Source organism: Dermacentor andersoni, chromosome 9, assembly GCF_023375885.2.
Source record: "Dermacentor andersoni chromosome 9, qqDerAnde1_hic_scaffold, whole genome shotgun sequence".
NCBI lineage: Eukaryota > Metazoa > Arthropoda > Arachnida > Ixodida > Ixodidae > Dermacentor > Dermacentor andersoni.
This window is the reverse complement of record NC_092822.1, coordinates 3,597,850-3,669,938: the sequence shown is the minus strand read 5'-3', so window position 1 is coordinate 3,669,938 and position 72,089 is coordinate 3,597,850. Positions and strand designations below refer to the sequence as shown.

Below are 72,089 nucleotides of genomic sequence, written 5' to 3'. Positions count from 1 at the left end.
GGTTTGTGTAACGTAAAAAATTCAGCATGTTCATCGCCCCTAGCACAAAAAGCACCAATTAAAGTATTCGACCAAAAAACAGTAGCTACACTTGCGCGCTTACGCTGAAACACGCCTCGATTGATTTTTCGCCCTCTGTGGCCATTTGTTGAACTTGAGAGTGTGCGGGGCCTGGGCTCAGGTGCTCGAGGGGCGGGGGGTTGAACGGCGTCGTCTGATACGGCGTGTTAAGAACGCCATACGGGGTGGCAACGTGCCAGCTTTCAGCCCGCTGCACGTGTTCCAAGCCCACCAGTCGGGGCGCCCTTCCGAGAGCTGCGGTCGGCAGGCAGCCACGTGGCGCGCGATCAACTCCGGAAATTGGTACTTGGCCGAGCCACCCGGGACAAAGCAGTTCTACGAAGCCCTCTGACGTCGGCACTGAAAGCTGGGCGGTACCGAGAACTGCGGATGACCGGCAGCCACGTGGCGCGCGATCAACTCAGGAAATTGGTACTTGGCCGCACCACCCGAGACGGAGCACAGTTCTACGAAGCCCTCGGTCGTCGACTCCGGAGCCTTTGTGTGTATGGGTTCGCACCTGTGTGTTTGCGTGTGTGTGGGCGTAAACGATAGTGCGGGGCGGCGGCAAGTTTACAATGCTTGGACGAACCTTCCCGACCATTCGTGCTCCGTCCACGACCGAACGATGACGTCGAACTATGACGTCAAGCGGAGAGCTTATAAGCAGCGTTTGCCGGCTGCTAGACAGTGCTCGTGTTGTGCTCGTTGTCGGGAGCTGAGTGCTCCTTGTCATGCTAGAAATGAACTAGTGAGCTGTGTGCTCGTAAGCTGTTTGCTGTATGTTAGTTTTGCGGGCTCCATATGGGAGTCGCGCTAGGCTGCCAATGTATGTCCTGTTTTAAATGTAAATCCTGCAATTAAATCCTGCTCGCCTAGCCCTGTCGTCCAAAGGTCCTCGCTACAGCTACGACCGCCAAATCTAATAGGCGGCGCGCGCTGGCCGCATTGTCGGGAAACGTTCTACTGTCAGTTGCAGTGCGCCGATCTCATCGTGGCCCGTCGCGCGCGCGCACGCTACGTCGCGTCGGCGAAAACGACACCCCTATAGACCGTTTCATCGGGCGAGGAGGATAGGGCGCGCGGAGAGCCTTTCCTCCTCTCTGGCTTGGGCGATCCGGCGCGGCGCTGCTTGAAAGTATTGCTGTCGCGTGCTGCGGAACGATTTCGAGATGTTTTAGATCGTACTTTGTGAAATTTACGCCATGTTCGTTCATATAAGGTCGTAAGGGAAGCCTTTCGGTGCATCGGTAACTACTGTAGGCAGAAATATGTCTTGGGGGTGCAAAAATGTGACTCGCATAATCAGCCGCGGTGTACGCGCATTATCAATCGCGGTGCATGTATGTGTTGTTTACTATTTTGATTATATCGATTTTAATTCAACAAAGAAAACCGGCGTAACTGTATTAGCAGCATTAAATGGTAAATCAGCTCACTGTCTGATCGGTCGGCGTAGGGAGTAAAACATAAAACATAAGAGCGCATGCTCGCGCACGGCCAACCTAAGGCAACCACGAAACCTCTGAGCGGCAGGCGCTATCAAATATTTGTGATACACTGGCATCGTTCTCACGCATTTCAAGTGTAGTATGCTTGAAATTACCATATGTCTACGCTAGCCTTGCTTCATGGGGCCCGTGGCGCTGCTCAACACAGCGATCACTGCGGTTGGTGAGCCAGCACGATACATATATAAGCTGTGTGCTTCGGCATTGCCTTTTTGGCCTGTATACAGCCATAATATATGAGAGGGTTCGCATAAAAAGAATGCGATGGCTATTTTTTAGCGCAAAATTTCCGTAATACGTGTGAGTACGTCGTAGAGAACTGAACGAACACAACCGAAAAGAAAATTCGGTTATCATCCTCTTTCTCTAAAAACCAAGAGAAAACGGGCTAACTTCTCACAACGTTTATAAATACAAAACCGCTCATGCCGTATGCTTGGACCATGCGCTATATAGAACAAAGATATCTGTAATTCAGCACCTAATACTGCTTAGGACGCTCGCGCAGTTCGTAAACGGTCGCTTTGCTGGACAAGCTTAATTCAGACTGTATAAGGTATGCTGCTATTACTAGCCAAAACTATTTTATTCATGGGTGGAAACCTCATCCATCCAACCAAGTAGTCACGCAATGTAACCTGCAGCGAATAGTTTGAACGCTTGTCAAAGTATAATAGCACAGCTCCTATCGTAGCAGAACGGTACCCACGCTGTTACGATCGTCGCGTATGTTTCATGGCTCCTAAACCGCAGCTTAGAAATAGAGGATAATACTGTAATAAGGTCACATTACTGATTGGAACATTCGGAAATACACAATTGATCTCCGAGGCTGATTGTAGGCTCAAATATGCGCGCGCACATCGCGCTGCGTGTTCCGTCCACCTCAACGCCAGAAGAAATTCCGGCCATGACGCCTTAAACCACTTCAGCAAGTCTCACAGAACCGTTTACCATGTAGAAGACGCGCGTCATACTAAACAGAAAGCACGACCGCGAAAATAAACGCCAGAATCTGCCGCCGAGCGTATACCTGCCATGCAAAAGACCGCTTTCACCCAAGCCAGTATGGCGCTGCTCATAGGCGGCGCCACTGCGTTCACAATATGGCGGCGCCTACGAAAAGACGGTCTATAGTCGGGCGCACCGGCGCAGCCAACGTAACCGGCGGCTTCTGACGCGCCCCGACGGGCCCGGCGCCGATATGGCTCCTGAGCCATTCGCGCGTCGGAGTCGGCTGAACTCTCGCACCACAATGCATTGCGCGCGAAGAAAAAGGCGCCAACACAACTCCGCAGGCGGCTTTTGCGGACGGCGCGCGACTTGGCGAACGTTCTGCGCATGCTCCCAAGATAGCAACCTCGGCTGGCGCAGCGCAACCGACGCAGCGTGACTGACCACGAACAACGCGCGCCGATAACGTCGGACTATAAACGTGCCTTGCGTGAAATGAGCCGGTATTCTTTAAAAGAAGGCTACCGCAGCAGCACCGCAGTGATGTAGCCAAAGGACACGCGGTCTCCAGCGCCCTGGCAGAGCATCACGAAAAGACTGGACACATTATTATCTGGCATTCGGCTTCTATCATCGAACGAGAGAAAAAATTATCATCCCGATTGCTCCTTGAATCATTCTGCATACAATCTACTACTAACACGATAAACCGGACACGGGGACACCTCCCTTAGTTGTACGCAAGCGCATTACGTCTTCCGACGCATATATAATAAAGACCATCATGCATTCGTTCAGTGTGAACAAGACACCCGTATTGGACGCCGAAACGTCAATCTGTGGTTTAAATTTTTTTAGTTGGCGAGTGTATACGTTTATTCAGCCATGTTCTTTCCTCGCCAGACGAGTTTTCGTCAAACCCTAGACTTTACTTTGACATATTGTATTACCCTTTATTATTTGATGGCCAGTAGCAGTGGTTATGCAGTATTTGTTTTTAAAAACAGAGTAATGCAGGCACTCAGAGATATATTTATTCACATATGCAATGCACAAAATACAATTAGGATATGCAGAGTTGGAAATGACTTTTCGGACATATTGTAAAGCACACTTAACAACGCGCGCACAAACACGCAAAGTGTAAAAGTAGAATTCGCCGCCAAAATTTGTGATTATTTATCGCACGTGACGCAATGCGGATATTTGTCAGCGAGTTAATGCGCTTCTGCCCCGCCATTTACTTGCATGCTAGGTCATACTGCACTTGCTAAGTCAACAGGCTCATAATGCACTAAAATCAATAATCTACAGAAACTTCGGCCGTCAACATTCATGCGCGCGAATGAAATACTATCGCAGCTCTGCACGCACACGTGTGTACTTTCTCTCGCACCTTCGTATCGCTCTACATTACTTTCCTCGCATAGTCGTGCAGTTACCGACGGTTCAATCTTTCCGTCCAATTCTATGCGACCACATTTATGTTCTGCTTACGTTTTATTTGCCGCGCGGGATGCAAAATAACTTCTTGCCGTCCTCCGTCTGATCTCGGCACCAACCCGCACAGCAACAAGGCATTTCGGTCCTTCGCATCCTAGGTTATGTAGAGCTATTCAGCGAGCTGATAATGAAGTAAAATAAATAATCTCCACAAACTTCAGCCATCAACATTCATGCGCGCGAGAGGAATACTATCACAGCTCGACACACGCGCATATATATTTCCTACCGCACCTTTGTATCGTTGTATGTTACTTGCCTCGTAGAGTCGTGCACTTACCGACAGTTCAAAGTCCGTCCGTCCAATTCTGTGCAACCATACTTTTCTTCTGGTTAGGTTCTGGTTGCCTCGCGGGATGCAAAATGACTTCTTGCAGTCCTTCGTCTTGTTTCGGCACCCAAACGCACAGCAACAAGGCGTTTCGGCCCTCCCGAAATTATCGCAGCGATGTGCACAGCACAGCAGGCGGAACGCGCGCTCTTCGCCCGGCGCGAAGGAACTTTCATGGCGGCAAAGGGGCGGATCAAGGTCACATGTCACCGATCAGTCTATCGTCGGCATCGCCGGCTGGATCAAAGCATTTCTGTACTTTAAAATAATTGTGGGACTTTAGGCACCCTAGCAGCAGGGATCCGTGGCGGCGACGAAATCATAAGTTTTTTGTACATGCTTCTGTTTATGCTTCGCGGTTTTTTAGCCTTTCAATAATAATTGGGTAGTTTTCCTTTTTTTCTCTCTCTCTCTTTTTTCGTGTATATTTGGTTTTGCAGGATAGTCAGAGCGTTCTTTCGCGCCACGTGCTTCAACACGTGCGACGTTAACTCTTTAGAGTCTTTAAATAGTAGCTTGGAAGTGGCAAGACTAATAGCTATTAGTGGTTTTACTGTGTGTGTTTTGGTATCGGGAATATTGCTTTGGTAGGAAAGTGAGAGCGTGGCCGCGTTGTTGAACACGTGCGAACACGTGTCATACTTTAAGTCTGTGCGACATTGATTGCTTTAAAACCTTGGTGAGGGTTACTTTGCGGCATTTTAAGGATTTAGATTCTGTGCGTATCGGTTTTCGCTAGAAGGCACGTGCTCTGAAGGCTTCGGTATTTGCATTGGAAAAAGCCGTGCAATGCATGGCAAGGAAGCCGGAAAGCGTGCAGTGTGCGGTGGGTCCCTCACGGCAGACGAGGGGATGGATGAGGACGGAGAGGGAATCGAGTCAATCGGCAGACACTGTGATGTCGATGCTACGCTGAAGGAAATGGAAGCTTTCCAGGATGAGCTTGTCAAACCGGTAGAAGAGCTCAAAAATGAGCTAAATATGGAGCGTGATGCACGGAAGGTAGTGGAAAGAAATTACGCAGATACCATGCCCTGTGGGAATCGACGTAAGCGAAGCTTTCCGTGCTGGATGCTTTGATTGACGATAATTAGTGGTGATGTTGATGGCTAACGCTTATTTTCTTCAATGTTTAGGCTAGCACGAGACTGGTGAGTTAATGTTACCTTGCGTGCACCGCTGCTGTTTGTCTGCGCAGTACACAGGGAGAGGTGTTCGCTTGAGGCGCTGTTGTGCGCCATGTTTTATAACCTTTGAGAGGGTTGAGCGTTGTCATTGCCTGACATGGCACATCGCATTGTGACAGAAGTATTAGACTTGAATTGGATTATGGGGCTGTACGTGCCAAAACCACACTCAGATTATGAGGCAGGCCGTAGTGGCGGACTCCGGATTGATTTTGACACCGTTCTAACGTGTCCCAAAATCTAAGTGCACGTGCGTTTTCTGTTCCGCCCCTGTCGAAATGAGACTGCCACGATTGGGATCAAATCTAAGACCTCTGGCAATGCCATAGCTGACGCGGCGGGCACAGAAGCGTTGATAGTGATGTTAAGCGAAACATGGTATTGCTCTGATGATGTCTTTCGCCTGCCTCGCAAAAAAGTATTTCATAAAACCGAACCTCGCGTCGCGATGGAAGAGTATCTGTTTTGATAGATGATTCTGTAACATGTCAACTGTTAGCCGAGTACTCTTGTATGACAGAAAACTGTGAAATGTTGTGTAACCAAACACAGTATGTCACCGCCCGCCGGATGGTTTATTGCAACCTCTTTTCATTTTTTTAGAGCACATGCGAGAATTTGCGTCAGAAAACAAATATAAAGTGGTCTTAGGAGGAGACTAACATTGATATGAGTTCCGATGGTGCTAGGAAAACGATATTTCAAAGAATTTTTGTGTCAAGCAGATGTGTAAATGCAGTTAAAACCTTCACGAGAATAACAGAAACTACGAAAACTACTCTTGATCTTTTTATAACGAACTATAATTCCTTCTTAGTAACTAGTGGAGTCTTAAACTGTCCTCTTAGTGACCAGATGCCAATAGTCATGTTTATCCACACAAGAGCAAACGAAACCGAAAAAAACTACACTGAAAAAAACATTTCAGACAATAAACGAGTACACATTAACGGCCTTTCAGCATGCCTTCAGACAAGTATCTTGGGAGGAGGTTTATCAACAAAACGAGGCTGAGCCAGCATACAACATTTTCTTAAAGAAATTCTCAGCTGTTTATGCGCAACATTTCATACACAAAAAAAAACCACAAAGCTTATCGGAAACCTTGGATCACCAAAGAGCTTCCAAAAAATACAGAAAAGAGATAAGATTTATGCCAGGTTTATATCTCGGAACGGCGAGGATCTAAAATGCTTCAAAATTTTTAGAAATAAATTAAATAAAGAGTTAAGAAATACAAGAAATCGCTATTATTTACGTACCTTTTCTTCATGCGAGGGACATACAGAGAAGATGTGGAACAGGTTAAATGAGCTAATGGGACGTAAGCAAAACACTGAACGTATAAAGAAAGTTTCTGTAAACGGATGCCTTTTCACCGGAGATTATTTAGTTAACGCATTTAATGATTACTTTACAGACACTCATTCCCATTCATCACAAAGCTCACCATATACATTTCAGTGTCGTGCAACTATGAACACTATTTTTTTTCAAGCGACAACCCCTGGCGAGGTTTGTTCACTTTTTCTCAAACTCAAAAATTCATGTAGCTGCGATGCTGATGGCCCCCCAAATAAGGCCTATCAAACATATCATTTGCGACATTGCACCTGTGTTAGCTTATATCTATAACTTATGCATAACATCAGGTACCTTTCCGGAAAAAAATGAAAATTGCAAAAGTAATTCTGTAATATAAGAAAGATGACAAGCTCGATATAAAAAATTACCGTCCGATATCTATTCTCCCGCAGTTTTCTAAAGGTCTTGGAAATATCATTCTTAACCAATTAGCATCTTTCAGCAAAAACATAAACTAATAACAGACGCTCAATATGATTTTCAACAAGGTAAATCAACAGAACTAGCAGTTGTACCACAGAAAGACTATATACTGCACAACCTCGAAAATAAGTTACTTGTAAATGGTCTATTTACAGACTTCGAAAAAGCGCTCGACTGCGTAAATCATGACCTCTTAATACTTAAGCTTGAAAGATATGGCATCAGGGGCCTTCCTCTTCAGTTACTGACATCCTACCTTAGAAATCGGCAGCAATATGTGTCTATAAACACTAGCATATCATCTACAGGACAAATACAAACAGATGTCCCTCAGGGAAGTATCCATAGTCCATTTCTATTTAACATCTACATGAACGACATAGTTCTTATCCACCGAGAAGCAAAATTCATAAACTACGTAGATGACACAAGCGTTTTTTATATCAAACAACTCTTATACAGGCCTCATTGGTGCAGCGAACAACCTCTTAACCCATCTCTCAATATGGAGCCAGGGCAACCTTTAAAAAGTAAACTCCAATAAAACACAAGCAGTCATCTTTAAAACAAGAGGTACGTGTACTCATTGACCCACAACACATTTTACAACTCTGAGCATATAGAAGTTGTTGACGCGGTAAAAGTACTTGGAGCACACTTTACCGACACATTGCAATGGGACGCTCACGTGGATTTTATACTCCAGTAACTGAGCTGCATAGCAGGCATACTACATCTAAATCGGTACATTTTACTAACTTCAGCTAAATTGATCATTTATAATGCACTGTTAGCCTCGCATATAAATTATTGCCATCTTGTATGGGGCACATCAGCTTCCAATTTCTTTAAAATACTACTGATGCAAAAAAAAAAAAACGGCCGTGGCTTAGCTTGGTTAAGCCTGGTGATTGCGAAGCAATAGTGTGTAGCCGAGCTGCATACTGGGCACGCCGCTTAGAAAGTCGTTCTTCTCGTTCTTCTTCCGTCTCCGTAGCTCGCTGATGCTTCCTCTTTGCATTCTGCCGAGCTGCCTTGTTCGGGAGTTAGGCCGCCTTCAAGAGTGGAACGCGATAGCGTTCCACCCCGTTCGCACCGCCTACTCAAACGCGCTACGCCAGCCAAACGTCGCGATCGGCAAAGATAGTCGGGCCCCGACGCGCCATGAAGGCGGACGCGATCATGGGGCGAGTGGTGCGCCACGTGTCGGGGCAGCTCCGTACATTGCGAGGAGGGTGTCTTCTGTGTTTGCCCCAAGATGGCTCTGCGTGTGCGCAGAGCGCACAAGAAATGTGGTGGAAAGGTACTTCGCTACTCGTGAAACTGCGACTTCTGTAAGTTACGTGGTCATAATTACCGATATATACCGCAGTATAACCTTCTACGGCACGTTTCTAAGGCAACACCGCATTCACTAGAGACGATTTCGTCCCGTTCTGAACTAGCGAACTCGTGGCTGAGTGGTAGCGTCTCCGTTTCACACTCCGGAGACCCTGGTTCATTTCCCACCAGCCCAGCTTACAAGATGTTTTTTATTTATGAAATGAAGTTATTTATGTGACGTCACTCTAGGTCACGTGGTGTGACGTCACGCAGCGAGGTCACGCTAAAGGTCAATGGTGCCTACCACCGCCTCGCCACGGAACGGGCTGAAGTGCGACCTAAAGTAGTATTGCTTCGCAATAAAAAATAATACGCGCTATTGCAAACGTGCCGTACAACTCTCACACTGAAGGTCTTTTCACCAAGTACAACATAACAAAAAGTTATCATCTCTACAAACAAACTCTCCTACGCACATACTACTTTCAGTTAAAAGATAGAAGCAACTTAATAACAAGTATACCAAACTTAAAAGAGAATACACCCACATATGACTCGCGTAGCCATGAAAAATGGCTCATACCTTTTTCGAGAACAAATTACGGCCATCAAATTTGCTGTGGCTGCTGCTGCGCGACCGCAGCAGCCACAGCTGCCCACAGAAGCAGCAGCAGAAGTTGGAAAGTCGAAGGAACAGGCAAATAAAGCTTCGCTTTAAGAAGACTTCAAGCAGCCGAGGGAAAGCTGAACAGGGCCTTCATTGTCAACGAGAATGGTCGTGACAACGGAACGCAGTCACCCAACGTGACAGGAAAGCGAGTGTCAGCAAAGCACGTGGAATGCGTGCAACATGGGGAGTGTGTGCAACGTGGGTGTAGCTGGAAAGAGCGGCACCTACCTTGAGGCCGCCACAGAAAAAACAGCAAGAGCGCAGGGGTCAATGCCCCTTGTCAAGTCGGAATCACGTGAAAAAGGAGACAGGGAAGCAGGGAGAGGTGGGAAAGAGTAAAATGGTGATTATCGCCGGCGACTCAAACCTGGCTAGGTGCTCATAAGCAATTGTGGAGAGAGTGACAGGTGATAAAAGAATGCGGTAGGGACATTTCCAGGGCGGACGCTGGGTTCTGTCATGGAGCGAGCACAAGCAAAGCTCCCGGAAAATGCCCACCTGTGCAACCTTGTCATAGTAGCAGGTGAGCTAAACGACGTCCTAAACAGGAAAGGTACAGGACTAGCCCAGCGCTTGGCGAAGGATGTAGATGACTTGCGCGAGCTGTCCTCTCAGCTGCAGATCGTGATGTGCACGTTACCGGAGGTGCCTGTACGTAACAGTAATGTACAAAGAGCCGTATTGGCTGCTAATGAGGCGATATGGAAAATGAGCCGAGAGAAAGCTTTGCGGTTGTCGAGGTAAACAAGGAAGTGAGAAGCTGTGGTGGTCTTGAACGAAACGGAATTGACTTCAATTACAGGCTTAGACGAGAAGTGGGCTGGTCACTTGGTGGTCGCGCTGTTGCTTCTTTAGGGGGGCCACGGGCGCTCAAGAGGCCCGGGTAGGTAGTAATGAAGGTCCCCTAGGGGAACCTCAGAATAGCATCGCCGTCAATAACAAAAAAAGGAGGAAAACAAGAAAGAGAGCTCAACAGTGGTGAGAGTTGCTTTGCGGCATTTTGAGGATTTGGATCCTGTGCGTATCGTTTTTTTTCTAAAAGGCACGTGCTCTGCATTGATATAGTATTATAGTGTTTGCAAAAAAGCCGTGCAATACATGGCGAGAAAGCTGGTAACGCAGGCAGTACGGGGGGGGAGGGGTCCCTTAAAGCAGATGAGGAGTCGCTTGAGAATGGAGAGGGCGTCGAAACAACCGGCACACAATGTGATGTCGATACTAGGCTGCAGAAAATGGAGGATTTCCAGGAAGAGCTTCTCAAACAGGTGCAAGGGCTCAAAATGAGCTAAACAGGGAACGTGAGGCATGGAAGGTAGTTCAAAAAAGATTGGTAGCAGCCGAGGAAAAGCTGAACCGGGCCGCCATTGTGAACTAGAATGGGCTTGACAATGGAACGCAGACCCCCCAAGCGACACGCGAGGGAGGGTCAGAGAAATACGTCGAACGCAGGCAGGGTGATGAAGGGTTAGCTGGAAAGAGCAGCACCTACCTTGAGGCCGCTAGGCGGAAAAAGCAGGAGCCCAGGGGACAATGCCCCTTGTCGAGTCCGAATCACACGGAAAATTACAAAGGGAAGCAGGGAGAGGTAGGAGAAAGTGAAAGGGTGATTATCGCTGGCGTTTCCAACCTGGCTGGGTGCTCAAAAGCAATTGTGGAGAGGGTGAAAGGCGACAAAAGAGTGGCGGTAGGGACATTTCCATGGCGCACACTGGGTTCTGTCATGGAGCGAGCAAAAGAAAAGCTCGCGGAAAATGCCCACGTGCGCAACCTCGTCATAGTAGCAGGTGGGCTAAATGACATCCTAAACAGGAAAGGGCCAGGACTAGCCCTGCGCTTGGCGAAGCGGGTGGACGACTTGCGTGAGCTATCCCCTTAGGTGCAGATCGTGGTGTGCACGGTGCCGGAGGTGCCTGTGCGTGACAGTCACGTACAAAGAGCCGTAGCGGCTGCTAATGAGGCAATATGGAAAATGAGCCGAGAGAAAGGCTTCGAGGTTTTCGAAGTAAACAGGGAAGTGAGAAGTTGTGGTGGTTTTAAACGAGACAGGATCCACTTCAATTACGGGTTAGCACGAGAAGTGGGCTGGCGACTTGGTGGTCGCGCTGTTGCTTTTTTAGGGGACCCGCGGGCGCTCAGGAGGTCAGAGTAGCTAGTAATGAAGAAGGTCCCCTAGGGGAACCTCAGAAGAGTATCGCCGTCGATAATAGAAAAAGGAGGAAAACAAGAAAAAGAGCTCGCCATGCAATAGGCTACATAAACATGCAGGGCGGCAGAAGAAAGGAAAAGTGCGCAGAGATTGAAGAGCAGAGAGACAGAGAAGGGAAGAAAGTCAGGGAGGTTAATTAGACTGAGTCCAGTTTGCTACCCTACACGTGGCGAGGGGAATGGGGAGTGAAAGAGAGAGAGATAAAAAAACGTGAGTCTATACCGCACTTTCACATGCACTAAGTTATGTGTAGGATGTCTATAGTCGGGCACTCAAGTCTGTTGTTGCCTTCAGGTAGTTAAAAAACGCTCGACCTGCTTTCTGGGCTAATGAACTGTGAGACCAGGCTACCAAGATTGAAGAGCAATTAAACAGAGAACAAATAGGAGTGTATGCGGTTACAGGAATGCACCTTAGAGATTCCGAAGAGCCGCCAGTGATCAGGAATTCTGTTTGGGAAGGGTGCAACAGAACTAAGTCGGAAAGAAAGGGAGGAGTCGGAACGCTCATCCACCAGGGAGCCAAATGGAAAACAGTAAATTCAAAATGTCAAGATCATCTTTGGTTATCCGGTACAATGAGCGGAAAGAAAGCTTGGCTGGGCGTAACGTATTTGTGGACCGGAAATAATTGCACAGAGAAGAATCAAGAGTTAGTGGAATGCCTAAGTGCTGATATGAAGGGTTTCGCGAATGATGCCTAAATTATCCCATTACGTCACATGAATGCCAACATACAAGATCTAGATGGCTATACCGACAACAACGGGAAGGCAATGCTGGATTTTTGTGAGCAACATAAGCTCTTTATGGGAAATACAGGACCTGTGTGTGATAAGCAGACCACGTGGGAAATGGGAAATCGGCAATTGACCAGTGATTATTGTCTGATGACAGAAGAAATTTATAATAAGTTGAGAGAAATGGTCATTGACGAGGAATGGTATAGCAGCATAGGCATTGACCATAAACGCGTCATTTTGAAAATGGGACATTTAGTTGGGAAAGAGAGCAAGCAGCGAAGAATGGCCAGTCCAGACTTGAGCGCAGATCAAACAAATATAGTCACAAAAGTCGAGGAAGAACATGGCAAATGGTCAAGCAAATAGTGGGAATATAGAGAGCTTCTAAGTGCAGTTACGACAGAAATACTGAAACAGAAGCGGCATGCTCATTGGAAAGGAAAAAAGAAACCGAAAGGTTGGTGGAACAGGGAGATATGAGAAGCGAATGCCGAATGACAGAAAGCATCAGGAGAGCACATGCGGGCAATAAAAGCGCAGTTGCCGCAGGAAGTAGTAGCCAGATAACGTGAACTATATCGGGTGAAAAATCTATGGCTCAAATACTGGTTCACGCAAAGATAAAAAGGTGAAAGTGAACGTTAGTTGTTAGAAATACGTCAGAAAAAGAAGGCCGCACCTATAATATTTTGGAACCACATAAACTTATTAGGCAGGAAATCTGGAACGATACAACATATCTTAGCCGAAGATCGAAACAAATTGTAAGGGGACGTGGCATTAAATTACATCCGAAACAATTTGGAGGACACTTAAGCTTCGCCTTTCAGAGTGGAACGCGAAAGCATTAAAAAATCCCTGACTGCTTCTCACGCTTCCCGGCAACTGGAGCGTACGTAACCGTAGTGTTTTCCGGGAAACGCTGTCTGCGAACGCTGTGCACGAAGGCTGGCTTTTTGGTAGAAACGCGGCCTCTTGCATGGGCCGCGATGCGACGGAGGCGAGCGCCAGCTGGAGGTGTAAGGAATCGGGAGCGTGGCCCCCAAAACACCTTTTTTAGCGTTTCTATAGAAACGCTAGAAAAGGAGTTTCCTTGAGTTTTCGCGTAACAGAGTTATCTTTTCTCGTATAGACAAATTATAATCCGAGAGCTACCATGTCTGTACGTTGTGTGTAATCATAGTTTACTATTTTTCCACGTATAACAGCTTGAGAAATTCAATTAGTTCCATAAATTCCTTGCACCCCATGGAGGGCCTGAGTGTCGATAGTTCGAAATTTTTTGCCATAACGACGTCCGATGCCGACACCGGATTTTCTGCGACAAGGGCTCCTTAATGCTGTCGCGTTAATGTAACAGCCGAGTCTTTCCAAGGCAATGACAAGGTTGTATTTGAGGGAAAAAAACAGCATGAGAAAGAATCAGATAGGAAAGCAGGTGGGGCTGACAAACTTCAAATGGAAGGAAGGCGAAAAGAAAATTCCTAAGCTCACAGCCGCAGTGCTAGACAAGATTCCCGTTAGGCTGATTAATGAACTAGGACGAAAAAGTAATGAAGCTCTGTGAAAGCAGCAGAAAAATACCTTAAAAGGTAGACGAATACCAGACAGTTGGAGATAAAGTTGACCGTTGACCACTAAATCTATAATATGCAGGCTAGCAATGCAGACGACTAAATTAAAGCTGCAAGCATAGGTAGAAAATAATGGCATGTTGGGAGAACTTCAGGATGGCTTCGGAATCGTTAGGCGTCTGGAAGATCACTTATTTGTCCTTACTCAGTATACTGAAATATCCAGAGTAGAAAGGAGACCGTTATATGTGGCTTGTTTAGACATTACAGCTCCTGTAATGACAACGTAGACCGCAACATTTTGGGGCGATATTCTGGAAAGGGAAGGCTTAGGCGACGATTGTCTACAACTTTTGAGAGAGATTTACCTAGAAAATACCATTCGCGTTGAATGGGAAGGGATGAGGAGCGAGGCGAAAGTTGAAATCAACAAGGGACTCAAGCAGTGGTGCCCTTCATCCCCACTGCTGTTTATGATGTACATGGCAAGGATGGAAAGGCCACTAGAGGGAAGTAATATCAGATGTCATCTCTCATACAAACAGGCGGGTACAGTAGTAGAGCAGTAGCTTTCAGGTTTCATGACTTGTCCTGTGCATCATGGCATGAATGAATGCGTAGGTCATGTCATTACGTCATTGACATAACATGCTCCTGATGGCAAGTATGTCACCATATAAATGGCATAAATGACATGATGCCGTTGTGGTCGTTTGTTTTATTACGATAGCAATTATATGAAGACGCTAGGTGCATTTCCGCCGTTGGGGTTGCCGTGATGCTCGGCATTAAAGTCCAAGGGCGATAACATTGTCGCCGCACGCCGTATGCTGTATGTGAGAGCGAAAGCGTGCGAACGTGTCGACGATGGCGGCTCAATGTCGAGCACGTATGGGAGGAAAGCGAAAAGGAAGCACGCCGTCTTCCGTCCCACGCAAGGCACCGGGGGCAGGGTAGGGATGGGGGTGTTCTAATCCGGCTGCTGCTGCGTATGGTGCGGCGGAGCGGGCCCCGTCTCGAAAGCGATCTGGGGCTAGTACAGAGTCTAGGTGCGCCGGAGGATCATAGCTTCGTGTGCACTTTGTTCTCACCGCTTAGTTTGCGTTGAAGCGAAAAAAAAATTTTGATTACATTACGGGGTTTTAAGTGCCAAAACCACTTTCTGATTATGAGGCACGCCGTAGTGGAGGACTCCGGAAATGTCGACCACCTGGGTTTTTTTAACGTGCACCTAAATCTAAGTACACGGGTGTTTTCGCATTTCGCCCCCATCGAAATGCGGCCGCCGTGGCCGGCGGAGAGGCCGCACGAAGGTCAATTCACTGGCTGTTGCTGCCCCTCTTCCTCGCGCCAGCGTTTTGACAGCGCACATCGAGTGATATGTCTTTGTGTTTGCCTGTGCGCGCGTGACACAATGCATGTTAATTTGGTTAGTAAGCGAATGTTTACGAGTTTATACGGCCGATAAAGCTACTATCGTTACTTCGTATAGCTGTCTACTAATTTGCTATCGTAATCAATGCTTCCCCTTTAGGGCGAAACTGTGACTTTTAGCTTGGTATGTATCATGATAGCATTACATGGCATGCGTGCACAGCCTGACATAAACGACATTACATAAATGTCATCACATTAATGACATGTGTGATGAGATGAACGCCATGAATTGCGTGAGTACGCCATGACATGCCATTCATGACAACACATGTATGAGCATATCATGTCATTCTTCTCATGTCATGAACGCATTCTGGCTATACGTATCTTGAAACGTATCCAGTCAAAGAAACGGATCACGACGCCATTACCTTATGCAATTTATGTCATTGATGACAATGACATTATGACATGCAAGTCATTTATTTGATGCATGCCATGTCATTTCATTCGTGTCATGGATATGTTGATACATAACTTGCTATAAAATTGACGTGACATGAACGAAAATCACGTTATGACATGAATGTCATAAATGTGATGATATTAATGGATTGCATGACATTGCATGCAGTTCTTTTACTAGATGCATTCTAGATATGCATGTCATGACATGCATGTGTGACATTAATGACATGTCCTACCATGCATGTCATAAAGTGATTCGCATGAATGCATATCATGTGATATGTCTAGCTGCATGCCAAATCATGACATGATTCCCATGATTCTCATGACACGCATGGCAAGAATGACGAATACTCATGACATCCATTCAGAGCACTATATTACTACGATGACAAGAACTTATGCCCACCCAGTGGACCAAGTTGTCTACTAACCACGGCGTGCTACTAATATGGGTCGATGACTATATGCTCGTGTTAGTGATTCCGTGATAGCCCTTGCACGTCATTCCAGCTTGGTAATCAGACTCTCGCCTCTGATTCTCGCGTGTTACCTGCCCCCGAGTCAGGTGATACGCGTAAGAAGATTCCGACATCTCTGCAGCAGGACACCGGGTGGCGGTTGCATCCATTCAAACAGTGATTGAAAGATCAGTTCCCCACGAGCATATTTCCGAGCGCCAACGCGCCGCCGTCTCCTGGTTCTTCCCGAAGCTCGTACCGGACTTTCTCGATCCTCCTTGCCAGCCCGCTTAATCAAACAAGGCGTGCTCTTTCCTGAAGCGCACAGTGTCCCATGCGAAAACGCTGCATCGAATTCCACAATGGCAGCGTCATCACGGTTCGGCCAAGGCGAGCAACTGCACCACGCGACTCGTCCCAGTGGCTACACACGGATGGGGCACGAGTGTCGCAGTGTCCAGTCACACCGCTTGTGTCCTTCCACTGATGCCACGTGCAGTGAACATTTGCCGCAGTTTGTTACCCATCTGCCACCACCATGCCGCTCATTAACATTAATTTGATCCCTCGTATAAAGCGTACAATCGTCCTTATCGTCGTCGCCATCTTGCTGCTATCGTAACACACCCGCGCTCTCGGATCATTCCTAATTCAATCTGCTCGCATCACAGACACAAATACTGGATTCGCACAAACACATTGATCAACCTAGTAACGCTTTGGGGAACCAGGTTGTTTGTAAATGTTTGTGTTTCTTATCAACACTGTATAACCAAATCCACTCCTAACTATAGGCTACATGTCGACCTGGAGTATTCTTTAAAAAATAATAAACAATGCTGCATAGCGTTGATTCCCAAAGCGCGTGGGATCTGCACTGTGTGTTTGCGTGCGTGCGTGTCCTTTTCGTCTTCTAAGCTTTTGTGCCTCAAAGCTGCTGCTGCGCAAAGCAAGACTGTGACCGGACAGCCCCCAAACATAATGTTGCTGTGATACGTTTTACTGGCTTTGAAGGTACTGAGTCGAAGGGCAAGACACTCTTCTTAGAACGGGAAGGCATACTGCAAGCGCACATTGTCATCAGATTGTTATCACGTTGATAACAGTGGGAAATGCAATAGATAGTTGCGGTAGCTTTCTGCAAGAAGGAAACACGTAATTATCCGTCCAACGTGTAGCTATGTGTCACCATGGTTAGATTCATAAATAATTAAAAAGCGTGTACAAGTATGAGGACCTTCGCAGTAGTGCCTATTTGGTGCAAGGCTTTCCATAAGAAATCTGTCATAATTGGTAGCAGCAGGTCGCTTACAAATGCAGCAAGACACTATAGCCTCGGCACACGCCTTATTCCTGGTTTAAAAAATTGGCCATTGTAATTGATAATGGTAAAAGTTACGAATTTTTAAGAAGTAGTTAATTCTGATGCCATATGAGCCATAGAAACGACGCACCCATAACGGCCATGCGGTGGCTGCTCACCTCTGCGCAAACCTAACTGTGCGGCAATGGGTGATGCGAGTCATCGACGCAAAAAAAAAAGAACTTACGTTTGGCTGACGCTGCAGGCAGTCTGATCACAGCTTCCTGATGAGGCACGGATCGTCCAGGACGAGGCTGCAGGAACATTCCCACGAGGCGCGGCCGTGTTGTGAAACTATCATCGTCTTTGCGCGTCTTCGCTTCGAAAAGCACGGAGTGGTTCGTGCGTCCTTTGCTTGAGCGCATAAAAAAGACGTCTGGCTCTATTAGATAGTTGAGGGTCATTTTCCTCAAATATTTGTATCCGCTCTAATAAGCAATTTCGACCGATAGGATAATGCCAATAAGTGCACCTCTGTTCCCCCGAATAAAACAATTACGACAAAAACTTGGAACTACAATTCGACTCGTTGGTATATCTAAAGCGCGTTCGTGTTGTGTTTCCTTTTTTGTATGATTTTCTTTTATATTTGCCCTCTCCATTCTTGACCCCTTGGGCATGTGCCCCTGAGTATTCTCGGTCATTTCTCCTGAATAGTTTTCACTGTGACAGAAAGGATACATAATCGTTGAATGTATTTGCATACGCATGTGTCGTACTTTTCTGCCGTATACCCGTTTCCACTAGACGAACATTATACATCACCTCTCTCCATCTCTGAGTCCACGTTAAACAGGCGCAGCAAACAACGACGGGGACCCACCGTGGCCGCCACTTGTGCTCGGACCTCCTTCTTGCAACACTCTCCCGCGGCCAACAAAATTGCTAAAGACTTCCGGCTTTTAAAAAAGTAAACTATTTGGATGGCACGCCTTATCACAGAGCGGGACGCCAGGCAGCACGCTCGAACGACGCTGTCGTGACCAGGAAGCAGTTCCGTCACTCGGGCCAGCTTCCACAGGAGAGGCGGCGAACCGTCGTCGTGCACCAGGACAACGTCTCCAACTTCCAGTTGTGGTGGTAGCTTCGGTGTCGCCTCGTGTGCCGAGCGCAGGAGCAGCAGGTACTCCTTGCGCCAACGCTTCCAGAGGTGGTCTGCTGAAGTTTGTCGACGTATGCGTCTCATATCGATGCGTGTTGATTGGGGTTGCGTGGCGCCCAACTCTTGATGCAAGCATATTGCACGTTTGCCAAGTGGCTCGTCCAGGCTCGATGTAGCATTTGTACAGTACGTGTCTCCGTGTGTGTTGAGTTTTGCTGGACCATTGTGCGCCGGCGTTCATTCTGGAAAGGCGGCGCTTGTACACCTGCGCTTTAATGTACAGCTGCGCTTTAACGTAGTTGCGCATTGTCATCCTTGTACTCGTGGTTGAATTACCCTTCGGAGTACACGAAACCATCGTTGGCAATGGCCTCGAGGCTTGCCTGTGTCGCTTGAACAGCCTTGTAGGAGGTGGACATCGCTTGCCTTTGGGAGCCTTCGCGACACTGCTATTGGCTTTGGGTTCCTTAGGAGCGTCCATGGCGGATGCTTTAGGCGGCGTTCCATGATCGTTAACCTTGCAACTCTCCTGTCTTTTGAAGTCTGTTTTGTTCTTTGCCTTTCCCTTGTTTTCCTTGTCCGTGCTGCCTTTCTTGCCGTCTTTCTGAGACATGGTGACGGCTTGTTCTCTGAACAGGAGCACTCTTGTACGGAATCTTGGTAAACGATGAAAGAGCTGCGGTGTTGTCCTGTGCCCTTCCATGACGAGGGGAGATTTATGCTTGTATTCGTTACCTTTCTCAGTAATGTCTCGTATGTCAACTGTATTCAGGTGCAGCATCAAAGAACTGTCTGTCTACTTTCAATGACGCATTGTCTCTGAAAGGGTCTCCAGCACCAATGATCAGAGACGTGCTTTTTACAGTTCAACTTTCAGAGAAGTCGGGAAGGGTTACCTGGACCGTCCATCAAAAACGGGTTTCGACGGCAGTAACTTTAGGCGATAATCGAGATATCTGGCCAGTTACAACGTCCCGCTAGATATGGGCGCCATTGAGAATGCTGATCTCGTTTTCTCGGAAAGTAGCTGCTTCAGGGCTTGCATCAGCGCGAAGACTGAAGTTTGTCATCATGGTGATGATCGCGCCATCCGCTGCATGGTGGACTGGTTACCGCGAAGATTTCCTACACTTGGAGGACATTTATAGTGGTCTCGTTGGTACTGTGCTGGCTCCGGAGTGGAACGGACACTCGCTTACATGTAAGGGTCACAGGGCGATGCGTTTTCCTGAAGGTATTCAACATGTTGAAGCGTTTAACGCGTTGAAGAGGACAGTTGAATGCTTGAGCAACATCATGCCGAACGAAAGTGCGCTCACTGCCCCTGTCTAGAAAGAAACGCAGCGAAATTGACTTCGCTGGTGCGACAGCCCAAGCTCTGCCCGTCTTTAGGAATACGGGCATGAGTTGGGAACCTCTCGTAGACACGGATGTGGCTGGAGTGGTGTGTCGATGGATTCCGGCCGCTTGTCCGTTGGGTGGTGTCAGGATTGGGGGCTCAATCCCATCGCTTGAGATCCGTTCTCAAGATTGGAGTCCGGCATGAATTCGAAGGTAGCGGGCCCATGCCGTCGTCCAACTTAAACACGCTGAGGACGTTGATGAAGAGAAGAACTGCTTCTCATCGAGAACGAGGAAAATGGGTTTATTTACAGTATTTAAATCAGTCTAACATGACTGCTTAAGAAAAAGAGTGTCAGTCCAACATGACTGCTCAAGAGAAAGTGTGTCAGTCCAACCTGACTGCACGAGAGAAGTGTGTCGAGCCTCCGCACAACAGCCGTTTTTAAGCACTCGGTCCGCCGGCGATACAAGGCAGCGAATGTTCGTTTCGTCATCGCAAAACTAGCCGCCTCCCGCGACAAGGTGACGCGAGCGTTCGTTTACTCATTGTAAATTCGCCGCCGCCCCGAAGAACAGTTTACGCACACAAAGGCACACACATTCCAAGGTCTGGAGCCGACGACAGAGGGGCGCCGTTCCGCAGTACCGTTTACGCCCACACACACGCAAACACACAGGTGCGAAGGTCTGGAGCCGTCGTCGGAGGGGCGCCGTTCCGGGAAGCTCGGAGCCATTCTGAGTAACTCGTTGTCCTGCTCATCTTCGTCCTGTGAGAAGCGCGAAAGGACAGCTTTCCCGCGGCAGCTCTCTCACGCGTATCAAATCAGGTCCGCGCTGGGGACCTCGGGCACAATAGTTCGTCCGTCGAACCCGTTTCGTCACAACGGCGATGGGGCTGGTGGATGGAGGCGGTTTTCAGCACAAATCCCGCTTCTTCGAACGCAGCCTAGCTGCAGCGACGGAGAGTGGGGGATGCGCGTCTTGTCCCCCAGTCGTAATTGGGTGGCGATTTTGCCTTGCAGCTCGCCATTCTTAACAGTGGGCGCTTGTCCGTTGGGCGCGTTTTCCAGGCGTTTTGATTGGTTTTGACTCGGAGTGCATACGTTGCAAAGTGACGTCAAGTGATTGTCCAGCACAGTAAGGACATCGCAAATTTCTGGCGCTTCGACATTCACTGACGACGTGGTTGCGCTTCGCGCAGCGGCAGCAATTGACGCCTGCGCACCTGAAGTTTCCTGCGTTTATCTTCTGAGGTGAGCGACGTGGAGCCCCCCTGAACTTATGGTCCGACGCGTTGCACAGGAGGCAGAGGCGCGTGTACGGCGTTCTTACTTCGGTTGATAGAGCCACTGCAGAGGGCAGGTACATCGCGATTCACACTGCTGATGCACTTCATAAATAAAAAACAACTTGCAAGATGGGCTGGGTGGGAATCGAACCAGGGTCTCCGGAATGTGAAACGGAAACGCTACCACTCAGCCACGAGTCCGACGCTTCAAAGCGGTACAAAGGCGCCTCTAGTGAATGCGGTGTTGCCTTAGAAACGTGCCGTAGAAAGTTATACTGCAGTGTATATCGGTAATTATGAGCATGTAACTTACAGAAGTCGCAGTTACATGAGTAGCGAAGTACGTTTTCGCTACATTTCTTCTGCTGTGCTCTGCGCATACGCAGAGCCATCTTGCGCCAAACACAGAAGACCCCTCCTCGCAATGTGCGGCGCTGCCGCGACGCGTGGCGCGCCACCCGCCCGCTTCTCCCCTTCGGGCCGTGCGGGGACCGGTACGAGGATGCCCCATTACCCTTGCGTTTAATAAGTTTTCTCGCTCTCTCCCCTTCCAACTTCCAGCGTGCATCACTCGAACCCTCGTGTTTAGGCGACGCGGCTCCTCTTTCCGCTCACAGCGCGATTCCTATGTGCAGCGTCCGATGCGGGACGCCTCTGACGTGATCGCTGCGCCGTAGCGCGTCTGGTGAAAAAGCGTCCCCTGAGATGTGTGCCGAGCTGCTTCGGAGGAGTCATGCGTCTGCGTGGTGCTCCCAAGCGAGATAGAGGATGATCCCATCGAGGCGTCAGGCCCATTGTTTGGCTCGCGTAGATCACGTAGACCGAGTTCTTTGGTTCGTTCTGCTTGCTCAGGCGCACGTTTCGTTGCCGCGCCGAACGCTGCGTTGTTCGGCGCTCACCGCGTGATTGGTGGGTGCAGAGTCCGATGCGGGGCGCCTCATAAGTGATCGCTGCGCCGTAGCTCATTGTCTTACACCCCTTGGCGGGTCGACGGGAACGCTGTCGCGTTCCACTCTGGAAGGCGAAGCTTAAGCGTCCTCCAATTTTTCCTTGCTGTGACTTCCGTAACCACTGTCGTGTCAGCGTGGTTCAACGAACAAACCTCCTTAAGCCACAGCCGGTACAGGGTACCAAGGTCAGGTGCTAAGGCCTTCATGATGACGCGCCGCAGAACAGCAGCATACTCCTCTGGTGGAACGCCAAGGCCCTCCAGTGCGCTTATGCGCAAAGTGACCTCATCACAAAGATTTCGAAACTTAATTGTCGAGATATGCTCAACTACGAATGGTTGCCGTTGCGAGTAGATGGTCCAGGTGGTCATCGACCAGCATGTCGCAACGGCCGGTCAGACAGCAACTTGATGGCGACATCGTCGTTTGCCTCGGCGAGGCAAATACCCTAAATTGCCATCTTAGCTGGCCCGGACAGGTAGGTCTGCAGATATTTAAATTTATCTACCTTGGATAGCGAGCCATTGCCGTGAATGCTTGCCTGGTAATGGCCCCAAAAGCCTTGCCAGTCGCGCCGCTCTCCAGAAAAGATTGCGATATGCCGCTTTGGCTGGGCAACGCGGGAGAACGACGCTGCGGCCCACACTCCAGGCGAGGCGAAACGGGAAGCTGGGTACGGTGGCGAGGCGTGTTGTGCTGTAGTCCACGGAGACAGGAATCATTGGTGGATGCTGCTTGGAGGCGAGGCGCACGCGTGTCTAGGTAACGCTTACCGTACTCGAAAGCTGTGGTCAGTTCCGCGTCTTTGAGCGTATTTCGTATTGCGCTGTCGAACTCTACGAGCCTCGCCGCTAAGACGAGCTCGAGATGCTGCAGGTGCAGCAATTAGCCTTGGTGATGACCCACCGGCCGAAGCAGCTCTTGGTGCCGAGTTGCCGGAACTCGAGGGCCAGACGACAGGGTGGGTTTCGGGACTACATGAAATGCAGCAAAAATTGGAGGACGCTTAAGCTTCGCCTTCAAGAGTGGAACGCGATAGCGTTCCCGTCGACCCGCCAAGGGGTGTAAGACAATGCGCTACGGCGCAGCGATCACTTATGAGGCGCCTCGCATCGCACTTTGCACCCACCAATCACGCGGTGAGCGCCGAGCAACGCAGCGTTCGGCGCGGCAACGAAACGTGCGCCTGAGCAAGCAGAACGAACCAAAGAACTCGGTGTCTCTGAGGGAGAAACGATCTACGCGAGCCAAACAATGGGCCTGACGCCTCGATGGGATCGTCCTCTATCTCGCTTGGGAGCACCACGCAGACGCATGACTCCTCCGAAGCAGCTCGGCACACATCGCAGGGGATGCTTTTTCACCAGACGCGCTACGGCGCAGCGATCACGTCAGAGGCGTCCCGCATCGGACGCTGCACATAGGAATCGCGCTGTGAGCGGAAAGAGGAGCCGCGTCGCCTAAACACGAGAGTTCGAGTGATGCACGCTGGAAGTTGGAAGGGGAGAGAGCGAGAAAACTTATTAAACGCAAGGGTAATGGGGCATCCTCGTACCGGTCTCCGCACGGCCCGAAGGGGAGAAGCGGGCGGGTGGCGCGCCACGCGTCGCGGCAGCGCCGCACATTGCGAGGAGGGGTCTTCTGTGTTTGGCGCAAGATGGCTCTGCGTATGCGCAGAGCACAGCAGAAGAAATGTAGCGAAAACGTGCTTCGCTACTCATGTAAATGCGACTTCTGTAAGTTACATGCTCATAATTACCGATATACACTTCAGTATACTTTCTACGGCACGTTTCTAAGGCAACACCGCATTCACTAGAGGCGCCTTTGTACCGCTTTGAAGCATCGAACTCGTGGCTGAGCGGTAGCGTCTCCGTTTGACACTCCGGAGACCCTGGTTCGATTCCCACCCAAGCCCATCTTGCAAGTTGCTCTTTATTTATGAAGTGCCTCCCGGTAGATAGATAGATAAACTTTATTAAAAGAATAATCAGAAAAACCGCTAATGGTCGGGGCCCTTAGTCCAGGGCTCCGCTGGCTCTTGCCATCTTCTCAGCTCTCTTAATCAGCTTGAGCTGGTCGTCGAGGGCCGAGCTGGACAGCAGTGCCTCCCATTGCTCCCTCGTTATGTTCGTGTCTGGGTGTTCTATGTTGTGTAGTGTGCACTCCCACGTAATTTACCACTCACGGCCAACGCCGACGACGCCAGCTTTTCTGCGACACGAGCTCCTTAACGCTTTCGCGTTAAAACAACGACGGGGACCCGGACGTTTGATCATCATGACAGCAACTGAGCAGGCAACGCCCGTGGCCGCCGCTCTTGTTCTTTATTTTCAACATTGTACGCGTCGCATTTAGTTGTATCGTAACCTCCGCAATAACCCTGGTTGCTTAACGAAATCAGACTAAATATTTACCGCTGCAAATGCCATACATAGTAGTATAGTATTCGCAAAGGAGGCTCTCACTTGTTTAGCATTGGTGATGAACGCGCCAATGCGTGAGCACGCGCTCTTTGCATCGGCGCCTCTGTATCGGTAGTACAAGTCCCACTACCGACAATATGAACGGACGAAAGAGTCAAATCAAGCTATTCGCCTTGCAGGCCCCCGCAGTAGCGCAAATGCCAATGCGGGGGCCTGCGGCTTCGTCAAGCTGTCCATGTGGCAGCTTTTTCTGCATGCCCCTCGCGTCATGTACTATGTACTGATGCAAATAAACATCATTGTCATTGTCAAAGTCACGATATACACCTCCACAGCCCTTTCAAACAGTTATCGGTCCTCCCAGGCTGAGAACCGCGGAGTATGAGCAGAGTAACGTGCGTGGCATGCTCAAACACCAAAGGGACATAACAGTTCCAAGCCAGGGAATTTCAGTCAGGTGGACATACGAGATCGACAACGATGTGGCGAGCAGGGCTTCTTTCCGCCACTTGCTGGCCGTGGCGCTCGCCTCTACCGCTCTCCAGTCGTGAGGAAAGCGTAGAGGCATGACACCACAGGGTTGCATACTGGGAATCCTGTGCAAAAGTGCGTGTACGCACTAAGGGTATAGTCACCGCCAAATTAAGACGCTTTCGAGATCCGCCACCGCAGATGACGCTAGTGAAGAGGTAGGTGCCCCATGCATGAGCACCAAACGGGCGTTCTGTAGTATTGCTCATTCTGGAAGGACTTGTCCCGAAAGGGACAAACAGGTTCATCTCGCGTAACGAATGTTGGGACTTGGTAGCGCAGCGGCTGGCACGCATGCCTGACATTCTTCGAATTACTTTTAATGCGAAAGCATTATGTGGCTTGTGAGGCGCAAAAATTCGGCGTTGGCGATGTTGGCGTGATAACGCCCTGGTCCAAAAAGGCTACGAACCCTCGACCTTTGGTGGGAGTTGAACTCAGGACCTTTCGTGTTAATTAAGGCGAAGTTAAGACACTCTAACCCACGATCTTTGGTCATAGTCGAACCCTCGACCTTTAGTGGTAGTCTAACCTATGGCCTTGCGTAGTGCGTACCTCGTGACGAACACCGTGGTCACGTCGCGGCGCCTCCGCTCACGCGGCCGCAATGCTTTGGTCCACGCAGGGACAACCAATTGCCCCTCGAATTTTATTCTCCTTCTAGCCAATGGAGCGCTCGATGTTTTCGTCAGTCATCGGCGACGGGCGAGTCGCGAATATGCTTGTGCGGCTTGCCGAACGAGGGCGTCTCGGGCGCTTCCTGCATGGCCGGAACGGGCGCCACGTGCCAGGGTACGACGACGCGCGCCGCCATCTTCTCGGGCGAGGCCAACGGAACCGCGGTCGCGTTCAGGCACTCTGCGAGGAGCGGCACTCACTGCCGGTGCGAGCGATAGCAGAGGCGGGACTCACCGTTCGCGCCCCGGGTGGCGAGCTGCGTCCCGCCGGGGCACTCGCAGTGGCTGTACACGCAGCGCGCCCGGGCCGGCCGGCAGTCGGCGTGCTTCGCGCAGCGCGCCCGCAGGCCGCCGGGCGCCGCCTCCTCGCAGCCCAGCCGGTCGGCCGAGCGGCCGTAGCCCTCGCGGCACGCGCACCAGCCCAGGTTCACCACGCACTCGCTGTGCGACGCGCTGCACTGCTCCTGCGATTATTCGAGCGTCACCAACCGGAATGCTGCACGCAGAGCTTGCGTTTGTAAGTAACAAACCCGCCAGCGCGCAGGCGCGTGGTCAGAATATTCTCGCCAACTCGTAGCCGCCGATAATGTGCGCCTTCTTGTTCAGGACAATAAAAGGCACCAGTACAATCGCACAACCAGCGGATGGTAGGCAGCCATGATGTGGTCGCAACGCTGCCCAGCAGCGTCGTTTTCAGAAAGATGAAGAAACAAAAGCGTGGCGGCCAAAGTGAACATGCAATGAGTCGCGTACCTTTGCATTGCCGTCATCGGCGTCTTCTGGCCGCAGAATACTCAATGCTGACTGCACGACGGAAGAGCAGCCATCTCTCGGCGTCTCGCTTGACCGATGCGGATTTTGTACAGCTTCCGCGACTTAACCGACATGACCGATGACCAATGAGTTCCAATGTAAAATCCTTGTGGAAGATTCTATGTAACATTTTCTGGATGATGATTTTGTCAGGAAAGTGGCTGCACTCCTTGCGCCTTTCGTTATGTGGGGGTCTTCCCTCTACCACTGAGCGACTGGCGCTTGGAACGATACTTGATTGTGTAGAGGCGGTGGGCAAAAAGCGCTGCGCGACTCAATTGTCTCGAAAGCTTCAACATTCTTCGAGGAGCAATGAAAACGGTCACGTTGGAAAATAAAAATCGAAGCTATCTTGCTCCTAAATAATCTCCGTTTTCACGTTTTCTTTGCCTCGATTAAAGAGACCAAAACTTGCGACTCTCAAATCTGCAATGATTATACGGCGTTCTGTCCGATGGGAAAAGACTGCAATGCAAGATGCACGTAATCATATCACCAATCATATGAAATTCGGCGGGAAACTTCAATGTACTATATAGAAGGTGCTAAAATAGGGCTTAACGTTCTCAGGTTAGCTAGACTTATAGTCACGACTTTGAAAATTAAACAGTTCATTGCTTCCAGTTAGTCTTTATTCATTGACAGGCTAGTCGGTGCGTACTCATGATGAACTTTAGCACAAGGAGACATGATAAACACAAGGCCGCCCCTTGAATGTCTGACCGAATTTTGGCGAGAGCGAAATTAAGAAGCGCTCGTGCACCTGAGGGCTGGGTACGTTGGTCCACGTTGATCCTATGGCGTGCCTCGTAATGAGCCCATTGTTTGGGCACGTAAAACTGCAGACAGTTTAGGAAGCAGACAACACAAGGCGCTACTCACAATTGGCATCTTTACTACGGTACACCTAAGAAATGCACACATAAGGAGGACGCGCTGACCAGCCATCACGACAGACCGATCAAGAGGGCTATGTCACACAAAAAAGGTCTAAAAAACAACATGTCGTGTTGTGCAGAAAAATAGAATAAACCTTGACGCATCTTTGACCCAAGTGACCTTGTGTAAACTGCTTCTCATAATTCTCGGGCTCCTTTTCAATATCTGCAGTTTCCTTGACACGTCCACATTTCACAGTTGTGTGCTAAACGCGAGCCTGTTCCTGCCAGTTAGTACTGTACTCTTGTTTATTTCAGCCGCTCATTAATAAAGCAGCCAGTGTGGCCAACGTTTAAACATTGCCAGGTATCAAGGGTGTCTTACGAACTTTACCAACAGTAGATTCTACAAACATTACATGTTCATTTTCGCAATCCAGTTTCTTAATCCTTTGGGGTGCGCTGTTGCACAACCTTGACAGTTTTAAAGCTGTAGAAAAAACAACTGGAATATGGTATGTATTTGCCACGTTTTTCAATTTATGAGAAACCCTATGGGAATACACTACTACTTCAGGCAGTTGCGTGACACAAGCGCAGTTGCTATCGCGCCGCTTGCCTTTCAGTTTCTGAAGCAAGGCCTCCGAAACCGGTCTCAACGCGAAGCATAGCTGGTCTTGGAATATACTTAACTACACAGCTATTGTTTGCGTTGCGTGATTTCATTAGAGCAGCTTCTAAAGACATCAACGGCGCATTCCACAGGGTTCGCCGACTCACCGACACGGTGCAGAGAAAGCTCCAGAGTGCTTCCTCGCCAACAAACACCATGACGTATAAATATGGCAGGCATGATATAATGCCATCCTCCAAGCGCCAGCATTGCTAAAAACACAGCCTTCGAGATTGCTCACATATCTTTGTAGCAGCAATGAGCTTTGGGCTTTACGGCGGCTTTCCAGAATTTTGTCAGTGTTTCCGGGACATATTAATGAGCGCCTGAAGAAAGCACAAGCGGTTTTGACCGACAGGAACAGGTTTGCATTTAGCGCGACACTGCAAAATGCGCGCGTACCAAGCTTGCTTTAAGGAGACCGCGATATTGAAAAGGAGCCGGTATACCGCTTGCCCAAGAATGATGAGAAGCATTGTTTATAATATGAGGATGATAGTCACAATCAGCTCTTTATGTACACTGCGGGACGAAGGCCTCTCCCAGCAATATTCAATTAACCCTAGTCTTGCCATAGCTGATGCCAACTTGGGCCGGCGAGTTTCCCAATTTCATCAAGCCACCTAATTCTCTGCCGTCCTCAACAGCGCTTCCCTTCCCTTAGCACAGATCCTATAACTCTAACAGTTCGCCGGTTATCTACTATACGCACTACATGGCCTGCTCAGCTCTAATGCAAGCAGAATATCGGCTATCCCCGTTTTCGGTCTGGTCCACACCGCTCTCTTCCTGTCTCTTAACGTTACGCCTAATATTTTATTGCGATAGCAATTATGGGGACACTCCAGGCACATTTCTGCCGTCGTTGTCGCCGTGAGGTTCCGTATAAGGTCCAAGGGCGATAAAATCGTCGCCGCGCGCGATGGAGGAAGGAAAAAAACTGACGCGCGCTAGGAGAAACGTGTGGAGGAAGCCACGCGGCATTTTCTTTTTGCTTTCTTTCGCTGTAGCGGCCATGTTTTCGGGCCACAATGGCGGCTTTGGTGTGGTTGTTGTGCACGTGTCGCTCCGCAGGTTCAGTACCGTGGCAAAGGCATCGTGTGTGCTGGATTGCGTTAGTCTCCGTGTTTTGTACCGCTGTGTTATCTATATATTATGCTCTCCAAGCGGTTGTGGCCAGGTGGGACTAGAAGAAGTAAAAAGCGTGAAACGAGCGCGCATGCAACGCCTTACACCACACCACGAGTACGAAGGACGACGTGGGGATATTTTTCCCGTCTTTGGTGGATTCATGCTAACGCGTCATCACAGACAGCAACCGCTGCGCTTCAGATTACGCACGCTAAACACCTTGCACGTCAGTGACAGCTGTGCAGTGTTCTTGCTTTTGATACGGACGACGCATGTGTGGCATGTAAAACAGCCATGTGGAAGGATGCAAAAGAAGCGGCTGCTGTGAGTAATAAAGGGATGAGCCCCCTTATACTGCAGTAATCTTATGTGTGTGGTCGAGGGGCGCAGGGAAGTGAAGGTTGGCAGATGCAGTTCAAGAGTGAACAAGGCTCGACAGAAGAACGTACGCCTGCACGTACGTAGGCCCGGTCAGCGCGCTAGGCGCACGTTACGGACTTATGCCCCAACCACTGGCACGCGTCGAAAAGCTTCGGCACGCGCCGAAGCGTCAAAAGCGTCAAAAGGGACGGTCAGGAACACGGCGAAGCGTGACGATCCGCAGCGATTGTCTACTGCCGATGCTAGAAGTTTGCCGACGCGAGGCGACGCTGCGCCGGCGTGCACCAATGAGAGGCTGAGACGCGTCGCAGCCTCAACCAATCGGAGGCTGCGAATCCTCCGGCTGCTATGCCTATGATGGCCGACCGTGCGAAGGCGCCGGCACCAACGATCGTCCGAGTTCTTTGGACGCACGAAGCGCGCGACAGTGTTCCTGAGAGACAGTGTTGTAATAGTAGGCCGACAACGACACGACCGACCGACCGACGACCGTGGGTTGTGGCAGCGCGAGGTGGATCCGAAGCGACTTCGAACGACGCCGACTAATCCAACCTGCCCACTGGGTTCCGCCGGGCTCGGTAAGATCGTCTGCTAAAACAGCCAACCTAATCACCATTGCCGCAACGCCTGTGCTTGTTGTATGTGTATTTTGTTGTGCTCAAAACGAATGGAGACATGTTTACGAGCTCCGAAGTCTGGACAATCAACACTCGCCTATCGCCGATGTTGTTTACGTTACGCGTAGGCCTAGCGCGCCCACCGAGTTCGTAACTGGCGAGTGAAGAAACTCTGTCGAAGGAAATTAATTTTCAAGTCTGTTCGGTGCTGCAGTGATTTAAAATATGGCACTCCTGACGTTGTGTGATGTGTGATATGGTGAATGAACCGTGTGGAACTTGGGGTGGTCAACCGCGGCGTGTTTCGTGTGGTGTCGGGTGACTCAAATTTAACGGGTAAGTTCTGCGCTGTTTCCAGTGGCAAAGATAACTTCCGAAAGCGAAGGACACTAGTAGCCGAACTATGGGAAGTACCTACATTATCAGCCGTGCTGCCCGGATCAGCTGACACTGCGCTCTTCTATTCGGCATGTGAATCCAGTTCAGTACAAGTTCACTGTGCTCCTTCACTCACTTCTTTCAAGTGCATCCGTCTTTTGGGCTAGTTGGAGATAAATCGCTCGTGTAGCAATCAATAACACTGACGCACTGAAGCATACGTGACAACGTAGTCATGTTTGATTCAGTGTGTCCTTATACCTGAGCATTGCAAAAAGAAATCTGTTTGCAACGTGTGCCCCGTGTGCAGTGCATAGCAGGACCTGCATCATGCAAGACCTATGCATGTAGCAGCGTATACCATGATTGCTTCGAAGTCTGCTTCAGAAGCAGCAAGTACCGAGTCAGTGAAAGTGTAATTGATTTTTTATCTCACTTTTTGTTTATGGAAAGTGTAGCTGGTGTGAGTGCATTGTGCGAGTGCAGTCGGTATGCTTAAACTGCTGGAATCCCTTCAGCTTCTACTAAAATGTTTCTTGCTGCGATACTATAAATTGTAGTCAGGACAAAGATCTACTCAAAACAAAGTTACTAATGCATCTGCGCAGAATGTGTTTGATTAGCAAGTTAACACTTCCACAACAACAGTATGCCGATGCACAGCATATGTGCTTGCAATAAATACATTCCGTAAAGGTGAACGACTGGGCCTACAATAACAAACTTTGTGGTAGCACTGCGAAAAGTGCTGCCATGCGTATCAGCCGCAACAAAACTGCTGCACGTCCAACCTACTTCCATGGAGGCACCTCTATAAAGACGGTTCGGGCCCTTCCCATTCTGGGTGTAACATTTAGCTCTTCTCTCAACCTTTCCGCATATGTCACCAGCACTGTATCTAAGCATCGGCCCATTCTTGGGTTTGTGTCCCGTGTCTCCCTTCCCTGGTGACGTAAGGTTTTCCGAGCACTCTACGCTTCTATCATTCTGTCACAACTTGAGTACTTGAGTTCCAGTACCAAACTCGCGACGCTAACAAACTTAAGCTTGTTCAGCGCCGGACAACACGCACCCTCTACTCTCGTCTTTTCGGTTGTCGCAAGCTCATGCCAGCCTACGAGGATTGCCTCAAACCTCTCAAGTAGCACACCCTGCAATACCAGCGCAACATTGCACTAGTCTATACTGCAGGGTGCTTGACGACTCTCTGGACAGCACTAATCTTTCTTCAGTTCGTCTGAACAAGTGGTCAGCACAGCCTGAGCCCTCATCGCGCCTCTATGGCCCGACACCACAACTCCATGATTATAGCTAGCATGCGGAGCTTTCTCTTCACCCCCCTTGGCCATTTGGATTCTCCTTCCTTGGAACCAGACTGAATTGGCACTCCTGTGTGTTGTGCACCCGTCGAATGTGTGCGTGTGTGCCGTGCTGTGTTATTGAGCAAGTGTGTGTGTGTGTGTGTGTGTGTGTGTGTGCACGTGGAGGGGAAGGAGGTGTCGTCTGCATCCTGCAAATTCCTGCTCTAGATGGCTGGTTATCAGACGCTCTAACATACAGGCATCAGCCTTTTTTTTAGTCTAGAGTGCCAAGTTACCACTAAGATTATTATTATTATTATTATTATTATTATTATTATTATTATTATTATTATTAATATTATTATTATTATTATCAGAACCATCACTACGACCACATTGATTGTGTTGAAGCCAGTGTGACACATAATTCAAAATATTTCTGGAGCTTTGTGCGCTCTCACTCTTCTAAAAAGCGTGCCAAAGATGTGCGTCTTCATGAAAATGGTGGTGTTGTCTCGAACACTGCTGATGCCTTTGCAGAACATTTCTGTTTGCTATATGGTGTGAAAAATGCTTCAAGTAACCTTCCTTCTCAGTCTGGCACAGTGTATGCTATCAGTCAATGAAAACCTTGTTTCCAAGTATATGAAATGCCTTAAACTTTGCCTTAAACTTTCCCTTTCTTGTGGTGTTGATGGTATTTCCTCCGCAGAGTTTAACCCTTTGAGACGCTGTCTACACAACTGTGCACAGCATGAGCGTGCATCAATAGCAAAAGCACTGATGAAAGTAATGGTATTTAAAATGTGTTTCATACATCTTGAAACACTTATTATTGGAACTGTGCTGCAATTTTGAATAACGTGCAGAATGTTTTAGCAAAATGAGTGGGAAGGTAGACGGCTGGGTGTATTTACTCTGTGTCAGTATGTTGTATGTAGCGGGTTCACTTTTTTCATTGTTTTTACAATATCATGCACCAGGCATAATTTTCAAGTGGCTGGATAAGTGCTTTTCAAGCTTTTCAAAACACGAAATAGTACATGTTCTCATATTTTGTGTTCCTGTAGTGAGTTTTCGCATGGAGTTGAAATTTTGTAAACGTGACAAAATTCGCTAAACAATTGAAAATTCTTAATATTTTCTGCAGCTGTACACTTTCTACGATTCTGAAAATGCAAGAGATTGGGTGAAAGCAACTTTTCAATCAACGGGATAAAGTGGCATCTGAAAGGGTTAAGACGTATGGAAGCATACATGTTCCCTGTTCTCACAAACATCTTCAATAGCTCCCTAAAGTTTAGTACCTTTTCTAGCACTCGGAAGGTAGCATGGGAATTGCCCATGCACAAATCAGGTGCTAGATCTGCAGTTACTAACTGCCGACCTATATCTATCCTCTGCAGTGCGTCAAAAGTGCTTGAATCGATATTGGATTCCTTGCTTTCTGTTAGTGCTAAGAGCATTTTAATAAATGAACAGCATGACTGTGTGCCGACAACTTAAAACTATTTGAGGCTGTGAACAGTGTTCACCATTGCATCGACTTCCAAAAAGACATTTTTTTCACTCTCAAACTGGTGCAGAAACAATAAGTACTCCTAAATGCTTCCAATACTATGACATTAAGTTATATGCAGAAAACGCACCATGTGAAACTTTGATGCACCCTACGTGATGCTCCACTCCTTAGGGTCGATAAAATGAAAGATCTTGGTGTGTACTTCGATAAAATGCTAAGCTTCTCTTCACATAGATAATTACACAACATGCCCTTCACGCTCTTGGAATTTCATGCCGTATATTGCATGATTATCACTCGCCTATTGTGTTTCTGAAATTCTGCTGTGTGCCGCCAACTACTAGAGTATGCCTCTGTAGGAGGGGGTGCAACGAGCAAATCTAATTCTGACCTCATTGAACGCATCCAGAATAAATTGATATCTTAAAGCACCACTTTTGCCATCCTGGTGACCACAGTTGAGCCTTCTCCAATATACTTCAACTCGCACCTATAAATTCAAGACTTAATCACACCTTTTGTTCCTGTATAGGGTGGTCCATGACATTATGCATTCCCTAAAGCTTCTTGATCATATGCATTTGTTCGTGCCGCAACAGTATACCAGTTAGCATTCCACATTCGTCGCCTAGCCTTGTTGCAAGATTGTGCTGTATAAGACTCGACTCCAAAACATACTTCAGAGTTCGTTTCCTGTGTTTTGTGTATCTGTAGATAATCACGTAGGATTAACTCCCGTTTACTTTTCCTCTTTTCCTTTTTTCCTTATTTGTTCCTCTATCTTGCATTTTTTTTTGTCTACCACATTCATGTTTTCTGTACTAGTCCATCCATCCTAGTCCTAGTCTCGCATAGTGCTCGTTAAGTGCACCAGTACAAAGGCTCTCTAGCTGTTCCTGGGCACTACAATAAACATTTGAATGGTTATTATTATCGTAGTATAAAATCGTGCTTTTTAAGTATGTACTAGTATACTATTTCAGTGCAGTAGCTTTTGTGCAATTAAAAAAAGGGCATGAATTAAAAAAGTGTAATATTATTATCCTATGTGCCTGATCATATGCATTGTGCTATTAATTTCGTCTGAGTAATAATAATGGTTAGCTACTGTATCCAGTGTTATGCAATAAAATATGCCACAGCAATTATTGCGTGCCTCGCAGAACAAATTGAATATATCTTTCTCAGTCGAAACATCATAGCAGGCTGAAAACAATAAAACAATTTTTTTTTTTTTGTGGTGACGAAGTGTATAAATTGTGAAAATAACCTGTTTATATATTTCTTATACTATGCAAATGAGCCGCTCCCATACATTCGAATAAGCGCTTCAATAGTACGACTTGGCAAAGGGCAACGAAAGCTCTTAGCCCTATTAAAGCCCTCCAATTCTCAAGCTTGTATTATCTGACGGTATGTCATTTTATTAATGTAAAGAAAGACAAACTTGACATGTGGAAACCAGTTATGATAGAACATGGCCCTTACACTGTGAAAATGTTTTGTAGCAATACACTCAATGTGAAGGCCTCCGGATGCGGTGTTGATGCATCAAAACAACGCAGAATAATAGAGGTGATCCATGGGCTAGATTTAACAGAATCAAGAATCGAGGGGAGACAAGCTGCGAATTACATAAATTTATCTATTCTAGATTTTTTTTTTGTGAGTGCTATAGGTGTTTCAATTCTTTTTTGATGATTTTCTCAGAACCCACTTTTTCAAGTTCCTTTCATGACCACCAAGCATAATTATATTGACACGGATGCTTTATCTGTATCTGGTTACCGTATTTCACCGGCTAAAAAATGTTAAACGTTATCGCTCGGTGCAGGATGCGACTCTGGTTCCTCGAAAAGTAGCAGCAGTGACGACGTGCCTTATGAAATGATATTGTAACGTGGCGAAGAGGAGTAGAGAGAAGAGGAGAACGACGAGCTCGCTAGTATGCAAGGCAACATTTCGGTGGCGACATCGTGGCGACCACTCATCCATCCTAGTCTTCATCTGTAAATAAACATCGATCATCCGTAACAGTTTTTGGTGGAGGTGCGGGGTACCCCCGACCACCACGCAACACGGACGACACAGTTCTCCAATCTCCTGGTCTGCGTCGAAACCGCCGAGTCGCTGGATTGCCGCTAATACTTCCGGTGTTTCAGATGTCCCACGCCGAAGGCAACACTCGCACCGAACCAGCGGCATGGCTAGTCCGTGGCAGCGCCAACAGCTGGTAGAGCCTCGCACATTCGCAGGGAAGCCCGGCGAGGCCGTCGAAGAATGACTTATCCACTACGAACAGGTGAGCAAGCACTATTGTTGGGACAGCGCAACGCGACTCTCAAACGTAGTCTTCTTTCTGATGGACACGGCGCTCGTGTGGTTCGATAACCCCGAGAAAACTCTGACAACATGTGATTGTTTCACCCCCGAAATCAAGGAGCGTTTCGGCGATTCTGTCGCAAAGAAGCAGGCAGAACAAACGCTCCTTCAAAGAGCTCAAGTTCTGGGCGAGACGTGCACGATCTACATCGAAAACGCACTCAACCTACGCAGAACGGTCAGTCCTCGTATGTTAGAGGAGGACAAAGTTGGTCATTTGTTGAAGGAAATGGAGGAGGTCGTTTGCAACTTCTTCATTGGTAAAAAGCACCTTAGCTCAGTCGCCGACGTAGTACGTCATTGCCGTACCTTTGAGGCTCTCGAACTGCGCCGTATCATCCCGAAGTTTGGCTGGCTAGCAAACGTAACAACTGTTGCAACCATTGAAGACGACATCCCACCAGTCATTCTTGCGACGACCATCACACAGATTGTTGTCGTTGCATGGAACTGAACACGGAGTTCGGTGATGGCCAACATCCGTACAATCTTCCACCCCTTTCCATCGGTGCAACGACTGTCGAGGAGTACCGCTGGAGAAGGCCAATGAGAACGCAACAGAACTGCCACCGGGAAACCGACAACGAGCGTGTTGAGGGATGTGCCCGTTGTTCAGCAACAGCCTACTCGAAGCCACGGACATACCCATCCTACCCGAACGTTAGCCGTGAGCCTCCCGTGTGTTATAACTGCGGTGTCACAGGACACATCTCTCGATTCTGTCGGCAACGTCGTTGGGCACCGAGGTGGTACTAGTCACAGCCAACGTCCTATGGCCCCGAACGCAGTAACTTCAACCATTCCTGGCCTCCACGGTCCTTTCCTTCATCGACAACCTTCCCCATAAACAGCCCACGACGGAATCACCGCAGCGACTCACCCGTTTCGCAGTCTCACTCCACCGTCTTCTCGTCAACGCCGCTCTGCTTCACGGAGGCGATGTTTGTTCTCACCACCACCGTTGGGAAACTAGGTTGCATGCGTAGCCGATGGAGGTGAGGTCGCCAGACTCAACACGACACAGATACCTCTACCGGTTACAATGCTGAGATCATCATCATCATCATCATCATCATCATCATCATCATCATCATCATCATCAGCCTAGTTACGCCCACTGCAGGGCAAAGGCCTCTCCCATACTTCTCCAACTACCCCGGTCATGTACTAATTGTGGCCATGTTGTCCCTGCAAACGTCTTAATGTCATCTGCCCACCTAACTTTCTGCCGCCCCCTGCTACGCTTCCCTTCCCTTGGAATCCAGTCCGTAACTCTTAGTGACCATCGGTTATCTTCCCTCCTCATTACATGTCCGGCCCATGCCCATTTCTTTTTCTTGATTTCAACTAAGATGTCGTTTACCCGCGTTTGTTGCCTCACCCAATCTGCTCTTTTCTTATCCCTTAACGTTACACCCATCATTCTTCTTTCCATAGCTCGTTGCGTCGTCCTCAATTTCAGCAGAACCCTTTTCGTAAGCCTCCAGGTTTCTGCCCCATATGTGAGTACTGGTAACACACAGCTGTTGTACACTTTCCTTTTGAGGGATAGTGGCAACCTACTGTTCATGATTTGAGAATGCCTGCCAAACGCACCCCAACCCATTCTTATTCTTCTGGTTATTTCAGTCTCATGATCCGGGTCCGTGGTCACTACCTGCCCTAAGTAGATGTATTCCCTTACCACTTCCAGTGTTTCGCTACCTATCGTAAACTGCTGTTCTCTTCCGAGACTGTTAAACAGTACTTTAGTTTTCTGCAGATTAATTTTCAGACCCACCCTTCTGCTTTGCCTCAGATCAGTGAGCATGCATTGCAATTGGTCTCCTGAGTTACTAAGCAAGGCAATATCATCAGCGAATCGCAAGTTCCTAAGGTATTCTCCATCAACTTTTATCCCCAATTCTTCCCACTCCAGGCCTCTGAATACCTCCTGTAAACATGCTGCGAATAGCATTGGAGATATCGTATCTCCCTGTCTGACGCCTTTCTTTATAGGGATTTTGTTGCTTTCTTTGTGGAGGACTACGGTGGCTGTGGAGCCGCTATAGATATCTTCCAGTATTTTTACATATGGCTCATCTACACCCTGATTCCGTAATGCCTCCATGACTGCTGAGGTTTCGACTGAATCAAACGCTTTCTCGTAATCAATGAAAGCTATATATAAGGGTTGGTGATATTCTGCACATTTCTCTATCACTTGATTGATAGTGTGAATATGGTCTATTGTTGAGTAGCCTTTACGGAATCCTGCCTGGTCCTTTGGTTGACAGAAGTCTAAGGTGTTCCTGATTCTATTTGCGATTACCTTAGTAAATACTTTGTAGGCAACGGACAGTAAGCTGATCGGTCTATAATTTTTCAAGTCTTTGGCGTCCCCTTTCTTATGGATTAGGATTATGTTAGCGTTCTTCCAAGATTCCGGTACGCTCGAGGTTATGAGGCATTGCGTATACAGGGTAGCCAGTTTCTCTAGAACAATCTGACCACCATCCTTCAACAAATCTGCTGTTACCTGATCCTCCCCAGCTGCCTTCCCCCTTTGCATAGCTCCTAAGGCTTTCTTTACTTCTTCTGGCGTTACCTGTGGGATTTCGAATTCCTCTAGGCTATTCTCTCTTCCACTATCGTCGTGGGTGCCACTGGTACTGTATAAATCTCTATAGAACTCCTCAGCCACTTGAACTATCTCATCCATATTAGTAACGATATTGCCGGCTTTGTCTCTTAACGCACACATCTGATTCTTGCCTATTCCTAGTTTCTTCTTCACTGTTTTTAGGCTTCCTCCGTTCCTGAGAGCCTGTTCAATTCTATCCATATTATAGTTCCTGATGTCCGCTGTCTTACGCTTGTTGATTAACTTAGAAAATTCTGCCAGTTCTATTCTAGCTGTAGGTTTAGAGGCTTTCATACATTGGCGTTTCTTGATCAGATCTTTCGTCTCCTGCGATAGCTTACTGGTTTCCTGTCTAACGGCGTTACCACCGACTTCTATTGCGCACTCCTTAATGATGCCCATGAGATTGTCGTTCATTGCTTCAACACTAAGGTCCTCTTCCTGAGTTAAAGCCGAATACCTGTTCTGTAGTTTGATCCGGAATTCCTCTAGTTTCCCTCTTACCGCTAACTCATTGATTGGCTTCTTGTGTACCAGTTTCTTTCGTTCCCTCCTCAAGTCTAGGCTAATTCGAGTTCTTACCATCCTGTGGTCACTGCAGCGTACCTTGCCGAGCACGTCTACATCTTGAATGATGCCAGGGTTCGCGCAGAGTATGAAGTCGATTTCATTTCTAGTCTCACCATTCGGGCTCCTCCCCGTCCACTTTCGACTAACCCGCTTGCGGAAAAAGGTATTCATTATCCGCATATTATTCTGTTCTGCAAACTCTACTAATAATTCTCCTCTGCTATTCCTAGAGCCTATGCCATATTCCCCCACTGACTTGTCTCCAGCCTGCTTCTTGCCTACCCTGGCATTGAAGTCGCCCATCAGTATAGTGTATTTTGTTTTGACTTTACCCATCGCCGATTCTACGTCTTCATAAAAGCTTTCGACTTCCTGGTCATCATGACTAGATATAGGAGCGTAGACCTGTACAACCTTCATTTTGTACCTCTTAAGTTTCACAACAAGACATGCCACCCTCTCGTTAATGCTATAGAATTCCTGTATGTTACCAGCTATTTCCTTATTAATCAGGAATCCGACTCCTAGTTCTCGTCTCTCCGCTAAGCCCCGGTAACACAGTACATGCCCGCTTTTTAGCACTGTATATGCTTCTTTTGTCCTCCTAACCTCACTGAGCCCTATTATATCCCATTTACTACCCTCTAATTCCTCCAATAACACTGCTAGACTCGCCTCACTAGATAGCGTTCTAACGTTAAACGTGGCCAGGTTCAGATTCCAATGGCGGCCTGTCCGGAGCCAGGTATTCTTAGCACCCTCTGCAGCGTCACAGATCTGACCGCCGCCGTGGTCAGTTGCTTCGCGGCTGCTGGGGACTGAGGGCCGGGGTTCGATTGTTGTATTCATATAGGAGGTTGTGGCCAAGTACTGCACCAGGGTGGCCAATCCTGCTCTGGTGAGAGAGTGCGTTACCGGTTCTGGTCACCGGGATCAGGCCGCACTCCAGGCCTGTTTGTGCAATTTTCTCAACACACGGTTTTTTTTTGTATTTTCCGGTGGAGAATAGCGCGGCACCGGGATTTGAATCAACGTCCTCTTGCACTAGAGACGGATACTCTACCGTCCCCGTAGGAGTTAAATTAAAAATTAATTTATGGGGTTTTACGTGACAAAACCACTTTCTGATTATGCGCGCCGTAGTGGAGGACTCCGAAAATTTCGACCACCTGGGGTTCTTTAACGTGCACCTAATTCTAAGTACACGGGTGTTTTCGCATTTCGCCCCCATCGAAATGCGGCCGCCGTGGTCGGGGTCCGATCCCGCGACCTCGTGCTCAGCAGTCTAACACCATAACCACTGAGCAACCACGGCGGGTCCCGCAAAGTGATAATTGATGATAATTGATACAAAGTGATAATTGATGGTATTTGCACAGTGGCCTTGGTGGACACCGTGGCTGTGAGATCGGTTATGAGCCTTTTTTTCGAGAACCGGCTTCGACGCTAAGTGATATTTTCCCTCGACACGCATGCCAAATTCCGTGGAGTAAGCGGTGAAACATTGCGTCCCCTTGGTGTTTGTGCTGTGAATGTGTTATTGGTGGACAAGTGTTATTTAACCGAGTTTGTGCTTTTGGAACGCTGCAGTCATGATGTTATATTAGTCATAGACTTTCTGCAGAACTGCAGGGCTTCAGTCAATTGTGGTGCCGGTGAGCTTTCGATAAATAGCTGCAAACCTGGAGTCCATGCCTGTCAGGATCCCTTATATATGTATACTATCAGAACTCGTGGGTCAACGACCCGCTGGATAAAAAACATTTGCCGTTGGTGAGGGAGTGACGCTGCCTCCGTGGTCTTTAGCACCGGTATCCGTCATTGCATTGTGTACAGACACTTCATTTGACGCCGTGGTGCAACCGTGTGGCGATTCTTGTGGGAAGAAAAACCTACTGGTACACCTAATAGTATCGCATCTGCGAACTGTAGCAGCACATTCTCGGGGGCGTCTGCCGTCCCTGCGCGTGTTCCCGAGAGATTGCTGTCTTCGACGACGTCACGTGCACCGATGGTCGACCGGGACGAGGATTCCACCGAAGGACGAGCCGCTTGCCCTTACGAGCAGAAAAGTCTACGCATGGTCAGCAAGCCTTTGTCTCCACGTGAACGGGACACCTTAGGGCAACTGCTATCCCAGTATGCTTCTGTGTTCGAGTTCTCTCAAGATGAGCACCGTACAAGTATCCCATCCTCGCGTGCTCGTTTTGTGTTGATTATAGGCGACAAAATCCGATTACCAAGAAGGATGTGTACCCGCTCCCGTGAATTGACGACGTAATAGACTTCCTACATTCTGCCTCCTACTTTTCGTCCCTCGATCTACGTTCAGGCTATTGGCATATACCTGTGGATCACGTCGATCAAGAGAAGAGCACCTTTGTTGCACCGGACGGTTTATTCGAATTTAACGTTATGCCGTTCGGGCTCTCTAATGCACCCACCCGCCATGTTCGAGAGATTCATGGACACAATTCTCCGCGCACTAAAGTGGGAAATATGACTTTACTTCCTGGATGATGATGTTATTTTCGGCTGCACATTGAAGAGCATAACGAGCGCCTTAGCCTCGTTCTGAAATGCATGGAGAAAGCGGATTTGATTCTCAACTCTAGGAAAGTGTAGGTTTGGGGAGCGACAGACATTGGTCCTCGGTCATCTAGTTGACAAAGATGGAGTCAGACTTGACCCTCGCAAGATTGAAGCGCTCAGCGCCTCCTAAGCCAGCGCGGGAAATGCGCACTTTCCTGGAAGTTTGCTCTCGGGTCATTCCACGCCACTGTCCCAACCTTGGCGCTCGACCATCAGCGATTTCCTTGAAAAAAAAATTCAACACTATCTATTTAAAGCAAGAAGTCTTTCTGTAAAACATTTTTGCGAAAAAAGTTTTCAGCACCGCTAGGCACATGTGAAGTTTTTAGAAAGCTCGAAAGTATGAGTAGTAAAACGCATTGTAAAAAAAATTTCTCTTCTTAAATTAGGCGAGCACACAATTTTTCCTTGAGAATGAAGATAGGCTTTTCACCTAAAAAGGTGTTATCGATCTTTACGTTTCCGTGAGTTTCTTATACGGCACTAAATATCCAAAATTTGGTGCATATTGAGAATTTTTGGCAGGAAGATAACTTTTACTGAAAGGTTATATTTCATAATAACTAATTGCCAGGAAGTTGTACTGTAAGCTAAATATAATTTGGGACGAATATAACGTGAAATGGCCTATACGGCTGGCAACAAAGTTCCAAAAGTTATTTTTAGCCTATGTTTAGTCGTAAATTTAGCATTGAGGTGGTCTGGGTAAAAATACGTCAAATAATGCATTTATTAGAAACATTCATTGTCTGCAAACTAACAAACATTTATCAAATTACTTTTTGTTTTAAGCAAGAAAAACATTCTTGAATTTGCGTTATACCGGTCTCTGCGCTTGCACGTGTTTCGCTTTCGTAGGAAAGCATCCTAGCGGTAAGTAGAACTCGCGCGGACGCAAAACTTCCTGAGTCGATGGAGGAACATCTAGACAAGATAATCAGCTCCTCAAGTGTTTACTTGAGTGCTTTATTAGAAATTATAAGCCTAGCCAATAAAAAACGCGAGCCCCAATAGAGAAAATTTAACCGGATTTAACCGGATGACATTTCCAAAGTAGTGTGTTATTCTTCAATTCCGGAAATTTGTGGGTTTAATGTTGTTATAAATATTTGACGCCAAAGGTGAATTAACTTTTCTAAAGTTGTACATCGGACCATACGAGGAGACAAGCCAAATCAACACACTATCAGACAAGTTGACAAAGCACGCAGCGAGGTCCGACTTTCTACCCATGACTGCATCTTACTTTCAGCGCCTGCATCGCCAGCCTATATATAACTGGTGTTATCGTAATTGGTTGGAAGGATTTTATGTTCGTCTTATCGCCTTTCCCTTTATAAATCAAATTCATTTTACTCTGTTTCCAGCTGTGCGGAAATTGCTTATTTGTTATGACTGCCTCCAATGCTTTTATCAGCGTTTCCTTGCTTCTTGGGCCAAGTTCATTAATTAATTTGATTGGAATTTCGTCTATCCACGCGGACGTGCATTTTGGAACATTTGCTTCCGCCTTTTTCCAGTTAGGATTGGTCAGTTCTAAGCTGTTTTCTATTATGCTATCCTGTGTTGCTCCCTCATTTGGGGCGATTACCCTATCGTCTTTCCTAAATGACTCAGCTATAACTGAACCAATGTAGTTCACAGCGTCATCTCCCTCTAAACGATCTGCCTCGGCATCATGAATCTGTTCCTGCTTTCTGTGATTCGCTTTGTCCAGCCAGCTTATATGGTTCCAGAATTTTCTTGAACATCCTTTAGTTGCATCGCGAACTTCAGCCAACCAGTGATCAGAGGACTGCTTTATTTTTGCCTGGACGAGGACCTGCATTTGTTGTTTCTTTTGTCGATAAGATTCCCATTTTTGGCCTATTTCCTCTTCAGATATCCGCGCCCTCTTTCCTCCTCTGTGTCCCTGTGATGCCGACCGCAGTTGTTCGATGACCTCCCCAATTTCCTTATTCCACCAACTTCGTGGCTTCCTCTTTCCTCTCCAGCGGTTTACTCCTTAGACTTCTTTTATTTTTGTACTAATGAGTACCTCGAACTGATTATAATCCCACTTTTCCAGGGGATGTTTCTCTATTGCTTCCTCTATGCCGGTCGCTATTTGCGGTATTTGTTCGTCATTGAATTTTGCATACTCTTTTGACTTCCCTGCATTTCTTTCTTGAGCAGGGCTCCCAGCTGTAGACTAATAAGCTTATGATCAGGCTGTACTTCCCTCTTCGTCTATTTTCATTATTACGAGCTTGCTATACATCCCCTGCGACATTAAGCAGTAGTCAATGGTCGTTTGCCTGTTACGGGATTCCCACGAGATCTGTCCCTCCCACTTAGTTTCTCTATTTACTATAACTAGGTTGTGTCTTTCACAGAAGTCTAGCATCAACCTCCCGTTACAATCTGTGTATCCATCCAGATCCTGGATGTGGCCATTCATGTCACCCAGCAGACAAATATTGGCACCTTCTCCAAACTGCTTTATATCGTCATTGAGACACTTCACTAGATCCTTGTTCTCTTGCCTGTATTTGACCCCTGTCCCTAAATAAACTACTCCTAGCCATGTCTTTCTACCGGCAATTATACCTGATACCCAGACATGTCCTTTGCAAGTTGACTTTATTCTTTCCCAATTTGTTCCTTGATGTATCAGCATACCTACTCCTCCTCCCTTCCTCTCCGTTGTTGTTCTGTTGCTCCCTTCCCAGACGTAGCCCTCAATAAACGGTGGGCCTTCTAGATCCCTGAGATGTGTTTCGCATAGCGCGTATACACCTACTTCTTCGTCGTTTAACTGCTGTTCTATTTCTAACCACTTCGCACTCTTTCTACCGCCTTGCATGTTCATGTACTTGATCCTGGTGCTAAATTTCTTTTTGTAGCTTTCTTCCTGGACCTCCTAGTGGCCGTGTTATTGGCGTCAGCCTCTATTGTTGCACTTTCTACATTGTTTCTACTTACCCCTACGCCCTGAGCTGCAGTGGACCCCCTAAAAAAGCTACTGCCCGACCTGCCAGGCGCCAGCCGATCTCGGCTCCTAGCCTTCCATTAAAGTGGATGCCATTTCATGTAAATCCTCCGCCAAAGCCTGCTCTATGCACTTCTCTGTTTATGTCTGCCACTTCAAAGCCTTTCTCCTGGCTTAGCTTTTTTATCTCCCGATTAACAGTCACAACGGCTGCGGGAATTTCCGCTTTGACTGCTGTTTGACTGCTTAGACCGCTTTGACTGCTCATCTACAGATTCGAACCGTGTTATTTTTTTTTCTTTCAATTCACCGACGCCTCACACACCTTGCATTTAACCTTCAGTTGCTTGAACATCTTAGCAGCACTTTATTATCGCTACCACAAAAAGCTAGAAAAAACCACTTGCGACCACGTGCTCAAATAAAATTCTGCCTACCGCAAAACGCCGATCACCTAGAAAAGAAATACTAACTGCCTGTCTAAACTAGTTAAATCACAAATGAGCCCTGCAAATCTATAGCTGCCGGCCGGAAAAGACCCGGCCGTTAGGTCACTGACCTGCTCTTTCGCGAGCACTTCACCTGAACAGCCTAGATTTAAAAACTAGCCTAAATCTAAATTCTTAAAATATTAAAGGAAAGAACTCATTTATTTGTCGAAGTCACGGCGCTCTCGCAGTCGTCCGTCCGGTCCCGGTCACCACGCATAGTCCGAAAAGCACCGAAACAAGCGTGCGCACCGCACCATCGATGGATGGATGGATGTTATGAGCGTCCCCTTTGGAACGGGGCGGTGGGTTGCGCCACCAAGCTCTTGCTATTATACTGCCTAATGTCCTACCTAGGTTAAACAATAAAAAAATAGAAAAGCAAAACACTATGAACTCCCACAACTAAATTTTCTGATCCCCTATTGCGAACTTTGCTTTTGTACGTCTCCGTTTTTTGTCGTTTTCCTATTGTCTTCCCCCAATTTTCCAATCGCCGCTTACTAATCTCTATTGCGGACATGTTTAATGTTCCACTGCTCTCGTTGAACCCAAGGGCTTCAAGGAGGCCAGTGGTGCCTAAATCGACCGCTTGGTAGACGCCTTCACATTCTAATAAAACATGCTCCGTCGTTTCCCTAGCTTTACCGCAGCAAGCACATGCTTCTTCTTCCTTCTTATATCTCGCTTTATAGGTGCGTGTTCTAAGGCATCCCGATCTCGCTTCGAAAAGTAATGAGCTTCCCTTTGAGTTATCATAAATGGTTTCTTTCCTGATTTCGTTTTTTCCTCTTAAGTAGTTACTCATGGCAGGTTTCTTTTCCATTGCCGCCACCCATGAGATTAATTCAGCCACTCTGACTTTCCGCTTGACCTTCTTTGTTGCGGTGTTGCCCACCCTACAGACCAGATACTTGCTGGTAAGCTTCCTAGTTCTTTTCCTCCACTGCGAATCAATGTTTTTCCTGTACAGATGCCTGAACACTCTCCCAGCCTATTTACTCTCTTTCATATTCCTCAGCCGTTCTTCATACTCAATTTTACTGCGAGCTTCCCTCCCTTCAAAACTAGTCCAGCCCATATCACCCTGCACAGCTTCATTCGTAGTCTTCCCGTGAGCGCCCAATGCGAGGCGACCCACTGACCTTTGGTTCACATCGAGTCCTGATTGTACCCCTGATTTAAAGCAAACAACCGCATTTCCAAAAGTAAGTCCTGGAACCATTACACCTTTCCACATACCTCGGAGGACCTGGTACCTATTGTATCCCCATAGCGCTCTGTACTTCATTATGACTGCCCCCCCCCCCCATTTCTCTTCCCCTTCAGTGTTATTGTTGTTTCCTGTGTTTCCATATATCTATTGCCTTGGTTTATCCATATACCAAAGTATTTATATTCTGTTACCCAAGGTATTTCCTGGCCCTGTATCTCCACTGTCTGTTCACTGTTTTCATTGAATACCATAACACCTGATTTTCAAACACTAAATTTCAAACCTGAATTGTTGCCTTCCTTAAAATTAAATTATGGGGTTTCACGTGCCAAAACCACTTTCTGATTATGAGGCACGCCGTAGTGGAGGACTCATGAAATTTCGACCACCTGGGGTTCTTTGACGTCCACCTAAATCTAAGTACACGGGCGTTTTCGCATTTCGCCCTGTTAGGAATGGCCGGTTGAGGTGGCAACGTGCCAGCTATTTCAGCCCGCTGCACGTGCTTCGACCGACCCGCGGTGGCGGCGCCCTTCAGAGAATGAGCGAGGACGACAACGCTAGCCGACCACGCGCTGCGTTTGGAGGATTGGTGACGACAGCAGGGCTGGCCACGTTTGGCGCCCCGTGCATTGTTGGTTAATTTGCCGGGTCGTCATGGTCTCTCTGCGGCAGGGGGAGCCTCCCTGGCAAAAGGGTGCTTTGCGGTATGGGGACCCCAGGATTCGTCACAGTCTGCTGACACACGCGGCGACTACAGGAAAAAGGCAGCTCTGGAATTTAGCGGCGCCAGCTGGGGTCGGGCGTGACCACCTGACTACGGGTACGCAGGACAATGGATACCACGACGACTGCGCTGCAAAGGTCGTCTACCCTCGGAGAGAGCACTGAAACCTGTGCGGCACGTGTGTGTGAGCCCTCCTCCTCCAAAAGGGCCGGGTAGTTTACGATGACGTCGAACGGATTGCTTATAAGCAGCGGTTGTCGGCTGCTAGAGTGTGCTCGTCGTCGTGCTCTGTGCTCATCAATGTACTCGTGAGCTGTGTGCTCGTTTACTGTATGCTTCGTCTTGCGGGCGCCATTTGGGAGTCTCGCTAGACTGTGTAAATGTATCTCTTGTTCAAATGTAAATAATGTAAATAAATTCTGCTTGCCTAGTCCTGTCGCCCCAAGTTCCTCCGATCGTCCTACAGGCCCGACTCCAAATCTTACAGCCCCCATCGAAATGTGGCCGCCGTGGCCGGGATTCGATCCCGCGACCTCGTGCTCAGCAGCCTAACACCATAGCCACTGAGCAACCACGGCGGGTCGTTGCCTTCCTGTCCACAGATATTAGCCAGACGTTGCAAATCACTTTGCTTGTTAGCTAGCAACACAATGTCGTCCGCATAAAATAAACCTGGGAGCTGCTGCTCTACTACTGTACCCGCCTGTTTGCATGAGAGATTAAACCCGATATTACTTCCCTCTAGCGCCCTCTCCATCCTCAACATGTACATCATAAACAGCAGCGGGGATAAAGGGTACCCCTGCCTAAGTCCCTTCTTGATATGAACTTTCTCCTCGCTCCTCGTCCCTTCCCATTCAACGCAAACGGTATTTTTCATACCATATAGATAACCGATGGTTATTGAGGGTTACGGACTGGATTCTCCTCGCTTGATGAAAAGGTCTATAGATGACAGCGCGAGTAAGAGAGAAAAGGCGACAGGAGAAACTCGTTTTCACCCCACCACGGGTGGATGGACGGATGTTATGAGCGTCCCCTTTGGAACGGTGCGGTAGGTTGCGCCAGCAAGCTCTTGCTATTCCGACGCAGAAATTCGATACGGTCGTCGGTGAATAGGAGTAGCATCGCCAGTAAGAATCCGATTCTTGACCGCGAGCGTCTGGCCTAAAGTGCGATCGTCGAAGTCGAAAATATCTCTGTAGGACGATAATACTTGGTAAAGGTCTTCAGCCTGGGCAGAAGACAGGTCCATCGCAACCATTTCCTGTATCTTGGTATCGGCGGCCGAGGCTGGTACGATGGTTCTGCTAAGCTCGCAAAGCATCGGTCTATAAAGTTGCCACGTGATGGTCGGCGAGACAATCAACGTAGGCAAGGCAAATACCTTGCGGTAGAATTTGCTTTGCCAATCCAAGGTTAGAGATAGGCATGAAAGTGCGGTTCGCAGTAATAGTAAGTATACTGTGAGGCACAGTAACGTCATACTGCAGTGGAATGTCGGGCAGAGGAGTGACGAGGTACTCGCCATCAGGAACTGGTGGGAAAGACAACAGTTCAATGTAGGCTATTGATTTTGGCGGTAGGCGAATAAAGCCGGTGGGCGTAGGCGGCACTGGGGTGCGTCAGAAGGTTCTGCGAGAATCGGCCACTCAAGGTGAAGGGTACTGGAAGAGCAGTCAATAAGAGCAGAATGCGGGGAGAAAAAATCGAGGCCGAGAATGAGGTCGTGGGGGCAATGAGCAATCATGGTGAAAAGGACAGGAGTGTGGCGGCCGGCGATGCTAACACGTGCCGTACACATGCCTATGATAGGCACAGTACTGCCATCCGCAACGCGGACGACGCGCGCCGACGCTGGGGTGAGGAACTTGTTCAGTCGTCGTCGGAAGGCAGCACTCATAACAGAAAGATGTGCACCTGTATCGATGAGTGCCGTGACAGGATAGCCATCAACGTCAACGTCAAGAAGGTTTTGGTTCGTGTGTAACGTGAGCAGAGGATTTGAGGGCAGGGTCGACAACGCAGCTTCACCTCCAGAAGCTGCAGTGCCTAGTTTTCCGGCTGGATCCGGGCGGCGATAGGCGACGGAGAGAAGCGACGGGGTTGGGGCGAACGAGACTGATGGCGGCGAGGTGAGGGCGAGCGGTTGTAGCAAAGGTTCGGAGCAGGAGATCAGCGGCAATGGGTTCATGGCGGGTGGCATAGGGAACAGAAGGTCCAAAGGGGCGGGAATGATCGGCGGTGTATGTCCGAGGAGGTGGTGGCCTTCGGTTGCGGCAGTGACGAGCGACGTGGCCGATGCGACAGCAGTGGATGCAGATCGGCCTGTCATCAGGGGTGCGCCATTCGGACGGGTTGCGGCGAGATGTGGCAGAAAAGGACTGCCGGGGACGAGGAGGGCTGCCAGAGAACTGGGGAACCGTGGGTGGAGACGATGCACACACGGAGTTGAGACCCATGTTCCCAAATTCCTGTCTGACGACAGCCTGAATCATTGCAATCGTGGTTGCAGTGGATCGGGAGGCGTCGTGGAGAAAGCTGGTAAACAGGCGGCCTCGAGCTCACGGCGAACAATACGGGTTACGTCGTCACAGGGGGTGGTCTGACGCGGTCGACCCTAACATGTCGACTTAGCAGCAGTGTTTGGTAGCCGCGTGATGTGATGTGCGATACGGCGGCTCTTAGCTGGTTCAAGGCGACGGCATTCTTTGATGATGACGTTGATAGTCGAGACGTGGCCGAAAACAAGCAAATTGAAAGCATCATCGGCGATGCCTTTTAGCACATGCGACACTTTATCTGCTTCAGACATAGTATCGTCCGCTTTCCGGCAGAGAGCCAAGACGTCGAGGATGTATGAAACGTACGGCTCTGTAGATGTCTGAACACGAGACGCAAGAGCCTCTCTCGCGGCAGCCTTGCGCCCAATGGGGTCGCCGAATAGTTCCCTGAGCTTTCCTTTGAAGCTGTCCCAACAGTTTATCTCGTCGTCATGCGTTTGGTGCCACACGCGTGGGGTGCCGCCGAGATAAAAGATGACATTGGAGAGCATGATCGTTGAGTCCCACTTGTTATTAGCGCTGGCGTGTTCGTAGAGCTTGATCTATTCGTCAATGTCCTCTCCCTCCAGGCCAGAGAACACACCAGGGTCGCGATGTTGGGCAACCGTGATGATTGGAGCAGTCGGACAAGCCGAAGCCGTTGCAGAGGTGGTCTCGTCACCGGAAGGCATGGTGACAAGCTCGATGTACCGACCACTCCGGAGTTCCGTGGTGAGGACGGGGATCGCTGACCTCCACCAGAATGTTACGTGTGGAAATACACAGATGAAAGAGGCTATATACAGGCTATTTACACTTGAGCCAGACCGCCAGGCCGACACTCGCTCGCGCCAAGGGCACAGACCCACTTCGTCGTCGTTCTCGCGGCGGCTCGTCCCTCGATCATCGCTCGATGATATCGTAATACTATTATACGGCCTAATGTCCTACCAAAGTTACAGAAAGAAAAAAAAAACACTATGAACTCCCACAACAACGTTTTCCGACCCCTTATTGCGAATTTTCCTTTTGTACCTCTCCGTTTTTGTCGTTACCCTACTTCCACCAATCTTCCAATCGCCTCTTACTAATCTCTATTGCCGACATGTTTACTTTTCACCTGCTCTCGCTGAACCCAAGGGCTTCAAGGAGGCCAGTAGTGCCTAAATCGACCGCTGGGCAGATGTCTTCACATTCTAATAAAACAAGCCCCATCGTTTCCCTAGCTTTACCGCAGCATGCACATGCTTCTACTTCCTCCTTATTTCTCGCTTTATAGGTGCGTGCTCTAAGGCATCCTGATCTTGCTTCGAAAAAGTAATGAGCTTCCCTTTAATTATCATAAATTGAAGAACGCTAACATAATCCTAATCCATAAGAAAGGGGACGCCAAGGACTTGAAAAATTATAGAGCGATCAGCTTACTGTCTGTTTCCTCCAAAGCATTTACTAAGGTAATCGCAAATAAAATCAGAAACACCCTAGACTTCTGTCAACCAAAAGACCAGGCAGGATTCCGTAAAGGCTACTCAGCAATAGACCATATTCACACTATCAATCAGGTGTTAGAGAGATGTGCGGAATATAACGAACTCTTATATATAGCTTTCATTGATTACGAGAAAGCGTTTGATTCAGTCGAAGCCTAAGGAGTCATGGAGGCTTTGCGGAATCAGGGTGTAGACGAGCCGTATGTAAGAATACTGAAGGATATCTATGGCGGCTCCACAGCCACCGTAGTCCTCCATTAAGAAAGCAACAAAATCCCAATAAAGAAAGACGTTAGGCAGGGAGATACGATCTCTCCAATGCTATTCACAGCGTGTTTACAGGAGGTATTCAGAGACCTCGATTGGGAAGCATTGGGGATAAGAGTTAATGGAGAATACCTTAGTAACTTGCGATTCGCTGATGATATTGCCTTGCTTAGTAACTGAGGGGACCAATTGCAATGCCTGCTCACTGACCTGGAGAGGCAAAGCAGAAGAGTGGGCCTAAAAATTAATCTGCAGAAAACTAAAACAATGTTTAACAGTCTCGGAAGAGAACAGCAGTTTACGATAGGTAGCGAGGCACTTGAAGTGGTAAGGGAATACATCTACTTAGGGCAGGTAGTGATCGCGGATCCGGATCATGAGACTGAAATAATCAGAGGAATAAGAATGGGCTGGCGTGCGTTTGGCAGGCATTCTCAGATCATGAACAGCAGGTTGCCATTATCCCTCAAGAGAAAAGTGTATAATAGCTGTGTCTTACAGTACTCACCTACGGGGCAGAAACCTGGAGGCTTACGAAAAGGGTTCTACTTAAATTGAGGACGACGCAACGAGCTATGAAAAGAAGAATGATGGGTGTAACGTTAAGGGATAAGAAAAGAGAAGATTGAGCGAGGGAACAAACGCGAGTTAATGACATCTTAGTTGAAATCAAGAAAAAGAAATGGGCATGGGCGTTACATGTAATGAGGAGGGAAGATAACAGACAGTCATTCAGGGTTACGGACTGGATTCCAAGGGACGGGAAGCGTAGCAGGGGGCGGCAGAAAGTTAGGAGGGCGGATGAGATTAAGAATTTTGCAGGGACAACATGGCCGCAGTTAGTACATGACCGGGGTGGTTGGAGAAGTATGGGAGAGGCCTCTGCCCTGCAGTAGGCGTATGCAGGCTGCTGCTCCTGATGATGATGATGATGATGATGATGATGATGATGATGATGAAAGAACATCACGGTGTCAAAATTAATCCGGAGGCCGCCACTACGGCTTGCCTCATAATCCGAGTGTGGTCTTGGAACGTACAGCCGCATACTCCAATTCAAGTTTTCTGCCACAATGCAATGTGCGATGTGAGGAAATGACAAGGCTGAACCCCCTCAGAAGTTATAAAATACGGCGCACAACAACGCCTCAAGCAAACACCTCTCCCTGTGTGTTCTGTGTACTACGCAGACAAACAGCAGTGGTGCATGCAATGTAACGTTTAAGATCAACTCACCACTCTCATGCTAGACTAAACGTTGAAGAAATTAAGCTTTAGCAGTCAACACAATGCGTTGGCGGGCTAGTTGGTGCGAATCCATCATTACTTTGTTTAGCACAAAACAATGGACACAAGAAAGACGACTCCCCCCCCCCCCCCCCCCCCAGGACAAGGCGCTACTCTCAACTGACATCATTTTAGCGTCAATCCTTTATAGAAAGCAGAACCTAGAGGAACATGCGCAGTGAGCACCATGTGCAGGAACCACCAACATCCGATCACAAGAGCGCACTCATGCGACAAAATAAAAAAAAACACACATTCAGTAGTGTACATGGTTAAACAAGGCATACTAATGCACTGTGACCCCAGTGACTGTATGAAGAAAGCTTCCGATAACTCTCGGGCGGTGGTGTCACGGCTGTTTTTCAAAATCGTACTATCACGAAACATGGCTTTGAACTTGCATATTTCATATGCAGGAATTGCATATTGCAATTCCTGCACATGAGCTACTGGCCTTGAACAGGCGCATCGCAAGGAAAGCAGAACTCGCGGACCAGGGGCGGTGCCTCCTCGATGGAGTGGATTGCCTTCGTCGGACGGTCACCAGGAACGCGCCACTTTCGACAGCTGTGATCGAGCGAGCAGTATCGTTCTTTTGAGACCATGAACTTCGGTTGTTACTGAGTTGCAAAGAGGACGGTTTCGTGATAACTCCGTCTGCTGTCTTCAACAAAAAAGCCATTCAGGCTGTCGACAAGCATTTCATTCTGGCAAACGAGAAAGCTGAGAAGGTAAAACGCAAGGACGGTTTTTTGTTGGAAAATATAGGCCTCACCAAGATTGTGAAAGATGTCAAACAATGTAAGGTGCTTGCTCTAGAGGTTTCTTTTACTGCAAAAACGCACAAACCGGATGTGCCTTTCCGTACAATAGTCAGTGAAACAACTGTTAGCAGGTTTTAGTTAGCCGCTTTTTGCAAAAACTGTTGAACCATTTAACTATTGATGATCCTTATCAAATAAAGAATTCTTACGATGTTGTTTCCTTTCTGGAAGACAGCCATTCAGTAGCTGGCATTTTTCTGTTGACATCGAAGATCTTTATTACTCAATACCGCACGATTGGCTATTTCGTAGTGTGATGACATGCATCGAAGAAAGTGGAGAGGTAGATTTGCGCAATGCAACCGGGTTGTCCTCGGAAAATTTTATGCCCCCTCTCGAATTTTATCTAAGTGCAACTTTTATCTGGTTCAAAAATAAGCTTTTTATTCATAAAAATTGTGTTTGTATTGGTTCATGTGTGGCGCCTGCTCTTTGTAATATTTTTTATCGTTTGTGCTTTAAACAATGACACGGTTCAAATTTTTAGATATGTTGACGATTTTCTTGTTGTGATAAAACAGACTAACAACGAATGCTCCGTAACGGTGGCTGACATTTTAACTCTGTTCGATGACAATGGCAAAGGTTTAACTTTCACACATGAGCTATCTGGGAAGGTAAACTCCAGTTTTTTATATTTGCAGCTATCCTTACAAACAGGTCACGCTTGTTGGATGTACTCGCCACGTGCACGTAAGGAACTTTTACCTTATGCGTCTGCGCGCTCAAAGATTGTGAAACGCGCCATTGCTTTTATGTGTCTAGAATCTTCGTTAATGGCATCCTGTCATCACACTGCGAACCAGAGTTTCATTGCACAATTAAATAATCTGCAGGCTGCGGGTTACCCAAGTGTGGTGGTGACGTCAGTCTCAGAGGTATTGCTTCAAAAACTGAAAGGGAAGCGGCACAAGAGTAAGTGTAATACACAAAAGAAGAGGCCTGAAGTTGTGCCGCATTGCCATAGAGCGGCTCACAATCTAAAGAATGTCGGCACTAGATACCAAATTCCGGTAGTTTCTTTCTGCTCCCCAGAAACTGTCAACGTTGTGCAGCCGTATTTCAAAAACAAGTAAAAAACCAGATTGTGAAAAGAACCACGCAAAGTTTGTAGATTGCAGCGTCGGTGTGGTATATAAGATTCCGTTGCCGTGTGGCAAAGTGTATGTAAGGCAGTCAGGCCGCTTTGTTAACGAGCGCCTTAGAGAGCATGAGCGATCCATACCAACAGGCACACTGCAGGTTCCCATTTGGCTCAACATTGCAAAATATGCTAGTGCAAAGCCATGTTTCGTGATACTACGATTTTGAAAAAGAGCCGTGATACCACCGCCCGAGAGTTATGGGAAGCTTTCTTCATACAGTCATTGGGGTCACAGTGCATTAGTGTGCCTTCTTTAACCTTGTACAGTGCTGAATAAGGTTTTTTGGATTCTGTCGCATGATTATGCAAAAAAGAAATGAGGCGTGCAGACAGGACACAAGAGTAGAGAAGTTGACAACACTTTTCTACTTGTCCTACTCTACTTGTCTCTACTTCTCTACTTGTAGAGAAGTTGTCCACTTCTCTACTCTTCTGTCCTGTCTGCACGCCTCACTTCCTTTTTGCATAATGATTCCTTACCAACTAGCTCAGCTTTCTGTCGTTCTAAGTCGCATGAGTGCGCTCTTGTGATCGGATGTTGGTGGTTCCTGCACGTGGTGCTCACCACGCATGTTCCTCTAGACTCTGCTGTCTATAAAGGAGTGACGCAATAAAAAGATGTCCGTTGAGAGTAGCGCCTTGTCCTGGGGGGGGGGGGCGTCTTTCTTGTGTCCGTTGTTTTTCGCTAAACAAAGTAATTATGAATTTAGCCCTCAACAACACCGCTAATTATCGTCAATCAAAGCATCCAGCACGGAAAGCTTTGCTTACATCGATTCCCACAGTTCGCGGGATCTGCATAATTTTTTCGTTACATCGCTCTTTGCGCGGTCCTTAACTTGTTCTCGAGCTTCTTTGTTAACCTCCAAGTTTCTCCCCCATATGTTAGCACCGGTAGAATGCAATGATTGTACACTTTTCTTTTCGGCAACAGTGGTAAGCTCCCAGTCAGGATTTGGTAATACCTGCCGTATGCATTCCCACCCATCTTTTTTTATTAAGGCTTCAAGTGGCTCATACGCTCGATGGCCTGGAAAACGTGGCGTGCGGTACAGAGTCATGTGGGCTCACCTTCCGCAGACCCGCGCGTGTGCCACTGCTCGAGCGTTCGTCGTCTTCTACAGCTGGCCCCGATGCCTCTCATCATGAGGCAAAGTTCCATTAAGATAGAGTTAATTCAAGCACTCGAACCCACGACCTTTGGTGTTAATTAGGGCGAAGCTAATTAAGGCACAGTTTTAAGGTAGCATCAATTCAGGCACTCAAACCCACGACGTTTGGTGGGACAAAACATGCAATAAGAAGTAACAACGCATTCGAATGATAATGTCATGTAATTAATGTGTCCAGGACGCGCAGTCTTCCGCCTTCGCTCTCTTTGGCGTATGCTAAAGCGGCTGTCAATTTTCTGTGAATTTCCTCCTCGGGGTCAGGGTCTCCTGTGAGCAATTGACCTAGATAAACATACGTAAACGCACTCCTCTATAGGTTCTAGAGGCTGATTGGCGATCACGAATTCTTGTTTCCTTGCCATGCTATTGAACATTATCTTTGTCTTCTGCACATTAATCTTCAACCGTGCACTTTATTGTTTAAGGTCATCAATCACTTGTTACTATTAATCTCCGGTGTTGCTGAATGTCATCTGGAAACAGAAGGTTGCTGAGACATTCGCCGTTGATCCTGACTCCTAAGCCTTCCCAGTCTAATAGCTTCAATACTACTTCTAAACATGCAGTGAATAGCACTGAAGAGATTGCGTCTCCTTGCCTGACCCCTTTTTTGATAGGTAATTTCCTACTTGTGGAAAACAAATGTAGCTGTGCAGTCTTTGTAGATATTTCCCAAGATGTTCCCTTATGCTTCCTGTACTCCTTGATTACACAGTGCCTCCATGACTGTTGGTATCTCCTGAATCAAGTGCTGTTTCATAATCTATGAAAGCCACACAGAGAGGTTGATTGTATTCCGCATATTTCTCAATTACCTCACTGATGAAATGCATGTGATCCATCGTACAATATCCCTTCCTGAAGCCAGCCTGTTCTCTTGGTTGATCCAAGTGTTGCTCTGATTCTATTGGCAATTACGTTGGTGAATTTTTTATGCAAAAATCAAAGCAATATAATAGGTCTATAATTCTTCATTTCTTTAACGTCTACATTTTATTGAATTAGTATAATTTTTATTTATTTACTTATGATACCCTCAGGGCCAAAGGCATTACAGAGGGGAGTGGTGTTAATATACAAGCAAAACGTAAAAGAAAAATACAATATTCGCTCGTAATACAATGTTAGCTATATGATTGGAAAAGAAACTACATAAGATATTAGCACAATAACATGAAAAACCAACATTACAAAGACCCTGTTTATTCATTGTTAGCTAGAAAATTTCGGAGGTGATGGTTATCACTGATAGATACAGCATCAGAAGGAAAAAAGGTGATTCCAATCGCGACTAGTTCTGGGCAAAAAAGAGTGAAAGAAATGCTTAGTGTTGCAAATGTCAGTTCCAACTTTGTGGCTGTGGTCGATGCGATGGGGTCGGTAATGTGGTCTAGAGATAAATTGGTCGCGCAGAACAGGATGATAATACAACTTATGAAAAAGAGTTAGTAGGGAAATCTGGCGGCGCCCAGACAGGGGTGGGAGAGCAAGATTAGACTTCATGGCAGTAACACTAGCGGTTCGATTGTAGTTACACAGAATAAACCTAACGGAGTTATTTTGAACCAGTTCTAGTGCCGTTACAAGTTTATCCTTAATTGGATCCCATATCGAGCATGCGGAGTGCCTAACGCCAGTGTCACCTCCGCCGCGGGTCGGCCCGGTATTTCACCATCTTCGGGATCGGCCCACGTATGCGGAGTGCTTAACGCCAGTTTCACCTCCGCCGCGGTTCGGTCCGGTATTTCACTATCTTCGGAATCGGCCCACGTATGCGGAGTGCTTAACGCCAGTGTCACCTCCGCCGCGGGTCGGCCCGGTATTTCACCATCTTCGGGATCGGCCCACGTATGCGGAGTGCTTAACGCCAATGTCACCTCCGCCGCGGTTCGGTCCGGTATTTCACTATCTTCGGAATCGGCCCACGTAAGCGGAGTGCTCAACGCCAGTGTCACCTCCGCCGCGGGTCGGCTCGGTATTTCACCATCTTCGGGATCGGCCCACGTATGCGGAGTGCTTAACGCCAGTGTCACCTCCGCCGCGGTTCGGTCCGGTATTTCACTATCTTCGGGATCGGCCCACGTATGCGGAGTGCTTAACGCCAGTGTCACCTCCGCCGCGGTTCGGTCCGGTATTTCACTATCTTCGGAATCGGCCCACGTATGCGGAATGCTTAACGCCAGTGTCACCTCCGCCGCGGTTCGGTCCGGTATTTCACTATCTTCGGAATCGGCCCACGTATGCGGAGTGCTTAACGCCAGTGTCACCTCCGCCGCGGGTCGGCCCGGTATTTCACCATCTTCGGGATCGGCCCACGTATGCGGAGTGCTTAACGCCAGTGTCACCTCCGCCGCGGTTCGGTCCGGTATTTCACCATCTTCGGTATCGGCCCACGTATGCGGAGTGCTTAACGCCAGTGTCACCTCCGCCGCGGTTCGGTCCGGTATTTCACTATCTTCGGGATCGGCCCACGTATGCGGAGTGCTTAACGCCAGTGTCACCTCCGCCGCGGTTCGGTCCGGTATTTCACCATCTTCGGGATCGGCCCACGTATGCGGAGTGTTTAACGCCAGTGTCACCTCCGCCGCGGTTCGGTCCGGTATTTCACTATCTTCGGAATCGGCCCACGTATGCGGAGTGCTTAACGCCAGTGTCACCTCCGCCGCGGTTCGGTCCGGTATTTCACCATCTTCGGGATCGGCCCACGTATGCGGAGTGTTTAACGCCAGTGTCACCTCCGCCGCGGTTCGGTCCGGTATTTCACTATCTTCGGAATCGGCCCACGTATGCGGAATGCTTAACGCCAGTGTCACCTCCGCCGCGGTTCGGTCCGGTATTTCACCATCTTCGGTATCGGCCCACGTATGCGGAATGCTTAACGCCAGTGTCACCTCCGCCGCGGTTCGGTCCGGTATTTCACTATCTTCGGAATCGGCCCACGTATGCGGAGTGCTTAACGCCAGTGTCACCTCCGCCGCGGGTCGGCCCGGTATTTCACCATCTTCGGGATCGGCCCACGTATGCGGAGTGCTTAACGCCAGTGTCACCTCCGCCGCGGTTCGGTCCGGTATTTCACCATCTTCGGTATCGGCCCACGTATGCGGAGTGCTTAACGCCAGTGTCACCTCCGCCGCGGTTCGGTCCGGTATTTCACTATCTTCGGGATCGGCCCACGTATGCGGAGTGCTTAACGCCAGTGTCACCTCCGCCGCGGTTCGGTCCGGTATTTCACCATCTTCGGGATCGGCCCACGTATGCGGAGTGTTTAACGCCAGTGTCACCTCCGCCGCGGTTCGGTCCGGTATTTCACTATCTTCGGGATCGGCCCACGTATGCGGAGTGCTTAACGCCAGTGTCACCTCCGCCGCGGTTCGGTCCGGTATTTCACCATCTTCGGGATCGGCCCACGTATGCGGAGTGCTTAACGCTAGTGTCACCTCCGCCGCGGGTCGGCCCGGTATTTCACCATCTTCGGGATCGGCCCACGTATGCGGAGTGCTTAACGCCAGTGTCACCTCCGCCGCGGTTCGGTCCGGTATTTCACTATCTTCGGGATCGGCCCACGTATGCGGAGTGCTTAACGCCAGTGTCACCTCCGCCGCGGTTCGGTCCGGTATTTCACCATCTTCGGGATCGGCCCACGTATGCGGAGTGTTTAACGCCAGTGTCACCTCCGCCGCGGTTCGGTCCGGTATTTCACTATCTTCGGAATCGGCCCACGTATGCGGAATGCTTAACGCCAGTGTCACCTCCGCCGCGGTTCGGTCCGGTATTTCACCATCTTCGGTATCGGCCCACGTATGCGGAATGCTTAACGCCAGTGTCACCTCCGCCGCGGTTCGGTCCGGTATTTCACTATCTTCGGAATCGGCCCACGTATGCGGAGTGCTTAACGCCAGTGTCACCTCCGCCGCGGGTCGGCCCGGTATTTCACCATCTTCGGGATCGGCCCACGTATGCGGAGTGCTTAACGCCAGTGTCACCTCCGCCGCGGTTCGGTCCGGTATTTCACCATCTTCGGTATCGGCCCACGTATGCGGAGTGCTTAACGCCAGTGTCACCTCCGCCGCGGTTCGGTCCGGTATTTCACTATCTTCGGGATCGGCCCACGTATGCGGAGTGCTTAACGCCAGTGTCACCTCCGCCGCGGTTCGGTCCGGTATTTCACTATCTTCGGAATCGGCCCACGTATGCGGAATGCTTAACGCCAGTGTCACCTCCGCCGCGGTTCGGTCCGGTATTTCACTATCTTCGGAATCGGCCCACGTATGCGGAGTGCTTAACGCCAGTGTCACCTCCGCCGCGGGTCGGCCCGGTATTTCACCATCTTCGGGATCGGCCCACGTATGCGGAGTGCTTAACGCCAGTGTCACCTCCGCCGCGGTTCGGTCCGGTATTTCACCATCTTCGGTATCGGCCCACGTATGCGGAGTGCTTAACGCCAGTGTCACCTCCGCCGCGGTTCGGTCCGGTATTTCACTATCTTCGGGATCGGCCCACGTATGCGGAGTGCTTAACGCCAGTGTCACCTCCGCCGCGGTTCGGTCCGGTATTTCACCATCTTCGGGATCGGCCCACGTATGCGGAGTGTTTAACGCCAGTGTCACCTCCGCCGCGGTTCGGTCCGGTATTTCACTATCTTCGGAATCGGCCCACGTATGCGGAGTGCTTAACGCCAGTGTCACCTCCGCCGCGGTTCGGTCCGGTATTTCACCATCTTCGGGATCGGCCCACGTATGCGGAGTGTTTAACGCCAGTGTCACCTCCGCCGCGGTTCGGTCCGGTATTTCACTATCTTCGGAATCGGCCCACGTATGCGGAATGCTTAACGCCAGTGTCACCTCCGCCGCGGTTCGGTCCGGTATTTCACCATCTTCGGTATCGGCCCACGTATGCGGAATGCTTAACGCCAGTGTCACCTCCGCCGCGGTTCGGTCCGGTATTTCACTATCTTCGGAATCGGCCCACGTATGCGGAGTGCTTAACGCCAGTGTCACCTCCGCCGCGGGTCGGCCCGGTATTTCACCATCTTCGGGATCGGCCCACGTATGCGGAGTGCTTAACGCCAGTGTCACCTCCGCCGCGGTTCGGTCCGGTATTTCACCATCTTCGGTATCGGCCCACGTATGCGGAGTGCTTAACGCCAGTGTCACCTCCGCCGCGGTTCGGTCCGGTATTTCACTATCTTCGGGATCGGCCCACGTATGCGGAGTGCTTAACGCCAGTGTCACCTCCGCCGCGGTTCGGTCCGGTATTTCACCATCTTCGGGATCGGCCCACGTATGCGGAGTGTTTAACGCCAGTGTCACCTCCGCCGCGGTTCGGTCCGGTATTTCACTATCTTCGGGATCGGCCCACGTATGCGGAGTGCTTAACGCCAGTGTCACCTCCGCCGCGGTTCGGTCCGGTATTTCACCATCTTCGGGATCGGCCCACGTATGCGGAGTGCTTAACGCTAGTGTCACCTCCGCCGCGGGTCGGCCCGGTATTTCACCATCTTCGGGATCGGCCCACGTATGCGGAGTGCTTAACGCCAGTGTCACCTCCGCCGCGGTTCGGTCCGGTATTTCACTATCTTCGGAATCGGCCCACGTATGCGGAGTGCTTAACGCCAGTGTCACCTCCGCCGCGGTTCGGTCCGGTATTTCACTATCTTCGGGATCGGCCCACGTATGCGGAGTGCTTAACGCCAATGTCACCTCCGCCGCGGGTCGGCCCGGTATTTCACCATCTTCGGGATCGGCCCACGTATGCGGAGTGCTTAACGCCAGTGTCACCTCCGCCGCGGTTCGGTCCGGTATTTCACCATCTTCGGTATCGGCCCACGTATGCGGAGTGCTTAACGCCAGTGTCACCTCTGCCGCGGTTCGGTCCGGTATTTCACCATCTTCGGGATCGGCCCACGTATGCGGAGTGCTTAACGCCAGTGTCACCTCCGCCGCGGTTCGGTCCGGTATTTCACCATCTTCGGGATCGGCCCACGTATGCGGAGTGCTTAACGCCAGTGTCACCTCCGCCGCGGGTCGGCCCGGTATTTCACCATCTTCGGGATCGGCCCACGTATGCGGAGTGCTTAACGCCAGTGTCACCTCCGCCGCGGTTCGGTCCGGTATTTCACTATCTTCGGAATCGGCCCACGTATGCGGAGTGCTTAACGCCAGTGTCACCTCCGCCGCGGTTCGGTCCGGTATTTCACCATCTTCGGGATCGGCCCACGTATGCGGAGTGCTTAACGCCAGTGTCACCTCCGCCGCGGGTCGGCCCGGTATTTCACCATCTTCGGGATCGGCCCACGTATGCGGAGTGCTTAACGCCAGTGTCACCTACGCCGCGGTTCGGTCCGGTATTTCACTATCTTCGGGATCGGCCCACGTATGCAGAGTGCTTAACGCCAGTGTCACCTCCGCCGCGGGTCGGCCCGGTATTTCACCATCTTCGGGATCGGCCCACGTATGCGGAGTGCTTAACGCCAGTGTCACCTCCGCCGCGGTTCGGTCCGGTATTTCACTATCTTCGGGATCGGCCCACGTATGCGGAGTGTTTAACGCCAGTGTCACCTCCGCCGCGGTTCGGTCCGGTATTTCACTATCTTCGGCATTGGCCCACGTATGCGTAGTGCTTAACGCCAGTGTCACCTCCACCGCGGTTCGGCTTGGTATTTCACTAACTTCTGGATTGGCCCACGTAAGCGGAGTGCTTAACGCCAGCGTCACCTCCCCCGCAGATCGACCCGGTATTGCACTATCTTCGGGATTGATCCACGTGTGATACAATCACATTTTATTCTAGTATGGCCGCATGAATGACATCACGTATAGGCCCCCAAAATTGAATTCCCCTTTGTTGGGATCCAAAATCACAAATAGGGAGCAGTGGGAAACCATTTTGGCCGACGTTGACCTGGAGACCCCTAGGGGTCTCCTCGACCAGGCCCGGCGAGTAGCTCTGGCAGTGGTGTGTCGGAGTAGGGACCCACCCGCCCCTGCCCAACATCCCTTTCCTTTTCACTGAATAAAATGTTATTCTCACTCTACTTGGCGGCACGAACGCAGATGGCGTCTGACGCGGACGCCGGAGGAGATGGTGGTAGTGGTGGTACAAACTTTTATTTAGTGAAGGCCCAAAAAATCAAAAGAAAATTACGATGCCGCCGTTCCTTAGGCGGCCTTCAGGCTGCCGGTCGTGGCCACCAGATCATGCCTGGCGGTGACTTCCGCTGCCCAGATCGTTAGCCGTAGCTGGACATCCGGCTCCGAGCTGGCCAAAGCAGCCTCCCACGGCTGCGGACCAGATACATGCCAAGAGGCACGGGGAGAGTGTTTCGGGAATGAATAGGGAATATGAGCATAGTCTGCTCGTAGGTGTCTGCAGAGCGTGCATTCGGATGAGAAGACACCGGGATGAATAAGGGCAAGTCTTGCAGGAGAGAGGAAAGTGTAGGCCTGTAAATGGCACCACGTGCTCTTTTGGAGTTTAGACAAGGATTTGTGAGGGGGAGGGAGGGATAGACGAGAGTTGCGGTAATGAAGGGTGATGTCATGGCAGGTGAGGAGGAAGTCACGCATGTCCATCCCGGAGTGGAGGGGGCCAGCTCGGTCTGTCATCTCGCGAGCGATGGAATTTGCTGCCTCATTGCCAGGGTGCCCCGCGTGAGCCGGAACCCAGAGGAGTTGGATACGACGAGAAGGGGGAGGGGATGCTCAAGGATGCTGGGCGCAGAGGAGATGCGACCATTCGCAAAATTGTGGACTAGCTTTGGAGTCGCTGAATATGAAACGGGCCGGGGTAGTGACAATGGCGAGTGTAATAGCTGCTTCCTCTGCGGTAGGGGAAGTGGGGGCAGGTATAGTAGCAACGGTGAGAGGAGAAAGTTTATGGGAAGTGGTGGCAAGGGCGTAGGCGGGGTGGAAATTGTATGACGCCGCATCGACATACACCGCGTTAGACTGTGTGCCTACTGGCGCCAGAGGGGGGAGGCGCGCGCAGAGCGGCGGGCGGCGTGATGCTCAGGGTGCATGTTCTTGGGAAGAGGGTTGACAGTGAGCATGGATGATACAGAGGAGGGTAAGGGGTGGATTACACAGGCAGGGGACGCAAGGGTCAAGCGGAGAGAAGAGAGAAGGGCTCTACAAGAGGGGGTGCGAGAAAGGCGGTCGAGTTGTGCCGTGCGATGGGCCTCCACAAGCTCTGAACGAGTATTGTGGAGGCCCATCGCCCGCAGACGAGAAGTGGGGGTATAGGAAGGAAGCGCAAGGGCCGGCTTGTAGGCTTGACGGATGAGACAGTTCACGTTGTCTTCCTCGGCGCGAGAGAGAAAGAGATAGGGGAGGGAGTAGACAAAGTGGCTGAGAACGAAGGCCTGGACAAGACGACGGAGGGCGTGCTCGCGCATGCCGTGGTGCCGGACACGCCGAATAAGTCGGACGGTCTGGTGGACGGTGGCAGTTAGGTGGGAAAGGACGGCAGTGTGTTTGCCGTTGGATTGGAGAAGGAGACCCAGAACGCGGAGGCAGCAGACAGAAGGGACGGGGTGCGCGTCAATAATGACGCGAGGTGGGGGCCGTGCCTCGAGCCGGGAGGAGCAGAAGCTCCGACTTTGACGGGAAGCAGGCCAGCCCGGCTGCGCGAGCATGACCGCCAACCACGCCTGCCTGGAAGACGGCCTCCATCTCTCGAATATTTCCGGTGGTCACCTAGAGGGTGATATCATTGGCGTAGAAAGCATGGGACAGGTTAGGAATGGTAGCGAGAGCGCGTGCCATAGGGAAAAGGGTGATGTTCAAGAGAAGGGGGAGAGGACTGAACCCTGGGGGGAGCCCTGATCTCCGAGAGTGAAATTTGGAGAAGAGCGAAGGCCGAATGAGATCTCGGCCGTGCGAAGGGCAAGGAAAGCCGTGATATAAGCGTGGATACGAGGACCCACGTCAAGGGTGGAAAGAGCAGGAGAAGGCTCGAGTTTAGTGTAGAAACATGGACACGATTCAGGGAGAAGTAGCCCTGAACAGCTTCGCTGTAAAAAGTCATTCGAGAGTAGCGCCTTGTCCCGTCTCCTTGTGTCGTTCTGTTGGCGCTCAAGTTTATTATGTATTGCTCGCAGATTCGTATCTAAAGCTAGATGAGCCCAAGCCCCGCCACTCGGCGAAGGGCTTCTTGACCCTGCTCACCGTGCAGCTCCACACTGCGCTCACTTTCCGCTGAACACAAGCACCGCGCAACGTGTTCGCAGGTGTGGTTACATATAAGTCAAGAGCACGCTCGAACGCGGCACCAGCATAGATGCTGCGTTCGAGCGTGACACGGTCAAGATTCGACTCGGTAGACGCAAGTGATACAAGGCGAACCTGGAAGTAGCATTGGCGCCCGAGCCCGACCTTGGGCCAGCATACGGTGTGCACGGAGCGCAGGCGCAAGGGGTGGCGTTCGTCGACGCATGCGCACTGTCCTTGTACGCAGCGAGCGCCCCGGGCCTCGCACTTCCCATCCGAGGACGTGCACGTGTCTGTGAGCTGGCTGTGGACAAGGGCCGTGTCGGAGGCCACCTTGAAGTCGGCGAACGTGTTGCACTTGAACGGGTACGCGCCTGACTCGGTGGGCAGCACCTGCACCGCCACGTCGTGTTGCCGTTTACGATAACTCGGCAACATTAAATGAACGTGCACGAACAATTGACGTTGGTAGCCTGTGCAGATAAGTTCCTGTTCAGAAATGCGTCTTGTCCGCTTATATCACTTTGGGACGCAAGGAGAGTGTTTGCTCTCCGACCACTGACCGAATAGGCACGACGTGCCAAGCGCACAAAGGTAAGCCAGTGCCGCGTTCTGCCAGTATGCGTAATTATGCAAAACATGGTCAAAGGAAAGCACTCGCCTGCCACCCGCCGATGCGCAGCACAGACACCTTGGCGATGGTGCGGCCGTCGTCCATGAGCGTACTCGTTTCCTCTACGTGGCCGATGTCGCGCAGGTCGCGGTCGTAAAGCGTCCAGAAGACGGCGCCAAAGTTGCTGTACCCCACGGTGCAGGTAAGCGTGAGCAGTGGCTCGCGCTCATCCAAGCTCAAGTTCTTGGGCGTGACACTCGCCGCACGCTTGAGCACCGTCAGCGCCGAGGCCAACGCGGCCGCCGGCTGACCCGACGCGGGGTCGGCGTCGCCCGTCCAGCAGCACAGCGCCAGGATCAGGGCGACGAGCTGCGCTGGCGCCATGGCTGCTGACGGCCTGTGGAACGCGGCACGGATGATGATTGCCAAGACGATGGTTTCTCCTGGGTGTGACGGCGTTGTGATTCAAACGGAACGTACGCGACGGAGTATCACCGAAACATCGCAACAAACACCTCGCGACGAGGTAAACCAAACAGGCCTGCCTAAGACCAAGAATATGCGCAGGCTCACAGCTGAAGAAAGACGAGGAGCTTCACCCGTCTAATACCACACAAAATAGAATACAAAATTTGCTGTTTATATATAATTGCGAAAAGAATGTTTTTATATCTGTCACGTAAATCCATGTTTTAATTAACGTGGACGTTGTTTTTATCTTTGCCCTTCCCTATAACCTTTAACCGCCGGCTTCTTGGCCAATCGCCTGTAGTGGGTAAGCGCCACAATTGAGGAACAAGCAAGTACTTAAGCAAACGCGCCATTTTTGAGCTCGGGCTTTCGCTAACTTGGAATAATCCACCCATTTCTAGACCGATCCCCCCACAGCGGATCCACACTATTGCCGGGCAACAGCACTAACGGCGTTTTTGGGCTGGGTCACAGGGACGCCTTTATAATGCAACTTATAACATTATTAGATACACAAAAAGATAACATTGTTTCTTTTCCGAAATTGTATCTTCCGTAACTGTATTTATTTTTAAAATATTACTGTGATGGCAAATATATGATATCAAAGGCGAAATTCCGTCGTCGTTGTCAGCGTCGGCATCACCGTGATGTTTCGTATAAAGTGCAATAATAACGCGCCCCGTGTGCTGCGAGTGAAAGCGTGCGTAGGATGGCGGCGCGACGTCGCGTAGGCTGGGAGGATGCGCGCTGTCTTCCATCGCGCGCAAGACACCGAAAGAGACGTTCTACTCCGGCGGCGGCTGTGTATGGCGGGGCTGAGCGCGGCCGCGAGGGCCCTATCTCGAAAGCGACCTGCGATGGGTACAGAGTCTAGTCGCACCAAGGGCCGATAGCTTCGTGTGCGCTGTGTTCTCGTCGCTTAGCGTTGAAGCGAGAGACAGCCCGAAGGTGGATTCGCTCGCGGCTGCTGCCACTGTTCCTCACGCCACCGTTTTGACAGCGAGTGTATCGAGATGTATCGATGTTTGCCTGTGCTCGCGTTTTTTTGTTAATTTATTTAGTAAGCGAATATTTACGAATTTATACGGCTGATAGAAGTACTATGCTTACTTCGTATGTCTGTCTAGTAATTTGCTATCGCAATCGATGCTTCACCTTTTGTAGAAACTGCAACATTCTTTTATCTCAAAGGTTTTCATTCGCCTTCTAATCTCTACATTTTCCTGTCTCACCCATATTTACGATATAATTTGATTATGACATAATTCACTAAAAGATTACGGCGCAATAATCTCACTATGACTTTCGATGGTTGTGCGATTAGCATTCGATCAATGTGGCAACACGCCCTGTTTCTGAAGTTACGTTTATTTAATTAACATCTGTAGCGGTGGTCCTGAGCCTTCCATTTCGGATTCGGCTGTATGAAACCGTACTCCGGTATCGTTCCACGTTGCTATGGCAACCGCTTGCCAAGGTCGCTCATGAGCATGGCGGAAAGATGACACCAACGCAGTATGACGAAGCTGGCAAAATTTGTGCACCTTCAGTGCGGTAGAAAATTTGCACTTCATTTTCTTTAACATCGCTACTGAACCCATAGCAGCCTGGCGCCACCCACTGGTGACGAAATGACTCGCGCCCCCTAGCCGCGGCTCCCTCAGAATAACGGAAGCCATTCTTGGAGGCCACGCTTTTGTGTACTGCGATCACCGGAAGCGATTATAGGAGACGGAACACGTCGTCGATACGCGTTATTTCGTTTTTGCATGTGCGTCACGGCGGGCAGTCGAATTTAGGTTCTGCAGACGTTCTCTTGTTTATGCTGCTTTTATCGCACGAGTGGGAAGAGCACAACTGAACAGCAACTCCCTCGCTGCACCGTTGGATGCCAGAGGAGCAAGACGTCCCGACACAGTCGGCACAGTTTCCAACGTCGCACAACATGCGCCAACACGAAGGCTTTAAAGGCAATTAACATCTCTAGTACCACTCTACTCTCACTTACAGTGATAAACTGACAATGGATGAATGGTATGGCGACTTTAACTACACTGTGGCTTAGCACAAAGCGCCATTTCGCGATTGACGCATGAAATCGTGGTTAAACTCTTTGGCAGTGACGGATGTGGTTTTATAAAACGCGTAAAAATAATCACATTTGCTGACATATTACCGATGTCATTTAGAAAATTAGCTCTCGAAAAAGTATACAAACTAATTGAGAGCACCATGCCACGCGTTCGTGCGTTGGAACAAACCCAGAAATACGTCTATGATTCAATTTCAAAGGCGTGTTGCGTAAGTAGCCGTTTTTTGTGTGTTCGCGTTTCTTCGTACCTGCGCAGCACAATCACACGCCGCACTTGACCTCCCACTATTAACTGACGGCACACAAAGCATATGACAAACGGAACAGTGCATCTCTTGATTATTACTTTCTTTTTCATAATAGAAGCGACTTCATGAACGTGGAATTGCTTATACGAGAAATGGGCGCACATTCACATGTATCCGGCCGGTATGGTAGAATTGTGTAGGGTAGACAGACAGACAGACGGACGGACGGACGGACGCACAGACAGACAGATGAACGGACGCACAGACTGACAGACGAACGGACGCACAGACTGACAGACGAACGGACGCACAGACTGACAGACGAACGGACGCACAGACAGACAGACGAACGGACGCACACACTGACAGACGAACGGACGCACACACTGACAGACGAACGGACGCACACACTGACAGACGAACGGACGCACAGATTGACAGACGAACGGACGCACAGACTGACAGACGAACGGACGCACAGACTGACAGACGAACGGACGCACAGACTCATAGACGAACGGATGCACAGACTGATGCACAGACAGATGAACGGATGCACAGACAAGACAAACAGACAGACAGACGAACGGATGCACAGACAAACAGACAGACAGAGATAAAGTTCAAAACGGCTGAAGTAGGCAAAGAATGCCATTCGCATTAAAAGCGAAGGGAATATCGTGTATCACATACGCCTAACTAGACCGCTGATCATTTTGTACCTGAACCCCATTAGCATAGGTTACTACATTTTCGAGTGAATAAATGTAACTGATGCGATCATTACCAATTGCAGTTACTAACATGTGTTATTGTTATCATATTATTTGACATAAAAACACACATATACATGCAACAGACAGAGAGCGAAATGAGGACAGGGAAGCTGCCACCGAGAGGGGCAACGCGCGTGCCAACCTTTCGAGGAGGAGAGTCAGAAAAAAGAACTGCAAGGGAGGCGAACACGTTGGTAACATATTAAAAAAAAATAGATTATTGGGTTTTACAAGCCAGAACCACTTTCTAATTATGAGGCACGCCGTGATGGAGGACTCCAGAAATTTCGACCACCTGGAGTTCTTTAACGTGCGCCTAAATCTAAGTACACGGGTGTTTTCGCACTTCGCCCCCCATCGAAACGCGGCCACCGTGGCCGGGATTCGATCCCGCGACCTCGTGCTCAGCAGCCCAACATCATAGCCACTCAGCAACCACGGCGTGTTTGGTAAAATATGGGTGCAGTTCGTAACTTATGACTTCCTAAGAGTCAGCCCACCTCAAGTTACAGCGGTCTACTTCTGCTGTGTTCGCGTTCCCGCTTTTGTGAAGCGGAAATAGATCATTCATTCATTCATTCATTCATTCATTCATTCATTCATTCATTCATTCGTTCATTCGTTCGTTCGTTCGTTCGTTCGTTCGTTCGTTCGTTCGTTCGTTCGTTCGTTCGTTCGTTCGTTCGTTAACAAAACATTTACTTGTGCTCTGAACCTTGCAGGAGCGTGAGAGGTACAGCCGCCTCAACATCACAACGGTCAGAGAGGCTCGGTAAGTAGAACCGAACGAAAGGAAGAAAGAAAGAAAGAAAGAAAGAATAATAAAACCACTCGCGCGTTAATATATCGTTTCCCACTGATTCTGTGAAACCCACTGAACCCACTATGAAACCCACTGATTCTGTGAATCAGTGGGTTTTTTACAAAATTAAATCCAGATGCAAGTCTCCTTGCCGACGCGGTCTAACGACGCTCCGCAGTGTCACCGAATGGTGGGCACACAGCTCGTGCCACACGCCGCACCTGGCTAGTCGTCAGAGGTCGCGCTGCGCGACAAACAAGACGTCAAGCTGGCCGCTCTCCATACGCAGAGCTGTTCAACTGTAGAGTGAAACGCACTGTAGTGTTGGTTGCATCACCGAGTACGGTCAAAATAAGCTTCGTCTCAAGACAGTTGGTAAACTGTATTTAGCTGCCGCGTGTCAGTGACAGAGACACATAGGCGTATCTATCTTGCCCCCCCCCCCCCCACCACCACCACTGTCACAACTCGCAGGGGGGGGGGTCTATGTCATTTGCACCCCCCCCCCCATACATACCCATATGAAAGCGCGCACTGGCACTTTCGGCTGCACGCTGGAAAGTCTATTAAAACTACAGCTAAAGCTAAATTTTCTTTTTTAGTACAGTGACCACATAAAGCAATGCTTCTATTTTTTTACTACGCATATCCCTGCTTGGACAACGACTACACCATACAAATAAACCGTACATGATTAGGCCGCTTGTCCTGCGATATGAGGAATATTGTCGGGATTATGACATCCCTCATGAAGCCATCCAGGTTGCCAAAAACCACAACGATTGCCTCCGTGGTACGATTTCACACAGCTATGTGACTGCATGTACATTAACACATTTAAAGAAAAGAGACACCCCGCACGAACACATTATGCAAGAATTCCGCTCTCTTCAGGACAAATATCAAAATTACATGAAAGTTTACATTGATGGCTCTAAAACAAAAAGACACATGGGTGTGAAGTCGTAACGAAAAATTGGGAAAGAAGCATTCGTTTACCAAACATGCCTCTGTTTTCACTGCAGAAGTTTATGCTATATGGGTTGTAGCTAAGAAGATTATCACTGACAAACACAAAAATACAGTCGTATACACTGATTCCTTAAGTACATTAAGTACCCCACATCTGAAATCGGCGCTTAACAAATATGGGAGATCAACTGGTTTCTGCTGGGTCCCAAGCCGTGTTAGGATACCGGGTAATGAAGCAGCTGATAGATGTGCATCGGTGGCAGCGTACAAAGGCCATAACAAACACAACATTTCCATATAAAGATAGTATCCATGCAATTAGGAAGGCCTTAACGTGAAAATGGCAACACGAACGGGAGCATTGTGCAGACAACAAGCTACATCTCAATAAACCAGTACTTTGGGGAGTGGAAGCGTAACCACCAGGAGCGGTTGTTTGAAGTAGTTTTATGCCCACTACGCATCTCACACCTCACACACAATTATTTACTTACGAAAGAAGAAGCACCAACATGCGAGGAATGCCAAGAACCACTAACAGTTATGCACATATTACTGACACGTACACATATTGAAGTACACAGACGAAACCTTTTGCACAATTTATACAAATTACACATACCCTTACACCCTCCTTTAATTTTAGGAGATGATCCGATAGTCCCCTTACATGACGTGCGTAAATTTCTAGATGACACTGGCTTTTTACATAAAATATAGATAGCTTTTTGCTTCTTGAATTTTAAAACACCTCGTGTTTGGCGCAGCATAGGCTTAGCCGCTCCACGAAACCACGACTGCCTTGCCGAGACGCGCGTTTAACAAACGACCACGCGCCGGGATACGCCGCCCCCGAACTGTCGGCTTGCGCAACTTGCAGCGCGGCGAATAGGACCGCTATACCCGTGCTAATCAGCTTGTTCTGCGGGTGAGGTTCGGATAAAGTATTATAGGGCTCTATAACGTAAAACTATTCCAATATCCTGACGTCATATTTGCGTAACCGCCGACGCAAGCACTGGGCGGTGACTCGCAGGGTTGTCTGAACAGACCAACCAAACGCTCTCCTCGTTCATAAGA

The 72,089-nt window shown here is 49.1% G+C and overlaps 1 protein-coding gene across 1 annotated transcript; it reads right to left on the bottom strand.

The window, feature by feature from the left end:
- Positions 1–25,770: 25,770 nt before the first annotated feature.
- On the bottom strand, positions 25,771–66,240 carry LOC129383691 (uncharacterized). The gene is made up of 4 exons (XM_055068357.2): positions 65,694–66,240; positions 65,168–65,425; positions 26,072–26,300; positions 25,771–26,017 (listed from the first exon to the last, which is right to left on the bottom strand). Exons 1-4 carry the CDS (start codon positions 66,027–66,029, stop codon positions 25,848–25,850), a joined length of 993 nt encoding a protein of 330 aa, XP_054924332.1. The 5' UTR covers positions 66,030–66,240; the 3' UTR covers positions 25,771–25,847.
- Between the last annotated feature and the right edge of the window lie 5,849 nt (positions 66,241–72,089).

What these genes read in the sequence shown, in the direction of transcription:
- LOC129383691 (XM_055068357.2), bottom strand. Translation starts at nt 66,029, where the DNA reads ATGGCGCCAGCGCAGCTCGTCGCCCTGATCCTGGCGCTGTGCTGCTGG. An exon ending in GGCGCCAATGCTACTTCCAG is followed by an intron (nt 26,301 to 65,167) that starts GTTCGCCTTGTA and finishes GAATAATCGCAG; the next exon opens with GAGCAGTGCAGCGCGTCGCA. An exon ending in CGCCACCCGGGGCGCGAACG is followed by an intron (nt 26,018 to 26,071) that starts GTGAGTCCCGCC and finishes CGCTCCTCGCAG; the next exon opens with AGTGCCTGAACGCGACCGCG.